Here is a 72,089-nt window from a genome sequence, read left to right as displayed (position 1 = left end):
ACAACACCAATATGATAACAAGCGCTGTGGTTACGTCGCCTGATGGACACATACTAACGATACAATTCTCTGTGTACTTTGATACATTTATTTTTCTTTTTACGGCGCATAACAAATTATGGTAAAAATTTTGTTTCTCATTTTTTTGTGTGTGTGGGCAAGTTTGAGGTGTGGTGCGGTGTCCTGCCGATAGGGGGCCACCAGGTCGTGCATTATTAAATATGACTCTGCGCCGGCTTCCACCTCACCAATCCCGAGGGGGGATACGAACCGGGTATATTACGTCCACTCTCACCCGTTCTAGTCAACATTTTTACATCGGTTCAGTTTACATTATTCTCTCTAAGCATTTTAGAGCATTTAACACGCTATTGTTTGGTATTGAAGGGCAGCGAGCACCAGTTTCCATAAACTGACACACATGTTCACATTTTTTTTACACTAGCATGTTAACTTTTATCTCCAGATCAGAAAATACATTTTTTTTATCATTTTTTTTAGAAGAGTGTCTTCTGAAGATTGACAGTTTAATCTCTCAAATCACGAATTTAATATAGAAGTGGACAGGAGCTTTGAGCTGCAATTCGGTAAAAAAAATATGTTAATGTGTACTAGAGTTGCTTGAAATCTCAGCCTGAAGTATTAGTGGAACATTCTCACCCTTCAATATCACAGTTGCTTGTAAGGTCGACCTTGAGCATGACGGAAGCATTCACTTGAAATATCAAGTTACTGTTAGGAGCTTCTTGTACACAACGTCATATGCAGCCTATCCTCCTGTTTTGTTAGTACTTATAGTAACGACGAGAACCATAGTACATATACCGACTTACAACGCAATTAGAAAGTAGAAATCGGACATAGTGAATTTGGACAAAACGGAAACGGTTTTATATTAATACGGCAAAGACAAACTAAACTAAACTAACCTAACCTAGTCTTCCTAGGTGTAATACACGCAATCTAAGGCCTAATATAGTACTATATTATACTATACTAGGCCTCGGAATGTTTAAGATTGATTTTTAGCTTTATTTTCTCCGGCCTCTTAAACAGTAGTAGAAGAGACGAAGTGGCTCACTGGCGGTCCATTAAAACATATTGATACTTTCCACCAAATAGTTACACAAGTAAATTCTGACGGGTCGGTCACGATCTATATAATTAAACATACCGTACCTGAGAAGAAGTTCTGTGCACGTATTATTTTGTTCAGAATGTTACCGGGTGACACACATGTGCTTCGCTGTCTTGGATTCTGTCCAAAATGCGCTCTGTCAAGACCGGGTGACATCTGTGGCGATAATAAACACCTGTGGCGATAATCACCTGTGAATGACGGACACGTATTACACTAAAAACCTGTGAAACACACACATACACACACACACGCACGCACACACACACACACACACACACACACACACACACACACACACACACACACACACACACGCACACACACACACACACACACACAGGCTAACAGGCTAACATAGGCTGAAACATAGGCTAACATAGTTCCAATCTACAAAAGTGGCAGCAGGGAAGACCCCCTCAATTATAGACCTGTATCATTAACAAGTGTAATAGTGAAAGTATTGGAAAAACTAATCAAAACTAAATGGGTAGAACACCTAGAGAGAAATGATATAATATCAGACAGACAGTATGGTTTTCGATCTGGAAGATCCTGTGTATCGAATTTACTCAGTTTCTATGATCGAGCCACAGAGATATTACAGGAAAGAGATGGTTGGGTTGACTGCATCTATCTGGACCTAAAAAAGGCTTTCGACAGAGTTCCACATAAGAGGTTGTTCTGGAAACTGGAAAATATTGGAGGGGTGACAGGTAAGCTTCTATCATGGATGAAAAATTTTCTGACTGATAGAAAAATGAGGGCAGTAATCAGAGGCAATGTATCAGAATGGAGAAATGTCACAAGTGGAGTACCACAGGGTTCAGTTCTTGCACCAGTGATGTTTATTGTGTACATAAATGATCTACCAGTTGGTATACAGAATTATATGAACATGTTTGCTGATGATGCTAAGATAATAGGAAGGATAAGAAATTTAGATGACTGTCATGCCCTTCAAAAAGACCTGGACAAAATAAGTATATGGAGCACCACTTGGCAAATGGAATTTAATGTTAATAAATGTCATGTTATGGAATGTGGAATAGGAGAACATAGACCCCACACAACCTATATATTATGTGAGAAATCTTTAAAGAATTCTGATAAAGAAAGAGATCTAGGAGTGGTTCTAGATAGAAAACTATCACCTGAGGACCACATAAAGAATATTGTGCAAGGAGCCTATGCTATGCTTTCTAACTTCAGAATTGCATTTAAATACATGGATGGCGATATACTAAAGAAATTGTTCATGACTTTTGTTAGGCCAAAGCTAGAATATGCAGCTGTTGTGTGGTGCCCATATCTTAAGAAGCACATCAACAAACTGGAAAAGGTGCAAAGACATGCTACTAAGTGGCTCCCAGAACTGAAGGGCAAGAGCTACGAGGAGAGGTTAGAAGCATTAAATATGCCAAAACTAGAAGACAGAAGAAAAAGAGGTGATATGATCACTACATACAAAATAGTAACAGGAATTGACAAAATCGACAGGGAAGACTTCCTGAGACCTGGAACTTCAAGAACAAGAGGTCATAGATTTAAACTAGCTAAACACAGATGCCGAAGAAATATAAGAAAATTCACCTTCGCAAATAGAGTGGTAGACGGTTGGAACAAGTTAAGTGAGAAGGTGGTGGAGGCCAAGACCGTCAGTAGTTTCAAAGCGTTATATGACAAAGAGTGCTGGGAAGACGGGACACCACGAGCGTAGCTCTCATCCTGTAACTACACCTAGGTAATTACACTTAGGTAATTACACACACACACACACACACACACACATTATAACTCACTTATAGCATCACAAAGCACCTGTGAATCACGCACACACGCTTATATCACACTTGTAGTGATATTAAAACACATCAATTCACACAAATCTCAATTCTAGGGATTCACCAAACACCTGCGAATCCCAAACACGTATTAAACACGGCCACTTGCCGTGTTCCTCTTCTCTAAGCATTTCTCACACCATGTAAAGTAGGACAAAATAAATAATGAGATTATCTTATGGAATACATTATCTCTTGGAAAGCCCATTAGCCGAGCGGATCCGAGCTCATTACAAGCGGTAGCCTCGTTAACTAGGCTATTACCACTAGAATTGTGGAGGTTCAGGCTAATTACCCTCCCCAGGTCAGGTCGTCTAAGAGAAGCTTATCTAAATTGATCAACATTTCATAGTCGAGATTATTTGCATCTTGTTGAGCTCCAAATTCAGTTAAGTTACTGAGGAGTTAAGGCAAGTGTTTCTGGTTAGGTGTTATGGTGTTGGTGATGATAAGGGAGCTGTAGTGTGTTGGTGATGATAAGGGAGCTGTAGTGTGTTGGTGATGATAAGGGAGCTGTAGTGTGTTGGTGATGATAAGGGAGCTGTACCGTGTTGGTGATGTACCTCTCTCTCTCTCCTTTTATAACTCGTAAGAGCTCAAGTAATCCATTTCCCATCTATTATGTAGCAGTGAGCGGTGACGCTGACCCCTCCGCTGCTCTGCTCCGCGCCAACTTGGGCACTAATGTCCAAAGTTTCTCTCTCTTTTTGTGTATCTGCATTTAAGCGACTTTCCACTCTTTTAGCCCTTAACATTTTCTCAAAATGTTGTTTTAAACGTTTTTATTGCAGACGTCATTGGGTTCGGTTAATTGTTATCGGGTTGATTAGTTGTTATCGGGTTGGTTAGTTGTTATCGGGTTAGTTAGTTGTTATAAGGTGATTATATATTGTTTTCAAAATTTTCAGTATTGATTTTGCGATACTGAGGAAGCGATGAGTCACAATAACGTGGCTAAAGTATGTTAACCAGCGAATCCCAAAATCGCTGGTTAAAATCGCTGGAATCTCTCACCTCTCAGAGTCCTGACCCGTATTGTAGAACTCCATGCTGAAAATTGCTATGTTCCTCAGTATGTTGACCAGACCACACACTAGAAGGTGAAGGGACGACGACGTTTCGGTCCGTCCTGGACCATTCTCAAGTCGAAACGTCGTCGTCCCTTCACCTTCTAGTGTGTGGTCTGGTCAACATACTGAGGAACATAGCAATTTTCAGCATGGAGTTCTACAATACGGGTGAGGACTCTGACAGGTGAGAGATCCCTCACTTCTGAGTGGAGGAGATGGGCTTCATGCTCCCTCTCTACCTTCTCACCGAGCAATATGAACACTACACTACTACTACCACCTGTTGTTTAATATGAACACTGTTGTTCAAGGGACGACCACGAGTGAAACTCACTACTTGAATACAGACATAAGTTCTTTAAGGTGAGGGCGACAGTGTCTTTGCTGCTAAAGTATAGCCATGGAGAACACGTATGATATCTGGGTCTCTGCGTTTGACCAATTCAGTGAAGGTAGACCAGGGGCCAGATTCAGGAAGCAGTTACGCAAGTACTTACGAACGTATACATCAATCTTTGACGGCTTTGGTTACATTTATTAAACAGTTTACCAGCATGAAAACTTCCCAATCAACCGTTGTTATTGTTATAAACAGCCTCCTGGTGCTTCGGAGTTCATTAACTGTTTAATAATTGTAAACAAAGCCGCCAAAGATTGAGAAAAGATGTTCAGGTTCTTAAGTGCTTGCGTAACTGTTTCTTAAATCTGGGTCCTGGACCCTACTATGGCCGGGGCGCCAGCCACGCAGACAGACCCTACCATCTCCCTCTTGATCTGGTGCTTCTCAGCAAACTCGTCCAAGAGTAGGAATATATCTGCTGCCTTCATTGTTGTTTGCTAGTCTTACAAAAGAGGAACTCATGTTCCGGATATAAACTTATCAGTTGATTGATGTTGGGAACCTCAGTTGGTTGATGCGGGTGGAACCGTCCTTAATCTCCAGACAAGCCTGGTCCAAGAATTCGCTACTCATATCTGAAACTTTTCTCACGATAAAATCGTTGGGCAGATTTACTTCATCTTCTTAGCTGCCTCTGTACTCAAGTTCCACCATAGAAATGGCATAAGGCTCAACTATATTCTCCGGAGGTAAATGGGAAGCTTCTCCCTGATGCACTGGTCGACCACTCACAAGAAGCTTGAAGGGGCTGTGGTTGTGGCTCGATTGTAAGTCGAGACAATGTACCTTTCTGATCATATTTAGTTCTGGTCTTCAAGCTTACGAGAATCTGTTCCTGGTCTACAGGATGCTCTGCTTGGAGCTTTCGAAGTCTAGCAGGCTTCAAATTCGAGTTGCAAGTAATGAAATATCAAGTGACACATTGCGCCCGGTCAAGACTTCCCCCTATCATCTAAGAGTGCAGTGAGGCATAAGTGATATTCATCACTCTCTTTGCGTGCTTTGCTATGTTAGGAGCATAGAGCACCACCCAAAACAAGACAATAACCATTCAAACTTAACTGATTTCGTCTTAAGACCGAGGGAACCTTCCGCAAAAAAACGACAATCCGACAATAATGATAAGAGAGAAACAAACAGACATATATACAAACACTATGAAGACAATCTCCCACCTTCGAAGGCAGTGGATGCTGGAAGCAGAGGGTTGAGCTGTTGAGCAGCCAGTGGATATGGGTATGGTTTTCAGCCATATGGACTCGGACCTTGATCCCCCCTATGACCGTACCCTATCACCCTCCCGTCACCCTGCAGAGTCTGATGAGGTTGGCTCTAAGTGTCTGACTTTGTGGCGGGGTTTTCTGATCCAAGTAAAGGTTTACTCCTTATCTTAGGCAAGTTTAGCTCCATATTTTGCATGTTTATTAAACCCCCTGGCACCTCCTCGTCTGTCATGTTGGCACTGATGCCTCGCCCTCTGTCATGTGGGCACTGATGCCTCGCCCTCTGTCATGTTGGCACTGATGCCTCGCCCTCTGTCATGTGGGCACTGATGCCTCGCCCTCTGTCATGTGGGCACTGATGCCTCGCCCTCTGTCATGTGGGCACTGATGCCTCGCCCTCTGTCATGTGGGCACTGATGCCTCGCCCTCTGTCATGTGGGCACTGATGCCTCGCCCTCTGTCATGTGGGCACTGATGCCTCGCCCTTAAATTTAGGTACGTTGCTGAGACAAAGTAAACAAACAAGCTGTTGCTGCCAGCATAGTACATCTACAGAGTCGCCTTAGACAAACAAACTATTGCTGTCAGTAGGCTATATCTATTAGAACCTGAGGAGACAAGCAAGCTGTTGCTGGCAGCATAGAGCACATAGAGCGAGCCACTCATGGCCCCACACAATTGTTGTGTGGCAGAGTAATTAACTCATTGTTTAACATCACCAGTGGAATCATTTTTCATCTCTAGCCAAAAAAATGAATGATAAATAGCCGGCCGCTTCACAAAGGTCCGGTATTTAAGTGTAATCACGAAATGAAATGAATATAATTCCGCATTCCCTGCGGCCCTCGGGCAAAAATGCGCTCCGCATTTACATTTCAAGTGGGGTCCTGTGAGCTAAAATGAATGCTGGTTGAAAAAAAATCACGGAATATTTTTCTTTATTCCTAAGAGAGTGTGTGTGTGGAAGGAGAGAGGGGGGGGGTGGAGATAGTATTAACTCACACTGCATAACAGTTATGCATAATTTTACACTTTCAATATATTTAAGAAAAACTGTGGTGTGTTATGTATATAAATAACCTGGATTTTTTTTTTCAGTCTGTGAATTGAGATGAGCCACGACACATGGGTACTAGGAGGGGGGGGGGAGTATACCTTTGTTATGTTGTGTATCAGGTACACAGGTCTCCTTATATCCCCTCTCTATCTTCCTCCCTCCACTACACATACTCCCCATCTTCCCCTACATACACTCCCTCCCCATCTCCTCACAAACACCTTCCCTTTGTCCCCCTCCTCCATACACCCTCCTACATACACTCCCTGTCTCCCCCCCCCTGCCCACAAACTCTTTTTCCCCATCTCTCTTTCCCTGCCCACACACTCTTACTCCATCTCCTCCCTCCCTGCACACACACACTCTTACTCCATCTCCTCCCTCCCTGCACACACACACTCTTACTCCATCTCCTCCCTCCCTGCACACACACACTCTTACTCCATCTCCTCCCTCCCTGCACACACACACTCTTACTCCATCTCCTCCCTCCCTGCACACACACACTCTTACTCCATCTCCTCCCTCCCTGCACACACACACTCTTACTCCATCTCCTCCCTCCCTGCCCACACACACTCTTACTCCATCTCCTCCCTCCCTGCACACACACACTCCCTGTATATGGATTAAAGGAACTAAAAACCACCGCTGCATATTTTACGTAGTGATAATCGAGGGGACAGACTAAAGCTGTCGGTGAACTTAGTAAATGTTTAAACTATCGACAGCAACGTTAAAATTGGGGTGGTTCAGGGGTCATTAATTCACCACAATAATGACGCTTCCTGGGACAAATTCGTATCGTCTCTGGTTAGCTATGTGGGTAGTGTAAGCTGTTATACATCTGATCAGTCAAAACCGTTGTATTGTTTACGGAGTGGTGATCGAGAGAACGTGTACTAGGCGGTAGAGCGATGCCTCACTTCGTACAGGGTAGGCGTTCAATCCCCGATGGTCCAAGTGGCTAGGTTTAGTTCCTTCCCTCCTTTCTCATATCCAACTCCTTGTCTCCATATCCCAGCTCCTAGTCCTCATATCCTAGTTCTTAGTCTTAATATTCCAACTCCTATAAATCCTCATATCCCAGAACCTAGTCCAATATCTGAGCTCCTTGTCCTCATTATCCTGTTCCTAGTCCTCATTATCCTGTTCCTAGTCCTCATTATCCTGTTCCTAGTCCTCATTATCCTGTTCCTAGTCCTCATATCCCAGCTCCTAGCCTCATATCCCAGCTCCTAGTCCTCATGTCTCATCACACTGCTAGTGATACTCGCTTAGCTTTTTATCCTGATAATCCCCTTTCCATCACTGGATATACTGGATTTATCGTAGATAACGAAGAATTAGAATTTGAAGATATTTCAAAAGCAGGAGTGACAGAAGAAGCATTGCGTACATGATCACGATGTACAAGATACTGAATGGGCCAAGACAAGGTGGACAAGTACAGATAGGCAAGTAGCGTTGCTGCCAATTGATGGCAAAATCGGAGGCGACTATCGAGCATGAGAGAGAGAAATAGCCAGAGGCTGAAAATCTCCATTAATCCTTTGTGATCGTTTGGCGTCAATATATATACAGCCATTCCCACAACTGTAGTGTTTTATGGAGGAACATCGTTCATGCTGGTGTATTGAAGCTGTAGTTGTATATTGTATCGCTCTCATGATTGTGGCTGTGCATTGTATTGCTCTTATGCTGTTGGTGTATATTGGGGTTTAAGGCACCGTGTACATCAGTTGCAATGTGCTCCTGGCGGTCCGGGTTCGAGTCACTTCTGGGGGGTGTGGAAGTTTTCATTCGCATATATGCTTGGGGACCATTCAAGCTTGTTGACATTGGTGTTGCTCACGTGGCCGCATAAAAATGAGGTGATAGGATGAAAAGCTATGCCCAAGATTACCCTCAAAGTGCCGTCGGGGTGGTGGTTCAAATAGCCTCGGCTATCACCACTTTTTGTACTGTCACTGATGGTCGAGTGGTTTAAGGTACCGTGTACACCAGTTGCAATGTGCTCTTGGCGGTCCGGGTTCGAGTCACTTCTGGGGTGTGGAGTTTTCATTCGCATATATGCTTGGGGCATATATGCATATCAAGCTTGTTCACATTGGTGTATATTGCATCACTGTTAGCATGATAACAGCACAACACAGGTACATGATGACAACAACACATCATAGGTATATCACGATCACAACGGTAACACAGGTGTTGGAAGCCTCAGGAGACCGAGAAAAACACCCGCAACATGAGCATAATGACTGCACCTCGTGTCTGCGTGTACCTTGGATTATCTCCCAGCCTCTGATGGAGATTCATCTCGTCTCTCCTCACCGGGTTCTATAAGCTCTCGGCGCTACTAAATTTGCCATATTTACGTGGCCAATGAATTTCACACTTATGACTCGGGCCAAGCAGAAGAATTTGCATAGTTCCTGAGTGAGAGAGGCAGACAGGAGTCCATTGATCCCCCCTTCCTTGTGGAAGAACAGTCTGGGGGAGGAGAATATCCCCCAGGTGAGGCAGCCTGGGGGAGGAGTATATCCCCCAGGTGAGGCAGCCTGGGGGAAACAGGTGAAACAGCATAGCAGTGAAAGCGCGAGATTATGTTAATATTCTAGCGAAATAGTCTTCAATAAGCAGGAGAGCGTGGGAGAGTTTGCAGTGAATGTGAGAACAGATAAAATTACCATTGGAACTGTCTGCTTTAGTGTGACGGAGACGTCAAAACGAGGAGTGAACAGAAACGACACGTAATAAGCATGATATCTGCTTCTGTCAAGTTACTCAATAACTTGGAACACGTTTTCCGTTGTTCATTTCGGGAGGCGGGAGAACTGTTCTATTGTCCTCTCGCTGTATTCTGCTTCAGTCACATCTTTTCCCTGTAGCTTCAACTACACACACCACATAGCATCAATACGGTAATACCACATGACGCAGACCCACAAGGCATCATTGGTTTATGTGGGATTACAAATCTTTGTTGGAATTATGCACTAACAGCTTGAGCAGAGCCGTCGTTCGAGCCCCGATGGTCCAAGTGGCTAGGAATCGTTCCTTCAATCCAACTTCGCATCCCAATTCCCCTTCCTTGAGCCATGAAGTCCCTCAAGGAAGTGACTACATGGCTTCAAGTGGCCCTTGGCGTTCTGTCTCCTGGTGATTACCTAACTTTACCACAATGCAATTTTCTTGACTTTGAACATCATATAATATACAATCAACTACTTGACCAGGAAGAATACATATAAAAAGACTATTAGGAGACCATTTGAAGCTTTGATCCGTCCCAAAATCCCCTGTCGCCATGGGCATAAAAATTGCAGTTTGTGAGGACGCAAGAAGCCTCGTTAGTCCGTCATTATAAGAGTTGGCGGGAAACTTTGCCTTGAGGGGTTTTTTCCCCATTGTCAGCGTCCGCCTCAAGTTTCCCACGAGGTGTGGACGCAGGCGGGGCTTGGCTTCTGTAATATTGCAGGTGTAGCCGGGGCTTGGCTTTTGTAATATTGCAGGTGTAGCCGGGGCTTGGCTTCTGCAGTATTGCAGGTGTAGCCGGGGCTTGGCTTCTGTAATATTGCAGGTGTAGCCGGGGCTTGGCTTCTGCAGTATTGCAGGTGTAGCCGGGGCTTGGCTTCTGTAATATTGCAGGTGTAGCCGGGGCTTGGCTTCTGTAGTATTGCAGGTGTAGCCGGGGCTTGGCTTCTGTAATGCAGGTGTAGCCGGGGCTTGGCTTCTGTAATATTGCAGGTGTAGCCGGGGCTTGGCTTCTGTAGTATTGCAGGTGTAGCCGAGGCTTGGCTTCTGTAATATTGCAGGTGTAGCCGGGGCTTGGCTTCTGTAATATTGCAGGTGTAGCCGGGGCTTGGCTTCTGTAATATTGCAGGTGTAGCCGTGGCTTGGCTTCTGTAATATTGCAGGTGTAGCCGGGGGCTTGGCTTCTGTAATATTGCAGGTGTAGCCGTGGCTTGGCTTCTGTAATATTGCAGGTGTAGCCGGGGGCTTGGCTTCTGCAACACTGCAGGTGTAGCCGGGGCTTGGCTTCTGCAACACTGCAGGTGTAGCCGGGGCTTGGCTTCTGCAGTATTGCAGGTGTAGCTGGGGCTTGGCTTCTCTAGTATTGCAGGTGTAGCCGGGGGCTTGGCTTCTGTAATATTGCAGGTGTAGCCGGGGCTTGGCTTCTACAACACCGCAGGATGCTACTATTGTAATATGTTCACTCACAGGATGACTGGCGCTGCACAATAAACTCGCCCATCGGGTCAAAATTTCCAATACATTTAGTTATACTTCTGGTGGAGGAAGTTATGAGGAGGTGGTTGGGGGTTGGGTGGGGGTTGGTTGGGGGTTGGGTGGGGGTTGGGTGGGGGTTGGGTGGGGGTTGGGTGGGGGTTGGGTGGGGGTTGGGTGGGGGTAGTTAGTGAGGTGAAAGTGCATGAGAGGGACGGGGGAAGGCCTCAAAAACGAGGCTCGTCCCAGAATTGTGAGGAATGGGGGAGTATGATGAGAGACTGAAGGAACTAAACCTGACGATGCTAGAAAAGAGAGAGAAGGGAAGACATAATAAAGATGTAAAAAAAAAACTTAGATGGATTGCCAATGGAAAACGAGGAAATGTTCATAATATATACCAATAGAACTCATAATAAATACTAATATGTGAGTGGAAGCTTAAGAATCAAGTGAGTCATAAGAGATGTTAGAAAGTTTTCTTTTAGCAGAAGAGTAATAGGAAAACTGAATGGACTAAAGGAGCAGGTTGTAGAAGCAAACGCCTTTCTAAATTTAAATTATATATATATATATATATATATATATATATATATATATATATATATATATATATATATATATATATATATATATATATTTATATATATTTATATATGTCGTACCTAGTAGCCAGAACTCACTTCTCAGCCTACTATTCAAGGCCCGATTTGCCTAATAAGCCAAGTTTTCCTGAATTAATATATTTACTATAATTTTTTTCTTATGAAATGATAAAGCAACCCTTTTCTCTATGTATGAGGTCAATTTTTTTTTATTGGAGTTAAAATTAACGTAGATATATGACCGAACCTAACCAACCCTACCTAACCTAACCTAACCTATATTTATAGGTAAGGTTAGGTTAGGTAGCCAAAAAAAGCTAGGTTAGGTTAGGTTAGGTAGGTTAGGTAGACGAAAAAACATTAATTCATGAAAACTTGGCTTATTAGGCAAATCGGGCCTTGAATAGTAGGCTGAGAAGTGCGTTCTGGCTATTAGGTACGACATATATATATATATATATATATATATATATATATATATATATATATATATATATATATATATATATATATATATATATATATATATAAAGATAATAATGCAACCTGTGTTAGATATTTTAAAAGAAAAAGTCATACTTTCGCAGAGGCTAAAAATTTCTTGAAAATTTTATCGGTATATCCATAAGAAAATGAAAAATGTTGGAGTGAAGACGGTCAGGGCGACGAGAGATGCTGAATTCGAATTTATTCTATTGAAGAAGAGGTGAGATTGAGGAAGTGCAGAGATTTTGAACTCTATTTTGTTTTCCGTTGCCACATGTAATATGTTCATATGACTGTGCTGTGTTCATACTATATGTATCCACACTGGTATTATGTGCCGTGTTCATCAGTATGTGATATTGTGGGTTAACTCGTCTCTTTTTCTACCGTGATGAATATGTATATGAATGGTGACAGAGACTTCACAGTAATTCACCGTAGTTCAGACACTAAGGAACTCTCATAGCAGCTCAGAGCGCTGCTCATATGGTTAAAGTGGCTGCCAATCAGCTCGTTATGATTGGAACAACCCATCAGCTCACCTCTGCTCTCACCACTAACCCAAACCATCCTTCATTACTGATAGTACTTATAACAACTATTTCCTCAGACGTACAACAATGTCCACGTTGTGAGTTATTTAATTAGTCAAATGACAAACTAAAACATTTGAGAAGAAAAATAACTTAACCTAATTTGTGCCAGGACTTCTAGGCCTAATAGATACTGAGGCAAAATATGGTACATGTTTGTATGTTATACGAGGCCTAGAAATGTTTCAGTTTTATTTTGTCCTCTGCAGAATGAATATTACATACAAAATGTAATCCTTATTGGCTGCCACAGTCCGTTTTTGTACGTTCAACCAAATAGTTTCTATACGTACTATCGTATTACGTCCTATATAACAACAGTAAATACAACGGTAAAATGAACGGTTTGGTAACAACCCTGTTACCGAACCAGTATTTACCCATGTCTTTCCTAAATCTAAACTTATCCAGTTTATATCACGCTATTAGGTAAATTGACGCTATTGACCACGTCGTCATAATTCCTGTGGTCTAGGGGTTTTAAAACGACTGTTGAGTTGACCATGCTCGAACCTTACACACAGAAATCACAATAGGGTGATGCATCAAATGAACAAATCCACAAGGGCCGTGACGAGGATTCGAACCTTCGTCCGAGAGCATCCCAGACGCTGCCTTAACTAGACGCTAGCTCAATCGATTAAGGCAGCGTCTGGGATGCTCTCGGACGCAGGTTCGAATCCTCGTCACGGCCCTTGTGGATTTGTTCATGCTCGAACTCTTCGGACTAGTCAAAAACCACTTCATATTTGTGGCTTGGTACAAGTGAGCCGAGAGAGCAGCAGCAGATGGCATCTACAATAATCAGGAGGTATGATTATTGAAGCAGTACAATGGGATCGAACCAGCGTCGCTAGACTCCCGAAGTACAAGCACTACCAGCTGACCCACAATGACTTCTCCATATACGGTCTTAATTAGGATATCAGATTCTTGTGAGTTCATTGTGATTTAGTTGGTAGTTTATATGTAGACATTAAGAGCTGGAGCCTGTTTATATGTAGACATTGAGAGCTGGAGCCTGTGATCTTGCACAACCTATAGGCCTCTTGACGGCTGGATGAGGAGGCGTAGTGTGACACTAGTCTGAACCACACTCGTGTGTAAATGAACAAATCCACAAGGACCAAACCTAGGAACCTACGAACCTACGAACCTAGGATTCGAACCTACGTCCGGGAGCATCCCAGACACTCGTGTGTGTTTAATAAACAATATGTATCATATAACTTTTAATATATTTGTAGTGAGTGTGACGAATATTATGTGTGTACATTAAATCATTGCAACGTATTATTTTAATAAACGTAAACATTATATATTATTTAATTATTAAAATTATTTAAAAAAGCCCCATTCATTACTTGTGGCATTAGTGGATAATTAATTGTCAATTAAAAAATTCAGGCCGTTGGACATTATATCCTTACTGGGCTGAGTTCCAAATTGGCCACACTAAATATATATATTTATATTATTTATTCATTTTATCAACATTAAATTGGTTTTATTTGTGTGATTTATGCTGAGGATGACAACAATATGTCCTCTGAACTAATACGTCTCATTTTGCACGCAATGGTCCTAAATATACACATTACAAAGCACTATGAAAAGTAGCAGGGTTACAAATATTCACATTTTCTGTGTGCATAGGTTAGGTTAGGTGGGTTGTCCGGGTTAATGCATTTATAGTACCCTTTATTTTTGAACGTGGTGACAAATCAAGAGGAATAAGGCAACAGGCTGGTAATTCTCTAACGACCATCTGTTATGAGACCTCGTTATTCTCCGTTTTCTTTCACGAGAAAGCCTCTGGTGATACAGCAACCTGTCCTCATACATAATAGGTCACATTTTTTACGGAATACTTTTGAAAAATGCCCCGTGTTAATACAAATGAAAACACGGTAAAATAGACGTTTTCTATGCATCAGCCCCGATAGTTCAGGTGGATTACTTGTACTCGAACACAAAAACAGTGTGTAAACACACGAATGTGTACTTATTTGCTTATATATATATATATATATATATATATATATATATATATATATATATATATATATATATATATATATTAATTCCATTGCCTCTTTCACTGCAATCTGACAGGGGGCGTAAGAATGTGAACGCCATTACCAGGCAGGTTAGGAGGCATGATGGAGAAAGGCAGAAAGGGAATAATCTTTGTGGCGTGATATAGTTACTATAGTTACTAGCCACAAGGCTGGCTGTGTGTTAGCAGCCTCGCGGTTAGTGCTGTCTATAAAGCGTATGTCTAAGTACGTCCGGGGCCCTGAGGACGGGTTGAGACTCTTGACCTTTCCCCCTGTGACACTCCCCATTAGGTCACCTCTAATCCTATCAACGTTTAAAGAGGTTGGACCCGAGTTTCTGGCCTCCAACCCCTCGGCGAGGCAGACACAGACATTCACTCTTATAGATAGCTGTGTGTGTGTGTGTGTGTGTGTGTGTGTGTGTGTGTGTGTGTGTGTGTGTGTGTGTGTGCGAATATATACATACGGATTAGTACCTTTGTGACTATTATATACATGTAGATTGGTATCAGTGTGCACATGAGTGCGTGTTTCTTTCCTAATTTTGCAGTTAGAGATTACAAGAATGATCCTTATCCTCAGTACTTGACTTTCCAACACCAAATACCAACGCCCCGCCCGTACCATATGGTATATTGTAGAGCTTCAAATCCATCTGAATCCACACACAGAGCTTCGAATCCTCCAGGGGTGCCACACGAAGCATCAAGGCCACACGGGGCCACCCCAAAGCTGGCAGTATTCAGCACAGTCTCGTCCCCACCACCACCACAAATGTGTCGATGATGGAATGGTCGCCTTTGATGCCTTTGGAGTCTTTGTACCTCTTTCCCCCAAGGGTCTATATACTTTTAGGCCGGAAAAGTGGGTTTCAGTGGAGACTGGTAATCCTGGAAGAGTATCGCAAATGGATCTTTACTATTGAGAAATAAATGAGTTTATCGTACATACGTTCAATTATTATCGTACATCCGTTCAAGTGGGATTATCGTACATCCGTTCAAAGGAGTTTATCGTACATACGTTCAAATATTATCGTACATCCGTTCAAGTAGGATTATCGTACATCCGGTCAAGTGGAATTATCGTACATCCGTTCAAGTGGGATTATCGTACATCCGTTCAAATGAGTTTATCGTACATCCGTTCAAATATTATCGTACATGCGTTCAAATGAGATTATCGTACATCCGTTCAAATGAGATTATCGTACTTCCATTCGAATGAGGTTTCTCATCACCGTTCTCATTTACATTCAATCTTATTTCAATTACTTTCACTTTTTCTCAAAGCCTTCCCATATTAATGCGGCGCTCCCCCCCCCAGAGACACCGAGATTACTCTCCTGTTCTTAGTCCCATCTCATTTCCGCCTCCAGCAGCCGAAGGCTTCTGCGCCCAATCAGTCCCACAGACAAGCCAGATAGCGACTTTGATTTTACGAATTCTTTCTTGAATAGCTTCTATGTGAAACTAGTTAGGAACTCCAAGGCCTTCAGTCAATTTCTGGCCTTGCAATTACGGAAAGTAATTACAAGGTCAAATATCAGTCAGTAAATCCATCGTGTTGTAATTCAGAAAGCTTATGAGTCAACGAGATCTCAGGAGCACAGATCATGAGTTGTGAGATCAGAGGAGGCTTGACTTGCTCCTCTTCCCCATATGCTCTTTGAAGCTTTTTATGCAGATTTTAATTGTTTATACCACAAACAGTAAACCATCAACTTGGTATAGCCGCAGTACCTCACTTGACGTAACACATGACAAATGTAGATATGATAGAGCCCAGTAGGCTCAGGAATCTGTACACCAGTTGATTGACAGTTGAGAGGCGGGACCAAAGAGCCAAAGCTCAACCCCCGCAAGCACAATTAGGTGAGTACAATTAGGTGAGTACATTCTTGAATGCTGCACCTCCAGACAGCTTTATCCTGAGTATTGACCTTCCAGGAAGTTTCATCTTGAGTGATGAGCTTCAAACAGCTTCATATATTGCGTGTTACCTCTAGACAACATATTCTTGAGTCTGGACCTCCAGATAGCTTCGAGAGTGTTGATCCTTCAGACAGCTGCAGCTAAAGTGTTGTACCTCCAGGCATTCTTGAGTGTGGCGCCTCCAGACATCCTTAAGTATTGCACCTCTTGACAGCGTCTTCACATAGTGAGGTGTTTCTTGCCCTTCTCAACAATATCTCATCACACGCCGGCTGGCTCCTGGCGCGAACCAGCTGTACTGAGTGACGGGCTTAAAGATATTGTTAGACTGCCTCTAGGCACTTGAGATCCTGACGAGTCACGGCTTAATGGTCATGAGGGAGGTGACGGCTGGAAGATGGATTGAGACGAATGAATGCAATGTCTTACACGCACGCACTCACACACACACACACACACACACACACACACACACACACACACACACACACACACACACACACACACACACACACACACTTATAGGGGTCTGGTAGCTGAGTGGAGAGTGCGCAGGACTCGTAATTCTGTGGCCCGGGTTCGATTTTGCCTAATCAGAGTAATTCATTTAGGTTCTATTACAGTGAGGATGCTGCTCATATTCACTGCCGCACAGGACAGTGAAGATGCTGCTCATATTCACTGCCACACAGGACAGTGAAGATGCTGCTCATATTCACTGCCGCACAGGACAGTGAGGATGCTGCTCATATTCACTGCCGCACAGGACAGTGAGGATGCTGCTCATATCCAGTTATATATATGTAACTAAGCTGAGTTCAGCTTAGTTTCAAAATATTTAACTACTAAAATATTTCTGCTGAGTGAAATATGTAACTCATCGCTAATTATCCCGCGTAGACCGGGGTGGGGGAGGGATGGGGGGGAGGGGGGGGGGTGGAGGGGAAGGGGGTTGACTATTGACACTAATTTTCTCCTTGGGTAGTAAGGACCAGTTTCTGAGTGCTTCTGTCTCCAAAGTACTTTCAAGACGTTTCGGCAAGACTTGAAGGGAATAACAATCATTTTGAATCTTTTTGGAGGCATAAACAATCAGTAGTAACATTTAATACCCAGGAACAAGAGCAATACATGTAAAAAAATATGTTACAAGAATGTAATTTATCTTGAAAGAAAATATTATTTATCTCCATTTACTGTCCATTTATCACTCAGCAGACCGTAACGACAATCCCTCGCTGTGCAGTATATCATGTCTTATTCCTACATATACAGTATATATATACTATATTACATATAGTATATATATGTTTACATATACTCAACAGTGTGTGAACTACGATGGTGTTTATGGCCGTAATAACCTTGGGATGTCAAGAACGGCCGCCCTTAAATGATTTAAGAATTGTAAACAAATCCGCCATAATTAAGGAAAGATGTAGAGGTTTCGCAAGTGGTTACGAAGGACGGTCCCCCCATAGCACGTGTTGAAGGGCGGACCCCTTAGCACGTGTTGAAGGGCGGTCTTCAAAACACTTGTGCAGCTCGGCATACCTTATAGCACGGTTAGTACGAAAATGCACTTAGCACGTATAACAAGACGGGCTTCCTAGCACGTGCAGCACCATGGTCTTGCTAGCACACAAGAGAGTCGAGAACCATTGCACTAAACGACCGGCGAGAGAAAGGAGGAGCCCATGAGCTGAAACTCGGCCTGACAATAGATGCGGGAATCAGTATTGTACATTGACAATAGTTTATCCTTAATGTGTGAGCCGCCTCTCCTTGTCATCACTTTCGATCATTTATTCTCCTCTACATCAATTGTGATCAATTATTACTCCTAGTCATAAATTGTAATCAACTATTAAACCTTGACATCAACTCTGATAAATTTTTAATCTTTGGCATCGATTGTTATCAAGTAATACTCCATAACATCAATTTGGATCAAGTATTTCTCCATGCCATCAATTTGGATCAATTATTACATCTTGGCATCAACTGTGAATAATTAATGTATGAGTTATTTCCACTGCGGTTCTACCTACAATGAGAAACCTGCTAAATTATCTCCAGCATCAGATTTTTGGGTTTAACTACAGATCAAATCCTACGTAAGTTTTAGAATATGTTCTATTAACAGACGCATTTCGCATATCTGATATTCTGAAATATCTCCCACGCTTGAAATTGGTATATATATCCGATGAAAAGAATGGAATATATGATGTTTGAGAAGAAAACCCAGTGAAAGATTTCTACAAATTGAAGAAAACTGCTTCGTGGTCGAGACGAGCTTTCAAGCCAACGCTGTGGCCCAGGTGGAACCAGGAACCCGGAATAATTACGTGCTCTTTCCCCTTGCTCACTGGCTCACAGGATTCCACTCAGAAGATTAGAGATTGTAGTCGAGAGCAGGAGAGGGGAAGCTTCAAGTACACGGGAATATAGCAAAGCTCTTATATTCAGTCCAATGCTTCCTGGCATATTTACCCTGCGTATAGGAGATATATGCCGAGACTTTGATTTAATGGGCTCGATATAATGTTAACAACTGGGTAACTAGCCCTCACAAGATTGCTACATGGGGTGCAGTTCCTGAACCGATTATGTGCCTTTGTGACCCTTCCCACCACTGGCTGCCGGATGGGCATGGGGTGCATAATAAAGATTTGAATACATAATCTATATAACATTCTGATAAATAAATAGATATTTTTAAAGTGATTGAGAACCTTACATTAAACAAATCTCCCAGTCCTGGCAAAGAGTTCGGAAGAGACCTAAAAGAATGCAAGGAAGAGCTCACTGGGTTACCACCCAGATTACTTAATCATACGAAACTGGTGTCCCCATTGCCTGGAGGGTCGCTAACGTGGTCCCAATTTCAATGAAGTGGGATAGAGCTTTTTGGTGGTAATTACTGACCTATTTCGATCGTGGGAAAGTTTCCGGAAACATTATAAGATTCTAAGAAACATTTATGATTCTAATAAAGATCACATATACAAATATACGTTGATAAGAGACTCCCAACACGGGTTTACAAGGGGTCATTCCCGACTCACTAATTCAGTAATTTGAATTAAAGTAGGTTAGAACAGAGGGCAACAATTATAAATATAATGCAATATATTTGGACCTCCTGAAGGCCTTCGACACAATCCACATCAAAGACTACTTCGGAAGGTTGCAGCACACAGCAACGGAGATAATATACTTAATAGGATCAGTGCAGGGTTGAAGGAGAGTTACCCGAGGGCGGAAGAGAGATGAGTAAGAGAAGTTGGAGGTCACAAGTGGTGTGCCGCAGGGCTCTGTACTGGGACCACTGTTTTTCATAATTTTCATTAATGACTTAAATTCTTGATCTCTGTAATATCAGCAAGTTGGCGGTTGCCGCAAAGATAGCTCAGGTAGTGAATATAAAAAAAAATTCGTATGAACTATACCCTGGGGAAAGATAGTGATGTAGTGTACCATGAACATAAGACAGTAGATTGGAAGATCAAATTGTGAAGGAGACTTGGAAGTTATGGTTAGCAAATAACGGAACTTGGATTTATAACAGGAACATTCAGCAACAGGAACAGGAACATCACCCTTCAGGTATCTTCAGTATATGTAACATAGAAACGCCCCACTTGGACGTTGCAGTACAGTGTAGTCACCGTGCTACAGAACGAATATAAACTCTACACAAATTACAAGACAGGGTGATTTAGCTAATACCTGTTACCAAATGACCTTTTCTGCGAAGTTAGATTGAAGAGTCTCCAGTCTGCACTCACCTGAGAGACGAAGGACAAGAGGGGGATATGAATATGGTTTTCAAGTGGGATAGAGTCACAAAAAAGGAGCATATAAATGGTTATGAAATGGTCAAAACCCACAACAAAGCATTCAAGCTCGAGAAAATTCCGTTTTATGAACGATATAATAGGTGCAGGCGATGAGTCACAATAACGTGGCTGAAGTATGTTGACCAGACCACACACTAGAAGGTGAGGGGACGACGACGTTTGGGTCCGTCCTGGACCATCCACAATCGACTTATGAATGGTCCAGGACGGACCGAAACGTCGTCGTTCCTTCACCTTCTAGTGTGTGGTATGGTCAACGAAATAATAGGTAATAGTTTGAGAATAGGGTTGTGGGTCTGTGGTTTGGTCTGGAGCTGGCCTTAAGACCAATCAACCTCTGGAGGGTTATTAAGCCCGTGGCACCAGATTACTGACCAGCCAGCAAATACAATTTAGCCCTAAACGTAGTTCAGGATTAAAACAAACTCGGTGAATAGACCAAGAAATGGGGTATAGCAAATATATTCACAATAGGGAGATTGGAATGGGCTACAAACTGTACATATGTGCTAAATAGATCTTCATCTCCAATTTCTCTGTGGAGTAGCACTTGAAAATATCGTAATCCCACGAGAGCGCTCAGAGTTCTCGCTTCTCTTTCCTTGTGGATACTTCTGTGTAACTGAGTTACAAGAACGTTTTGATTATACATGCATGTTGTATTTGTTGTTTAAGACCATTAGTGTTTAGGCACCACTTCTGTGTAACATACTTACTGGGGTTACAGGGCTCTGTGGACACCTGGTGATGGTGGTGGTGAAGCCTCTGTGAGGGGTACCCGCATATATGGTGGTGAAGCCTCTGTGAGGGTACCCGCATATATGGTGGTGGTGGTGGGGACCTCTGTGAGGGTACCCGCATATATGGTGGTGGTGGTGGGGACCTCTGTGAGGGTACCCGCATATATGGTGGTGGTGGTGGGGACCTCTGTGAGGGTACCCGCATATATGGTGGTGGTGGGGAGGACCTCTGTGAGGGTACCCGCATATATGGTGGTGAAGCCTCTGTGAGGGTACCCGCATATATGGTGGTGGTGGTGGGGACCTCTGTGAGGGTACCCGCATATATGGTGGTGGTGGTGGGGACCTCTGTGAGGGTACCCGCATATATGGTGGTGGTGGGGAGGACCTCTGTGAGGGTACCCGCATATATGGTGGTGAAGCCTCTGTGAGGGTACCCGCATATATGGTGGTGGTGGTGGGGACCTCTGTGAGGGTACCCGCATATATGGTGGTGGTGGTGGGGACCTCTGTGAGGGTACCCGCATATATGGTGGTGAAGCCTCTGTGAGGGTACCCGCATATATGGTGGTGGTGGTGATGCCTCTGTGAGGGTACCCACATATATGGTGGTGGTGGTGATGCCTCTGTGAGGGTACCCGCATATATGGTGGTGAAGCCTCTGTGAGGGTACCCGCATATATGGTGGTGGTGGGGAGGACCTCTGTGAGGGTACCCGCATATATGGTGGTGGTGGGGACCTCTGTGAGGGTACCCGCATATATGGTGGTGGTGGGGAGGACCTCTGTGAGGGTACCCGCATATATCATGGTGGCGGTGACAGGCGGCAGCCCAGAGCGAGCCAACGGCCCCTCTGGCTGCAGTCTTGGCCCCGCTCAACGACCTAACGACCTGGTCTCTTCCGCACTATCTATGGTTTATGGATACTTGTTGTCTAACCGGGGACCTCAACAATGCTAACTTATTTTCTCTGTAAACAGTGTAAAACTGTTCTATTGTCAGTGAAGTGTGGCTTACCACTGGGTCGGAACACACACACATAACATCCCAGTTATACTATTTGTTCTGAATACTATGCAAGAGCTGAGGTACGAGCAACATGGGCTTAAATATCAGCTACTGATCCTCTCGATCCAGTCCTTTTTCCCCGCTGATGCTCTTGCCATTTTCCCTGGAAATATCCCGGATGGTGCGTCTGGTTAATGTCTCTCTGCCAGGGAAAGATTTCGTGATTTTTCTGTGAGAGGGTAAATGAGTGAATGTTTTTCCCATGAATAACTTACCTTCGAAACTGCTTTGATGGAAAGACACACTGGCTCAAAATTTACCGTGAAATATACATTGTCGGTCAATTTCAGTACGTTTCAATTTTTTAGTGGGAATGTTTTTGTTATTTAAACTAATAGCTGCAATCATTTTAAATAAAATTCCCTGACGTAACACTTCCAAGTCATCAGTCTATAAGAAAAAAATGTCTGTTATGTGAAGTTGGAGGTCAGACGCTTCAGGCTAGCCTGAAAACACTTTGCATGATGACTTATCATGGTGTGGGGAGTGTCATAGGGTGGTTAAGGGTCGACACGAACCCCCCATGCCCCTCCTGAAGAAGGATCGACTCTTATTCCGAATCTCAGCGAATCTCATGACGCCTGGAATATGGGTTTGAGTGTCCAGAGAGTGTTGCAACAGAATTTTAAGCTGATATCAATGTTGAATCATCAATATCGTTGATTAAACGTTATTTGAGCTTCTTTTGTCTTATGTGGGGGAGAATGGAATTGAGAGAGAGAACGCGGGAGAAAAAGAGAGAGGGAGGAAGAATGGGAGAGAGGAAGGAAGGAAGGAAGGAAGGAAGGAAGGAAGGAAGGAAGGAAGGAAGGAAGGAAGGAAGTAGCGGAAGAAGTGAGAAAGTATGATTTTACAAAATACAAGGGATATATATACACAGAAAGATATACCGAGTATGCCACAGTATACACACTGACATTTTCCTTTAGCCTAGGCTATATTCAGGACTAAAATATACTTGCTGGTTGGTCAGTGAGTTATTGAGGAGGGCTTAACTACTACTCTCCCGCAGTTGATAGGCTTTAAGTCCAACATCAAATTGGTAGTTAGACAGCTATGGTGGTGGCTTTCATTACCCTCCTGGAGTCTTCATCGTTGAAATCTATTGAAAGAGAGTTTGATATTTGAAGTATATAAATATATGTATCCTGAATGATGAATGATTAGTTCACCGATCTCACTCGCTGGAAAGCTGCGAACGGCTGCTCAGACTACAGCAGACACTGAACGAATGATTGAAGTTTGTTAACTCTTACAATCAAAGAACCGTGTGAATCTTCACTCTCACAGAACCGTGTGAATCCTCACTCTCATAGAATCGTGTGGATCCTCACTCTCACAGAACCGTGTGAATCCTCACTCTCATAGAATCGTGTGGATCCTCACTCTCACAGAACCGTGTGGATCCTCACTCTTACAGAACCATGTGGACCTTCACCCTCAAAGAAGAAGCACAGCTGAAGCAAGACCTAAGACGACCTCATCTCCATGTGGTATCTAAGAAGACTGTCGACACAAGCATGCCTGTGTTAAAAGACCTTATATGCTCCTTTTACAAGCACAATTAGGGGAGTATACACAGAGGAAACACAAAATGCAGAGAACAGACCAAACATAAACACAATAGAAGGCAACACAACGCATAAGGACACTCAAATGTAAACACACAATCACACACACAAACAAAGACACTGACACACACACAGGATATAAAATTCTAATTCTTGTGTCTTACTGGTTATGCTGTCTAGTCATCTTGACCTCTCCCGTTGGTTTCTCTTGCTGAATCGGTGACTTTTGTTATTTTGTGGGTTAAGGTTACTCTTGATACCTAGTCTCTTGTTTATGTTATGAATGCTTCTGTAGCCTCTCACTGTGTTATCGTTGATGCTATGGAGTCTGTGGGGGATATCCTTTTACTGTTGTATGCAGGTGTGTGTTTTCTGTTGATATATGCATGTTTTTTTTTTCTAGTGATATATGCATGTGTGTGTTTTCTGGTGATATGTGCATGTGTGTTTTCTGGTGATATATGCATGTGTGTGTTTTCTGATGATATATGCATGTGTGTGTGAGATTATGTTAGCAGCAAACCTATATGCATTGAAGCAATGTAATTAGCGTGTTAATTCTCCCTCTTTCTTCATCTCTATTGTTTCTTTCCTTCTATATGTCTCTAGGTTCACTCTACTGTCAATCATCATCTATCAATCAACCAATCATCTCGTGTGGTTGAGTCAGCTCTTTGCGACACAGCTCGTTCCCCCATCCCACTTTATCTATTATGCATGTACCTTAACCTGCCGTTTGCCTTAACAGCTTTGGAGACTACGGTATTTACCACACATTTAACCCAAACATTTAACTCAAACGATTTCAGTCTGGGCGGTTGGTGATAGTCGGATGAGCCTCAGAGTAATTAGTAGAGACAATTCGTGTTTGGGACAAGAAACACTCGTCTCTCAGTAATTTAGATCAAAGTTCTCTATGGTGTTGTCAATCCTTTGAACTCGGAGGGCCAGAGTCCAGGCAGTGGAAGCTTGTTACTGTGTCAACAATCAGTTACTGTTGCCGATTGTTGTTATATTGTGTTTAATAAATGAGTATATTTGTTACTAATAAGCTTGGGTACACAGCGCTGCTATATTAATGTATTTTAACACGTGACTGGAAATATATTTAAATCACCCAAAATCGCAGGTTAATGCTTAAAAATTTTGAGTGATTTTAACACGTGTCTGGAAATATATTTAAATCACTGAAAATCGCAGGTTAATGCTTAAAAATTTTGAGTGATTTTAACACGTGTCTGGAAATATATTTAAATCACTCAAAATCGCAGGTTAATGCTTAAAAAATGTTGAGTTTTTGTAATAACAACAAAATTTCCTATACCAGTTCGACCAATCCGTTCTTAACTAGTGCTTCTCATTTTGTACCATATGGTCCCAAACGTGCAAAATAAGGGCTATTAGGAAAAGTATCGGGTCACACATATCCACGTTTTCTATGCTTAGGTAGATTAGGTTAGATGGGTGGCTTAAGCTCGTACGTTTTAGTACCCCTTATTTCGTTCGTTTGCGAAAAAGACCTGGGCGTCATGGCAAGTTGGGGGTCTTAAGCACAAAAAACAATGTACAAAAGAAGGTAAAATATAATACTGGAATTAATACCGATAGTATCAATATTAGTATTAATATTGCTATTATCTTGCTATCTTAAGCGTTAGCAAGATAACAAATGTTATTATTGTGCATTATCTTGCGCTTGTTAGGCCCGAGCTAGATATGCAGTCAAATTTTGGTCACTGTAATACAGAATAAATACAAATTTAAAAGAGAAATACAAAGTTTAATACCAGGAATTAGAAGCCTTCCCCGAGAAGGTAGAGACATTTAAATAGATTTAGAGATCTAAATTAAAATACTCAAGAAAGGTCAAGAATTAGGGGTGATGTTATTTAAGTATTCAGATGGATGAACGGGATATAACAAAGGGGGGTTATTAATATGGTATAAATTACATCAACACAAAGTAGAACTCGAAACAATGGATATAAAAATGGGTAAATTTGGATTTAGGAAAAGACCTGGGTAAATATTGGTTTTGAAAGTGGGTTGTTGATTTGAAAACAGATTACCGGGTAGCATATTGTCTTCTCCTTCTTGATATATATATATATAGTTGTGTTATGGGTCCACTACTACTTGGTATTCATGAGGGAGCTGCCAGGCTGTCCACACTGGCAGCGACAGGGGGCTTCTCCTGCTCTAATTCCATGACTTGCCCGAGACTCGACAGGGAAGAATTCTTTGGCTATCCATTTTATGGTGCCGTAAATCCGTCACATTCCCTGGCCGGCCGGCCGGCAAGTGTCTTATCTCTCGTCCTCTGGGTCCCCAACATTCACATAAACCTTCACATGTGGACACACATTCACAATAATGACTCTAGCTTCATTAGTTTTCACATTAAGTTGGATCTAAAATAACCTTTCATACACGCTACAAAAACAAACAATATCTCCTAGACATTTATCGTTTTCATTTCTTCTCTTCGATTTTTAGCAAACAAGTTTATTGATGAAGATAAGGGAAGTGGTATGAGGTCCAGACTATCGCCAGCTCCTGTCAACTTAGTCACGGACCTTGTCGATGTAGAGATTTCTGTCTTCCATAAACCTCATATATGGTCCGAAACTGTGTGCTTAGGACAACACGTCAACAAACACACACAAATTTTATCATCAGTGCTGCTAAAGTGAGTGTTTTATCTTCATACTGAGGCCCAAGTGAGTGTGTTTTATTGCATAGTTGTTAGTCAGTATTGGCAACCATTGAAAATATATACACTTATCTGGAATTAAATACTTTCTAATAACGATTACAATGCAAGAAATATCTTCATTGTAGTCTCGTGCAGTCAATATGTAATCTTTAATCATTGAGGAATTTACGTTTAATATTTTTTTTTATGTGTAAGGGAAGCTTACAGCACGTATGAGGATTCTCTTACCTGCGAGGTAAATAGTCTGCGCTCCCAGCCATGAAGGCAGCGATGGAATGGGTAGGAAATCGGAAATGGCCAATCCTAAATCTGCTTTTGTATCGAGAATGGATCCTGTCAGTATTAACTGTGTATCGAAAACTCTGCCACACTGAGACTTATTTCCAACTTTGGTACATCAATCTTATCATGCATAGGTATTCCCAGAGATTACACACACACACACACACACACACACACACACACACACACACACACACACACACACACACACACACACACACACACACAGAGAGTAGAGTCCAGTAGGCTCAGGAATCTGTACAACAGTTGATTGACGGTTGAGAGGCGGGACCAAAGAGTCAGAGCTCAACCCCCGCAAGCACAAATAGGTGAGTACACACACACACACACACACACACACACACACACACATATATATATATATATATATATATATATATATATATATATATATATATATATATATATATATATATATATATATATATATATATATCAGTTGTACTACCTAGTTGTGCTTGCGGGGGATGAGCTTTGGTTCGTTGGTCCCAGCTCTCAACTGTCTATCTACTTGTGTTCAGGTTCCAGAGCTTATTTAGCTCTATCATATCTACATATGAAACTGTCTATGGAGTCAGCCTCCACCACATCGCTGCCTAATGCATTCCATTTATTAACTACTCTGACACTGAACAAATTCTTTCTAATGTCTCATTATGTACAACATATACAGGGAATTTCATTGACCAAATTATTCAGACAGAAATTGTTCAGGCTATAATGAAATCTTCGGCTATATTATTGACGACTCATAGAGAAATTCCATGTTACAGTGACCGGTTGGTACAGACACGAGACAAGCAGTGACACGAGACAAGCAGTGACACGAGACAAGCAGTGACACGAGACAAGCAGTGACACGAGTGACAGCTAGGCGCCATGTTATTATGCAAGCATTCATGAAAGTTTAATATACTGTTGGTGATGGTCAAGGCTGAAGAGATACAAACACTGTTGGTGAAGCTTTGACGGTGCATTATATTGATGAACAATGGTTATAATAATCATATTGCTGGTTGATACAGTGGCTAGTAGCAAGAGTTAAGAGATTGTTTAAACTGATAACTTTTGCAAGAAGTCTGCGGACAGAGACACCCACGTTTCACTTACTCTGGCGTATGGAAATTAAAAAACCCAAAGACCAAGACGGTTAAACTTGACTAGAATACAGTATAAGAGTAGAACAACTCCTACAAGGAAACCGAAATGGACTTTAATGATTAGTTGATTTCCTTTACATATTAGTAGTCAGAATTGTTTGAGCCAACAGATGGGAAAATCTTAATGGGAACTTCTTAATGGGAAACTCTGGTGCAGGAATGAAGAGAAGCCCCTTACTGCTGAGAAGAATAGTAGCAGACATCCATCAGTCTCAGACTGATGAATGTCTGATGGATGTCTGGTATCATAGACCTTTTCACCACATCACCACTCTTTTAAAGAGTGGTGATTTTAAAATGCGAGAAAGATGCCATTGATTAAGTTGGGTTTAATTAATTGATTACGTTTTGAATGATGTAAAATTTGCCGTCATTGATCAAGTTGGTTATGACAGTGTTTGGTTTACAATGGGTAAATAGTCTACCTGTGGAATGTGTATATGTTTAACTGAATAACATGTCCTGGAAAGGCCTTTTTGTATACCAGAAAATTACTGAATAAAATGATGCTGATGCGAGAGGAGGTGGTGCTTTAGTAAATAAAGCATGTAAATACTTAAATGAGTTAAAGAGCACTGAGTGAGAGATTAATAAGCTGACTTAGGATGGAGCGATGGTGGTAATTCTTATATAGTGTCCAAATAAACTGGACTACCAGTGGTCCAGAGAGGAATGATCGAAATGTCCAAGGCATCATAGCCCTCTAGAACTCAAATTTATACTCATGTGGCAAGGATTAACCAATTCAGATAGTGATAATTCAATGGTTGTAACAGATACAGGGGGCCGGTCGGGCGAGCGGACAGCACGCTGGACTTGTGATCCTGTGGTCCAGGGTTCGATCCCGGGCGCCGACGAGAAACAATGGGCAGAGTTTCTTTTACCCTATGCCCCTGTTACCTAGCAGTAAAATAGGTACCTGGGTGTTAGTCAGCTGTCATGGGCTGCTTCCTGGGGGTGGAGGCCTGGTCGAGGACCGGGCCGCGGGGACACTAAAAAAAAAAAAAAGCCCCGAAATCATCTCAAGATAACCTCAAGATAGATATGACAGCGCAACATATGCTTTTAATTGGTTGCACCATGGATCTGACAGCTAAACACACATTAGGATTTGTTCATTGTGCTGACAGCTGAAGACACATTACTAGGTGCTCCATACATCTGACAGCTTCATATATCACTAGTCTCACCATGAATCTCACAACTCAATACATATGGTTAGTTGCAATATAAATACGGGGCAAACTCACACATCCGAATTTGAAATAAAACTTTTATCCAGTCACATTTTACAGGCAGAATGTCCTCCATTCTCGCTGAATCGACGCGCTCAATAATTTTCTAATGTTTTGCTTACACGGTTTAGTATCTCACTTGCATCCCCAGTTTATCACAACTTACTCTCAACACCATCCAATAAAACACCAAATGTAAGTCTCTGTATTATCCTTCAGCGCCATGACTCTGGTTTTCTCCCATTCTCACCGTCATCACGTCCTACAAAACTGGTTGAAAGAGCTTCATTGAAATTTAATTCACTGAATACAGCAGGAGAGGTTTCACTTGTAGGCGGGTAAGGCACAATAATAAGAGATTTATGGGGTTAATGGCGTCTGAGGAACTGGATTTTCTGGCATTTGTGTGTTTTCCTAGGCTCGTTACCAGGCATAAATAGCATTACACAGGATTTAAAGACTGCTCATTATTGTTTTAAAATGCAGTAAGAGAGCGATAAACGTACGAGCTCTGTGTGGTGATGGGCGGCGGAAGGGGGGGGGGGGGGTTAACCCCTCGCTAACAGGGGTCTTTGGCCACGTATCATTTTGGCTCATAATTACTAATATGTTTAGGGGGTTTTCAACTCTTATGATCGTGTCTTTCTCGTCTCTGCTAGCGTGTCTAACGTCTCCGGCTAGAGTCTTACACGACCCCGGCTTTCATCTTACTTCCGCCACTACAATCTCTCACATACCCTGCCACAGTCCCCTCATGTCTCCTGCTACATGTCCTCACGTATCTTGCTGTAGTGTCTTCCGTTCCCTTCTTCTGTCTCTCACGTCCTCTCCATCTATCTCTCACGTTCCCTCGGTCTCTCTTTCCCACCCCTAAGGTCTTTCTCCACCTCCCCTCGATCTCTGGGTTTCTTCTCTCTCTCTCTCTCTCTCTCTCTCTCTCTCTCTCTCTCTCTCTCTCTCTCTCTCTCTCTCTCTCTCTCTCTCTCTCTCTCTCTCTCTCTCTCTCTCTTTCTCTTCAGTCCTCCACGGTCCGTTACTTCGGCTTTTATGTCTTATCTCTAAGGTAATTTCCAGACTCAAAGGCAGAATTACATTAGAGTTCCCAGAGTAGAAGATGGTTTGGCGGCGTTACGCTGGTCAAGTGACCCAGCTGCAGCAGAAGCAGCTGTGGACACGGTCTTACGAGCAGCAGCAGTAGGTAGGGGACACTTCCTTAGCAGTAGCAGGAGCAGCAGACGACACTTCCTTAGCACCAGTAGCAGTAGGGAGGGGACACTTCCTTAGCAGTAGCAGGAGCAGCAGTGGACACGTCCTTAGCAATAGTAGTAGGGAGGGGACACTTCCTCAGCTGTAGCAGTAGGTAGGGAACACTTCATCATTATCAGCAGCAGGAGCACCAAGGAACATATCCTCAGCTACAGTAGTAGAGATAACATAAACCACTATTCTGAAACGTAAAGATACACATAACTTACCTTAAACTTAAAGAAACCGTGGTTGCTGAGGTGGCTTCAGATCTTACTTATCGGAAGTACCAAGAGGTACTACAAAGGTTTAAAAAAAAGAGTAGCGATTTCAAAATGATTTCAGACTCAAGCGCTGGAAGCTGGAACAATGATTTCGACTCCTTGTGAAGCAAGAAGTGTTCCACCCTCCATCCACATTCCCATCAATCGTGGCTGGGACAGAGTGACGTATGGCAGTTGTCTACTGTGGTTGAGTGGTGCTTGCAATTCCTCTTGCCTACAGGGAAGGTTTCCGATCCTTCCACCCAAGTATGCCGCTCATGTTGGGATTATTAAACCTTTCATGATAATTGATTAATTATATTATATGTATTTTTAGTGGAGAATGTAACACGAACTAGGAGGAGAGATGGAGTCTCCATTCCCCTATCTCTTCTCTCTTCCCACTTCTTCTGTACATCGTTCTGAAGAGACGAGAGACCACTTTCCCTACAACTCACTACCTTCCTTACCTTTCACCATCTTCCCTACTCTTCACCACCTCCCCAACATTGACTATACTCCCTATTCTTTCCTACTTTCCCTATTCTTTCCTACTTTCCCTTCATCCTTGTAACTATGTTCACTAAAGGCCCTCCTCACTAAGATTCACGTAGCATAGTTAGTTTCTCTGAAGAATTACAGTCTTTGCGTACAAGTCTCTCTCCCGCTTCCCTCCCTACTTCTCCATCTCTCCCTCCCTCTTCTCCCTCCTCTCCCATCTCTTTCCCCCGTTTCTTTCCATCTTACTAATACCACACTCACCACGTTCCATCTAACTAACATTTAATGTGCTAGGTGAATCTTAGTAAGGGAGAAATTATTTTTTGAGTGAGATTGCAAATTAGTGAAACTTGCCATTTAATGCTAAGAGGGAGGTGGGGGGGGGGGGCATGGGGCTCTACCCCGACCACCCTATTGTATTACCCGTCACCAGACCATTCACCCTGAAAAGTTTCGTGAGGCTAGCCCAAGCTTCCTGGCTATTAATTGGTCATATAAGTAGAATTAATGTTTTACTTTGTCATATATGAAGAATGAAATATCTTTAGGATGGTTGAGTAATGTGAGTGTTACTTTGTCATATAAGATGAAGTTTCATCTTATATAAAACCAAAGATGATGAAATCATCTTAACCCAAAGTTTCAGCGAGCTAAAGCCATTAAACTACTAGTAGAAAATACTTGAAACTTTCCGATGAAAAGGATAAGAATTTAAGATTAGAACTGAGGTCTGTGGAATTAATGAGTACGGAGCATCCTATCTCAGAATATAATCAAGAGTTTTGGAAGTGGAGAAGGTTGAGCAGTAACAGATCAATCTGCTCAAGCACTAGATAACGTGAGCAGTAAGAGATAAACCTGCTCAAAACCCTAGACAACTTGAGCAGTAAGAGATAAACCTGCTCAAAACCCTAGACAACTTGAGCAGTAAGAGAGAAACCTGTTCAAAACCCTAGACAACTTGAGCAGTAAGAGATAAACCTACTCAAAACCCTAGACAACTTGAGCAGTAAGAGATAAACCTGCTCAAAACCCTAGACAACTTGAGCAGTAAGAGATAAACCTAATCAAAACCCTAGACAACTTGAGCAGTAAGAGATAAACCTACTCAAAACCCTAGACAACTTGAGCAGTAAGAGATAAACCTACTCAAAACCCTAGACAACTTGAGCAGTAAGAAATAAACCTGCTCAAAACCCTAGACAACTTGAGCAGTAAGAGAGAAACCTGTTCAAAACCCTAGACAGCTTGAGCAGTAAGAGAGAAACCTGTTCAAAACCCTAGACAACTTGAGCAGTAAGAGATAAACCTGCTCAAAACCCTAGACAACTTGAGCAGTAAGAGATAAACCTGCTCAAAACCCTAGACAACTTGAGCAGTAAGAGATAAACCTGCTCAAAACCCTAGACAACTTGAGCAGTAAGAGATAAACCTGCTCAAAACCCTAGACAGCTTGAGCAGTAAGAGATAAACCTGCTCAAAACCCTAGACAACTTGAGCAGTAAGAGATAAACCTACTCAAAACCCTAGACAACTTGAGCAGTAAGAGATAAACCTACTCAAAACCCTAGACAACTTGAGCAGTAAGAGATAAACCTGCTCAAAGCACTAGAAAGCTTGAACAATATCTTATAAAGCTATTCAAACACTATAAGCGTGAGCAGTAACAGCTAAAGTTGCTCAAGCACTAGTCATCTTGAGCAATAAGATGAATAATAAATCCAGCCAAAGCTGCTGGCTGGATTTAAGGCTGCAATCCAGCCTTAAATCCAGTAAAGTTAAGGCTGGATTATAAAACATTTGAAAAGGCACTTGAGCCCACCACTTTCTGAAGCCCATATGTAACCTTGTATGACAAGAGATTGTAAACAAAGCATTCAACTATGATCCAAGAGAACTGAAGACCAGTAAAGTACAAATATAAGCATATATATTGGAGGAATTATACCAAAAATAACAAATATTTGCATTAATTCCTAAAGGAACTGTTAGCAATCAGTATTGTACTATCTAAAATCTAAGCAAGTACGAATTCTCAACTATTGACGGTCATTGAAAATCGTGATAGTCGTGATAGTCGTCCCTATAGGCATTATCTAAACAAGAGGATGGTGTTGTATATAAATATTTCATATTTATTTGAATATAAGTGTTATAATGTTATGAATTAAATGACACTCTACAGCTACCTGCAACTCCATTATATGATTTCTGAATTGCAAACACACGTATTCCCAGTCTGAAATGTAAACTCCCTTGACCTGATGCGCCACCAAGGCATGGATATATACAGAGAGATGGGCTACGTTCCTCGCTGTATATACATTCTCAGTTTACCCAAGTGCCTGCGTGGAAGACTATAGTATATTTGCTAGCAGGTATATCTGTATATTTAGCAGGTGTATCGGCATTAATAACACTTGAGAGATAAGCCTCAAGGCTCATCTTATATCTAGGTTTATAAATTAGTTATGAGTAAGGTCAATTACGTTTTCCATTACGCTTCTACGGCGTAATTGAGAATCGGGATGATAAGGTAATTATCAGAAAATATGCCTATAGCCAGTATGATATAACAGAAGGAACATAAAGACAAGGACAAGGTGCTGAGATAGTACGGAGGGGATAGGACAGCGGTAAAGCTCTTGTGACCGTCGGGGATCGAACACCGACCTGCAAGAAGCGAGGCCACGAGGCCATCGCCATATCAACTTGTCCAAGTAGTATCATTACTCTTTATTCGCCCTGTCCCCCCTTTCCATTTGCTTCATGATTGAGTATGATATTGTAGACCTAATATATATATATATATATATATATATATATATATATATATATATATATATATATATATATATATATATATGTATGTATGTATGTATGTATATATATAATATATATATATATATATATATATATATATATATATATATATATATATATATATATGTAAATCATATTTACATTTAATGTTTCATGGAATATGACTGCATATTCCACGTTGATTATTTTCTTGTTCAGGGCTTCTATCCCTCTGACTAGTGGTTTTGCATTTTGGTTTACCTGGAAGAGGATTTCTCCAATTGTCATATATTTTCAAAGTTGACTAACAGAATAAAAATTATGAAGATTGATGAAGATTAAGCCACCCAGAGGTGGCACGGGCATGAGTAGCACGGAAAACATAAAATTCTTAGTTAAGAAAAAAAGAGAATTTATCTCCGCTGCGATTTTGTCAAAACTTTAACCAGTGTTCAGACGCCGGGAAGCAAAATAATGAATATTTCATGCGAAAATTCACCTCAAGGAACGTAGAGAAAGAAAGACCAAACTTTTCTTACAAATAAACAGTTTTTTAGCGGCTGTCCAGACCGCCATTCTAATGTAAACACTGCCGGCTATTTCATTTGTGAGAAAAGGTTAAAATTGAACCTTTTTTAACCTTTTAAAAGTAACAACTAACTAAAACATTTTAAATGTTTTAGTTAGATGTTACTTTTTTAAAATGAATTAGAAGTGTAAGAAAGAAAAGTTGTCTCGCATATGTGGTGTTTATAGTTCCTAAGTAGGCATGTAAAGACCTGTTAGAAAAGAAGAATTTCGTCTATGCATTTCAACGCTTACTTGAGGAATATCAGCTTCAGTGATCACAATATATAGGCAAGACGACAACACTAACTGTGTGTTTGTCTTCCGGTTGGGTTTTCGATTGTCAGTGCAGAAATTAAAATTTTCATGAAAATTCGGGGTGATATTTGTTGTTGAATATGACCGAAAGGGTAAGATTAATGATTCTAACACGAATCTTATCAATATTCCTTATCTTTGTCTTCACTGTCGGAGGGAAGTTGAAAAGTTAACTCTTTAACTTTTCTCGACAGTGAAGAAAAACATCAGGAATATTGAGAAGATTCGTGTTAGTATCATTAATCTTCCGCTCTCGGGAAAGAAAGGGGAATCTTCCCCTTTAATTACACATTATATATATATATATATATATATATATATATATATATATATATATATATATATATATATATATATATATATATATATATATGTGTGTGTGTGTGTAAATCACGAAAATTAACACGTGATGAAAAATGTGACAGTGTCAGACCACGGAGGAAGAATTGAAACAGGAATTTCCTTAAGTACTTTCGTATATTAATACATCTTCTTCAGAAGGAATGAATCATCATACATCTTCAGAAGGAATGAATCATTCATACATCTTCTTCAGAAGGAATGAATCATTCATACATCTTCAGAAGGAATGAATCATTCATACATCTTCTTCAGAAGGAATGAATCATTCATACATCTTCTTCAGAAGGAATGAATCATTCATACATCTTCTTCAGAAGGAATGAATCATTCATTCCTTCTGAGGATATATTAATATACGAAAGTACTTAAGGAAATTCCTGTTTCAATTCTTCCTCCGTGGTCTAACATTGTCATACACACACACACACACTATATATATATATATATATATATATATATATATATATATATATATATATATATATATATATATATATATATATATATAATTAATTACACGCTTTCGAAAAACTGTTATCAACCAATTAACTTCAACACTGAAATAAACTCCTCCATGACTAATTTATGTTAATTAACAAACAATTATTTTATAGCAAGCGGATATTTACAGTAACTTAAACTGAATTTAATTCGAACACATTTGATTTCAAATCCTCGTAATCTACGTTTAATCATAATATATTTTTTATGACTCAGAATTTTTCATAATATATCATCCTTTATTAATTAATATTGCAAATGGGTACGCAGGTTAACTACTAGTTAGCAAAACGGGTTTATTGGACTCATGAAACTGTAGTGTGAACTCAAGGGTTTAAAAAAAACACTCCATGCATCTTTGGTGGTACAAATTTGTACCATAAACATTGAATAAAGCTTGTTTTTTACGTCGTTCTGATATGTTGATCAGACCACTCACTAGAAGGTGAAGGGACGACGACGTTTGGGTCCGTTCTGGACCCTACTCAAGTCGATCGACTTGAGAATGGTCCAGGATGGACCGAAATGTCGTCGTCCCTTCACTTTCTAGTGTGTGGTCTGGTCAACATATTTCAGCCACGTTATTGTGACTCATCGCCTGCGTCGTTCTGATATATTTGGAGTTGCAGGCTTCATATATAAGTATAATTGATATTTCATATATATCCCAGTGAACAGGGAATTATACCAGTTGTATCAGGCTATTTTCTATATTTTATATAGCTCATAAATATCCTTTGGATCCGGATAGTAGAGTTGAGCTCGTACCCAACCACTTGGAATGGACGGTAAAACGACGGTCTTGTTTCATGCAGGACGGCGTTCAATCCCCAACCGTCCACCAAGTGATTGGGCACCATTCTTACCCTCCCTCGTCCCATCCCAAAATCCTTATCCTGACCACCCTTCCCAGTGCTATATAGTCGTAATGGCTTGGCGCTTTCTCCTGATAGTTCCCTTCCCTTCGTTCTTGACACCAAGACGGCTGCAATGTTGCACAAGCAACGATCCTGGGGTATGCTGTTGATGCTCGCGTCAACGTAGACGATAGACGTGCTTGCAATCAATCTGGAAACTCCTTTTCCTTGGATCAAACTCCTAAATGCACCTAAGGAAAAAAAACCTTTTCCTTAGGTGCATTAACAGGTAGTGTTAATGCACCTATTTAATCACTGTAACATCAAGTATACAACACCCCCCATGTCACATCTTGGTGACAGTCACACACACTGCACAAACGCTTCCGTCAAATCACGGTGAAAAATACTTATATATTACTACTAGCAACCCTCCACGTAGTAAGCTGGACACCGGGTCACTGCTACTGTGGCAGTGTAATAGTATGAGTGGACACAATTCTACCTTCAATATCACAGTGAAAAAGTTCGAATTAAAATTTATATATCCCAAAATATATTATTTATTTTAATGCGGTATTTATAACTTTATATATTTATTGGTAATCATAACTTTTACATAGAATCTGGATATTTTGATATATAATATATATATATGAGTATAAAATATAAACATATAAATATACCAAAATAGGTTAGATGAGTTACAGAGGTTCGTATATTCCTGATCATATTTTACATTTCTAACAGTGAAAAATTGAGAAAACGGAGGCGGAAGACATTTACAGTGATCACAGTCACTCAAGTCACCAGCTAGACTATCCTCACGTCACCCGTCCAGGTACTGGCCACACCCATCGTTGTAGAATCGGCTGACTGAACAAAGTACAGAGTATCCACTCCGCCACCCATCCTATATGACCTGCTATACTGATACCTTATACTGACGACTTTTCAGGCTGGCACAGTGTTGAGTTCTATCCTTAATTAATATAGACCAACCTGATATTTGCAGTAACTAGGGATGATCTAAGACTCTTCTGTAAATACTTATCAATATAGCTCAGTAAATACTTATGCCGTAGTTGATATCTGGTGTGTGGTGCAGTTGGCTCTGCTATCGAGTTCCAAGTTGACTCAGCGCAAGAGAATATTGATTCTCATTACGTTATCTGCAGGTGTGTGTGTTTGGCGTGCGTGCCGCCAGGTTACTATAACGTATCAAGGGAAGTGAAGACCAGCCTCCCACTCTCACCTGCCCACCTCATCTCTCTGCCACCACTAGCAGCATCCTTTACCTCAGCTAATCTTGTACCCACGTAGCTCATTTTCATCTCAAGCACCATCAGTACTCTTTCCAGCATCCCTGGAAAGACCTTATTAGCTGGTCTCAGCTAATCTCGCCCTCACAAGACTCAATTCATCTCTGCCAAACCAAAATCCCTTCTATCTCCGTTTACCGAAGCTATCACTCAACAGGTAAATTTTCTTTGTTTATGCACCAGTAACCCTGTAGGCAAGGGATTACAGGATTACAGAGGAGATGAGGGTTCAGGTGGAATTGATTAAATCTTAAAATACTGATTGTTTATGCTGCCAGGTCAACTCGGCACTTGGGTCGACCCAAGATCATTCCATCAAAAACACGTACATTAAAAATAATGAAAACTCTAATAAAAAGCAAGATATACGGCATCCCAATGTATGTCAAGATATCCATTCTCAGTCACTCTGTATCTCACTGTTTGAGTGCATTTCACACAACTTGAAATGCACGCAAACAATCAATGACATTGTAATGCACGCAGTATTAATTATAACAATGAATAACAAGTCACTGAGACAATATTAATTCACTGAAACTCATGTCTCTGAGACTTCCATATTCATTGCAATTACAGCGTCACTGAGACACATAATACCACTGAACTAACACAGGTCACTGAGACCTTAATTGTGTATGCGGGATGAGTCTCATCCACTTACACTTGAACAAATGGAGGAATATGGTGTTGTCCTCCACTTGAACACCACCAAGTGGAGGACTATAGCAATATAGCATACAACAAAGTGGAGGAAGATACCACACTCTCACCCTACACTTACACCCCCACGGTGGAGAACGATAGGTCTCACACCCACACAGTGGCGGAAGAAAACATAGCCTCACACCCCCACAATGAAGATATCACACAACCGCACACAGAAGGAAGATAACAGCCTCACACCCCTCTCAGTGCATGTCGATAACTGGGCCAAACAACCTCTCAGTTTAGGGAGACACACCAACTTCACCCGGATGTAGAGAGATAACATAACCTCATACCTCAACATTGACTTGTGATATCTCATTCTCAAACCCTCATAGTGAACGGGGATAACACCCCCCCCCCACACACCCCCACAGTGAAGGGACATAACACTGCCTCACAATCCCAAATTGAAGGAAGATAACACATCCTCACACTCCCACAGTGGAGGAAGATAGCACATCCTCACACTCCCACAGTGGAGGAAGATAGCACATCCTCACACTCCCACAGAGACAGCAGATAACACACCCTCACAAACACAAGGAAAAACAATCGACTATTTTCCCTAGAGTAATCAATCATCCTTCCAGCTGTGATTTATCTCTTGGTAAGGGCGGCAAGTAAGGGGATGACAAGAAGGGGGAAGAATTATGAATGATTGTGAGGGGGAGTGAGGGGAATTGGAGAGAAAAGATGAGGGGAAGATAGGAAGAGAAAGGAGAGGCAAGACAGGGAAGACTGTAATCGCCATGACATCTATAATTAATGATGTTGTTTAAGCCATCAGCTGACAATATAATGTTTATTATTTAATAATTGTAATAGAAATACTTATATATAAAAATACTTTTTTTAATCCGGGTCCAGAAAATTATAAACACGAATAATCCTCAAGGAAAAAATCGGGAAATTAAAGATATTTTCACGAACTTTTATACAATTTTAATATAATTAAGCCATATGCAATCATGGATCTCCTGATATCACCTGTATCCCATGATATCAACTGATGTGACCTGTATCTCCTGATATCGTCTTGCATGGCCTGTATTGCCTCATACCATCAGGTGTGACCATGATATCCTGATACCATCTTGTGTGTGTGTGTGAGAGAGAGAGAGAGAGACATATAACTTATATGACATGAAGATATCACGATATCTCTTGGAGGGAGAAAGATACCGACTCTAACGGCTGGGGAAAACAATAAGACACGTAACAGGTCAAAGGTTTTTAGGATAACAATCGGAGGTCACAGGTTTTTAGGATAACAATCGGAGGTCACAGGTTTTTAGGATAACAATCGGAGGTCACAGGTTTTTAGGATAACAATCAGAGGTCACAGGTTTTTAGGATAACAATCGGAGGTCACAGGTTATTGGGTCTCACAAGAGGTCAAAGGTCACAGGGCATAGGACACAGTTCTCGTGCAGTTTCTCACAGTCTACGGCTTTTAAGACTTTTATCTCAAATTTTACGACTTAAAGTTTTGGCAGCAATTCTGATCCGGGTTTTGTTCCGTCGGGCACAAGCGACAGCCAATTGTGTCGCCTTCAAGGCTCAACATTATTGTAATAAATGTCTAAATGCGTTACTATCCTTTGATAATGTGTGTGTGTGTGTGTGTGTGTGTGTGTGTGTGTGTGTGTACTCCCCTTGTAGTGTTCACCTAAAAATGTGTCTGAATTCACCAAGTTGTATTTACCTAGTTGCGCTTGTGGGGGTTGAGCTCTGGCTCTTTCGGTGTGTGTGTGTGTGTGTGCGCGCGCGCGAGTGTGTGTGTGTGTGTGTGTACTCACCTAGTTGTACTCACCTAGTTGTACTCACCTAGTTGTGCTTGCGGGGGTTGAGCTCTGGCTCTTTGGTCCCGCCTCTCAATTGTCAATCAACAGGTGTACAGGTTCCTGAGCCTATTGGGCTCTATCATATCTACACTTGAAACTGTGTATGGAGTCAGCCTCCACCACATTGCTTCCTAATGCATTCCATTTGTCAACCACTCTGACACTAAAAAAGTTCTTTCTAATATCTCTGTGGCTCATTTGGGCACTCAGTTTCCACCTGTGTCCCCTAGTGCGTGTGCCCCTTGTGTTAAACAGCCTGTCTTTATCAACCCTGTCAATTCCCTTGAGGATCTTGAATGTGGTGATCATGTCCCCCATAACTCTTCTGTCTTCCAACGAAGTGAGGTTTAATTCCCGTAGTCTCTCCTCGTAGCTCATACCTCTAAGCTCGGGTACTAGTCTGGTGGCAAACCTTTGAACCTTTTCCATTTTAGTCTTATGCTTGACTAGATATGGACTCCATGCTGGTATGCATGTGTGTGTGTGTGTGTGTGTGTGTGTGTGTGTGTGTGTGTGTGTGTGTGTGTGTGTGTGTGTGTGTGTGTGTGTGTGTGTGTGTAGATTAGTGAGTTTAAAAACAGCGTGAAACTGACGCTCCTGGGACTAATGAGAATCATACTCGATAGGTTAGGCGGGTTGTAAGGGTTTGTCCACTTCTCGTTAGCCATAACTGCTGCAAATTTCACGTGTTTGGGACAATGGGTCACACACAGCCCCACTCTGTGTTAGGGAAAGGTTTCACATATATCACTCGGAAAGGTCGAGTTTAAATAAAAAGATTTACATATACATATGTGCATGTATATATATATAAATGCTTCCTGTGTGGAAAGTGCAGCGTCAATATGAAGAGAAATACGGTGAAACTATCCACATGTTTGCTGGCAAACGTTTCGAAACTTTTTTGCTTGTCAGTGGCAAAGTTGATTTTTTTGTACATATACGATAACAATTTTTTTAAGCAGGGTCAAAAGAATTATAGTAATTACACTTAATGAAAGTGTAACGAAAGGCAGACATCATAAGAGAGCGAGCAAATATAGTCTAAATACCTTGATCGCTTAAACTGTTAAATTGTTATTTATAACATGCTTATGTAGACATAACAGAAGCTGTTCACATCAAACACACTAACAAATTGTCAACTCTCGGTTTACACCTCTTGATATTTCTCTTCAATACCCGAGGCATTTTGCTTTGATTCTAGCCACCTTCATGAGTCTATCTTTGATAAAGCACTACGGGCTCACCGTAGATAGGTAGATAGGTAGCGTAGAACTAGGTAGATAGGTAGCGTAGATCTAGGTAGAGATGTAGCGTTGACCTAGGTAGATAAGTAGCGTCTATAAATCAGTCAAAGCTCCTCTAAATGACCCCCAGAATTTAATGTATAAATTACTTAGTAAACAATAACAACTAAATAAAAAAATTGTATATACTTTTGTTATCATAAATGATAACAAAAGTATATACAATTGGTTTCTCTTGGAAGCCATTTGCAATCTGTTTTGGTCGACCGGTTCCAGTCATCTTTAGCCCATATTACGCCTCTGCTCAAATGTTTTCTCCTATTTTAAAAACTTTTGTTTCAAGTGTAATAAAATTTGAGTCCCAAAGCTGAATTTTTTTTAAACCTTTTGTTATTGTGAAGTTGAATTTGTTATGAGTGAGAACACGGATAGTCGCCAGGGGCCAGATTCACGAAGCAGTTACGCGAGTACTTACGAACGTGTACATCTTTCCTCAATCTTTCACGGTTTTGGTTACATTTATTAAACACTTTAGAAGCATGACAACTTACCAATCAACTGTTGTTATTGGTATGAACAGCCTCCTGGTGCGTCGGAGCTCATTAACTGTCTAATTGTAAACAAAGCCGTCAAAGATTGAGGAAAGATGTTCACCTTCGTAAGTACTTGCGTAACTTCTTCGTGAATCTGGCCCCAGAACACAGCACAAACACACACGTTTCACCTCTGACCATCTGATTAATGTTATAAGAAGATAATACAATATTAAAATAGCATAACATATAATTGGAGGGGAGGGGGGGGGGATACAGTAAGTAAAACAACATTTGTAAATACAATTCATTTCATAATAATAATTTAGTTTAGATGTTGGGTGTAGCATAAACCCTATTTATTTTTAATGTGTAAACTCAATATAGGGGAAGTGTTCGATGTCGGGAAATACAGACAAATGAAGGTACCATTATTGTTGTTTGTCTAATGTACTGACTCTTGGCTTATTGTTCCTGTCATATATATTCTCTCTCTCTGTCTCTGTCTCTCTCTCTCTCTCTCTCTCTCTCTCTCTCTCTCTCTCTCTCTCTCTCTCTCTCTCTCTCTCTCTCTCTCTCTCTCCCCCCTCTCTCTCTCTCTCTCTCTCTCTCTCTCTCTCTCTCTCTCTCTCTCTCTCTCTCTCTCTCTCTCTCTCTCTCTCTCTCTCTCTCTCTCTCTCCCCCCCCCCTCTCTCTCTCTCTCTCTCTCTCTCTCTCTCTCTCTCTCTCTCTCTCTCTCTCTCTCTCTCTCTCTCTCCCCTCTCTCTCTCTCTCTCTCTCTCTCTCTCTCTCTCTCTCTCTCTCTCTCTCTCTCTCTCTCTCTCTCTCTCTCTCTCTCTCTCCCCCCCTCTCTCTCTCTCTCTCTCTCTCTCTCTCTCTCTCTCTCTCTCTCTCTCTCTCTCTCTCTCTCTCTCTCTCCCTCTCTCTCTCTCTCTCTCTCTCTCTCTCTCTCTCTCTCTCTCTCTCTCTCTCTCTCTCTCTCTCTCTCTCTCTCTCTCCCTCTCTCTCTCTCCCCCCCCCCCCTCTCTCTCTCTCTCTCTCTCTCTCTCTCTCTCTCTCTCTCTCTCTCTCTCTCTCTCTCTCTCTCTCTCTCTCTCTCTCTCTCTCTCTCTCTCTCCCCCTCTCTCTCTCTCTCTCTCTCTCTCTCTCTCTCTCTCTCTCTCTCTCTCTCTCTCTCTCTCTCTCTCTCTCTCTCTCTCTCTCTCTCTCCCCCCTCTCTCTCTCTCTCTCTCTCTCTCTCTCTCTCTCTCTCTCTCTCTCTCTCTCTCTCTCTCTCTCTCTCTCTCTCTCTCTCTCTCTCTCTCTCCCCCCCCCCCTCTCTCTCTCTCTCTCTCTCTCTCTCTCTCTCTCTCTCTCTCTCTCTCCCCCCCCCTCTCTCTCTCTCTCTCTCTCTCTCTCTCTCTCTCTCTCTCTCTCTCTCTCTCTCTCTCTCTCTCTCTCTCTCTCTCTCTCTCTCTCTCTCCCTCTCTCTCTCCCCCCCCTCTCTCTCTCTCTCTCTCTCTCTCTCTCTCTCTCTCTCTCTCTCTCTCTCTCTCTCTCTCTCTCTCTCTCTCTCTCTCTCTCTCTCTCTCCGTCTTTCTCTCCTCTCTCTCTCTCTCCCCCCCCCCCCCCCCCCCACCCCCCCCCCCCTCTCTCTCTCTCTCTCTCTCTCTCTCTCTCTCTCTCTCTCTCTCTCTCTCTCTCTCTCTCCGTCTCTCTCTCTCTCTCTCTCTCTCTCTCTCTCTCTCTCTCTCTCTCTCTCTCTCTCTCTCTCTCTCTCTCTCTCTCCCTCTCTCTCTCTCTGTCTCTCTCTCTCTCTCTCTCTCTCACATACAAACACACACTTACACTGAGGAGGCCTCGCGGCTGAGTGGACAGCGTTCGGGGTTCGTAGTTCTAAGGACCCGGGTTTGATTCCTGGCCGAGGCAGAAACACACGGGCAGAGTTTCTTTCACTTCTATGCATCTGTTCGCCTAGCAGTAAATAGGTATCTAGAGTTAGACAGCTGTTACGAGCTGCTTCCTGGGGATGTGTACTCACCTATATGTGCTTGCAGGATCGAGCATTGACTCTTGGATCCCGCCTTTCGAGCATCGGTTGTTTACAGCAATGACTCCTGTCCCATTTTCCTATCATACCTGGTTTTAAAATTATGAATAGTATTTGCTTCCACAACCTGTTCCTGAAGTGCATTCCATTTCCCCACTACTCTCACGCTAAAAGAAAACTTCCTAACATCTCTGTGACTCATCTGAGTTTCAAGCTTCCATCCATGTCCTCTCGTTCTGTTACTATTCCGTGTGAACATTTCGTCTATGTCCACTCTGTCAATTCCTCTGAGTATCTTATACGTTCCTATCATGTCCCCCCTCTCCCTTCTTCTTTCTAGTGTCGTAAGGCACAGTTCCCTCAGGCGCTCTTCATACCCCATCCCTCGTAGCTCTGGGACGAGTCTCGTTGCAAACCTCTGAACCTTTTCCAGTTTCATTATATGCTTCTTCAGATGGGGACTCCATGATGAGGCGGCATACTCTAAGACTGGCCTTACGTAGGCAGTGTAAAGCGCCCTAAATGCCTCCTTACTTAGGTTTCTGAATGATGTTCTAACTTTTGCCAGTGTAGAGTACGCTGCTGTCGTTATCCTATTAATATGTGCCTCAGGAGATAGATTAGGTGTTACGTCCACCCCCAGGTCTCTTTCACGCGTCGTTACAGGTAGGCTGTTCCCCTTCATTGTGTACTGTCCCTTTGGTCTCCTATCTCCTAGTCCCATTTCCATAACTTTACATTTGCTCGTGTTGAATTCTAGTAGCCATTTCTCTGACCATCTCTGCAATCTGTTCAGGTCCTCTTGGAGGATCCTGCAATCCTCATCTGTCACAACTCTTCTCATCAACTTTGCATCATCCGCAAACATCGACATGTAGGACTCTACGCCTGTAAACATGTCGTTAACATATACAAGAAATAGAATTGGTCCCAGCACCGATCCTTGTGGTACTCCACTTGTTACTGTTCGCCAGTCCGACTTCTCGCCCCTTACCGTAACTCTTTGGCTCCTTCCTGTTAGGTAGTTCCTTATCCATTCTAGGACCTTTCCCCCCACCCCCGCCTGCCTCTCGAGCTTGAACAGCAGTCTCATGTGCGGTACTGTATCAAAGGCTTTTTGGCAGTCCAGAAATATGCAGTCTGCCCAACCATCTCTGTCCTGTCTTATCCTCGTTATTTTATCATAGAATTCCAGAAGGTTTGTTAGGCACGATTTCCCTGTCCAGAACCCATGTTGATGTTTGTTCACAAACCTAATGTTCTCCAGGTGTGCAACCAGTCGTAGCCTAATTATTCTTTCCAGTATTTTACAGGGGATGCTTGTCAGTGATACAGGTCTGTAGTTAAGTGCCTCCTCCCTATCTCCTTTCTTGAAGATCGGCACGACATTTGCCTTCTTCCAGCAACTGGGCAATTCTCCTGACATAAGTGACTCATTAAAGATCATTGCCAGAGGCACGCTGAGGGCCTGTGCTGCTTCTTTTAGTATCCACGGTGATACTTTGTCTGGTCCAACTGCTTTAGTTGCATCTAGAGTTGTCAACTATTTCATTACCTCCTCTGCTGTCACCTCTATATCTGATAGTCTTTCATCTAGGGTAACCCCTTCCAACAATGGGAGCTGCTCAGGCTCGGTAGTGAACACTCCATGGAAACTGGCATTCAGTGCCTCGCAGATTTCCTTGTCACTCTCAGTATATGCCCCCTCTGTCTTCCTTAGTCTTGTCACTTGGTCGTTCACCGACATTTTTCTTCTTATATGACTGTGTAGTAACTTAGGTTGTTTTTTCGCTTTGATTGCAATATCGTTCTCATAGTCCCTTTCCGATGTTCGTCTTATGTTAATGTAATCGTTCCTAGCTCTGTTGTATCTGCTTCTGTTGTCCTCTGTTCTTTGTCTTCTGTACTTCCTCCACTCCCGCCTGCTGGCCATTTTTGCTTCCTGACACTGTCTATTAAACCATGGGTTATTATATTCCCTCTTATTTTTTCCCTTTACCGTTGGTATAAATCTCTCTTCGGCCTCCTGGCATTTCTGTATGACTAGGTCCATCATATCTTGGACTGTTGTGTGTGTGTGTGTGTGTGTGTGTGTGTGTGTGTGTGTGTGTGTGTGTGTGTGTGTGTGTGTGTACTCACCTAGTTGTGCTTGCGGGGGTTGAGCTCTGGCTCTTTGGTCCCGCCTCTCAACTGTCAATCAACAGGTGTACAGGTTCCTGAGCCTATTGGGCTCTATCATATCTACACTTGAAACTGTGTATGGAGTCAGCCTCCACCACATCACTTCCTAATGCATTCCATTTGTCAACCACTCTGACACTAAAAAAGTTCTTTCTAATATCTCTGTGGCTCATTTGGGCACTCAGTTTCCACCTGTGTCCCCTAGTGCGTGTGCCCCTTGTGTTAAACAGCCTGTCTTTATCAACCCTGTCAATTCCCTTGAGGATCTTGAATGTGGTGATCATGTCCCCACTAACTCTTCTGTCTTCCAACGAAGTGAGGTTTAATTCCCGTAGTCTCTCCTCGTAGCTCATACCTCTCAGCTCGGGTACTAGTCTGGTGGCAAACCTTTGAACCTTTTCCATTTTAGTCTTATGCTTGACTAGATATGGACTCCATGCTGGTGCCGCATACTCCAGGATTGGTCTGACATATGTGGTATATAATGTTCTGAAAGATTCCTTACAGAAGTTTCTAAAGGCCGTTCTTATGTTAGCCAACCTGGCATATGCTGCTTCTGTTATCCTCTTGATGTGAGCATCAGGGGACAGGTCTGGCGTGATATCAACCCCCAGGTCTTTCTCTCTCTCGGACTCTTGAAGTATTTCATCTCCCAAGTGATACCTTGTATCTGGTCTCCTGCTTCCTACCCCTATCTTCATTACATTACATTTGCTTGGATTAAACTCTAACAGCCATTTGTTCGACCATTCCTGCAGCTTGTCCAGGTCTTCTTGAAGCCTCAAGCTGTCCTCATAAAACTCAGTATGTGTGTGTGTGTGTGTGTGTGTGTGTGTGTGTGTGTGTGTGTGTGTGTGTGTGTGTGTGTGTGTGTGTGTGTGTGTGTGTTACATTTTTAGTACTGTATAAGCATTCAGGTATACAACATGTTCACAAATAAATACATTTTGTGACGTGTATCATTTAAGCCCTTCAAAAATTAACTATTTAGAACGATACACGCGAGTAGATGGCATAAAAATCAAGCTAAGTGAAAGCTGGTAAAAAGGCTGAAAGAGGAAGTGGAGCGAGAAGAATTTGCTCAACAGGAAGTGAAGTTTTTCACGAAGGCTTTACGCTAAAGATGAAGTTTGGCGTTCAGAAAGGCAGGATTTGTAGAGGGGGCTGAGAGAGAGCCCTTTCCCTATATTTTTTCATTTCAAGAGTATATGTGTTGGAATATATATATATATATATATATATATATATATATATATATATATATATATATATATATATATATATATATATATATATATATATATATATATATATATATATATAATCTAAGGAGTTTTATGACTCCCAATTCTTTTTAACAGTCGTTGTGGCCTAGTGGTGAAAGTACTGGTCAGGCTAAGGTGCATGGAGCCCCCTGGCTGTCTGGGTTCGAATCCTTCTGGGGTGTGGAGTTTTCTGTTGCATATTGGCTTGGGGACCATTCAAGCTTCTTCGCATATATATTATCGATGACACGTGTGTGTGTGTGTGTGTGTATGTATGTGTGTGTGTGTGTGTGTGTGTGTGTGTGTGTGTGTGTGTGTGTGTGTGTGTGTGTGTGTGTGTGTGTGTGTGTGTGTGTGTGTGTGATATGTTTCATGTGTGTGTGTCATGTGTGTGTGATGGTGATCGACGTCGTTAATTAGAGTTGTGTCATCACTCGATGGTGTTTAAAGCTGTGTGAATCGTTATCATCCAGTGATTGATAACATTAGTGCAACAGGATATCATTTTTGCCCATGTTGGGAGGCCTGTGGTGTGATGACCCATATTGGGAGGACTGGGGTATGCTGACCATGTTGGGAAGCCTGAAGTATGCTGACCATGTTGGGAGGCCTGAAGTATGCTGACCATGTTGGGAAGCCTGAAGTATGCTGACCATGTTGGGAGGCCTGAAGTATGCTGACCATGTTGGGAAGCCTGAAGTATGCTGACCATGTTGGGAGGCCTGAAGTATGCTGACCATGTTGGGAAGCCTGAAGTATGCTGACCATGTTGGGAAGCCTGAAGTATGCTGACCATGTTGGGAAGCCTGAAGTATGCTGACCATGTTGGGAAGCCTGAAGTATGCTGACCATGTTGGGAGGCCTGAAGTATGCTGATCATGTTGGGAGGCCTGAAGTATGCTGACCATGTTGGGAAGCCTGAAGTATGCTGACCATGTTGGGAAGCCTGAAGTATGCTGACCATGCTGGGAGGCCTGAAGTATGCTGACCATGTTGGGAAGCCTGAAGTATGCTGACCATGCTGGGAGGCCTGAAGTATGCTGACCATGTTGGGAGGCCTGAAGTATGCTGACCATGTTGGGAGGCCTGAAGTATGCTGACCATGTTGGGAAGCCTGAAGTATGCTGACCATGTTGGGAAGCCTGAAGTATGCTGACCATGCTGGGAGGCCTGAAGTATGCTGACCATGTTGGGAAGCCTGAAGTATGCTGACCATGCTGGGAGGCCTGAAGTATGCTGACCATGCTGGGAAGCCTGAAGTATGCTGACCATGTTGGGAAGCCTGAAGTATGCTGACCATGCTGGGAAGCCTGAAGTATGCTGACCATGTTGGGAAGCCTGAAGTATGCTGACCATGCTGGGAAGCATGGAGTGTTTTGTCTGATATTTCATTTCAGAAAATATGTCTCAGATTGCTTTATTTAACTGTTCAAAAAATATATTTTTGTGTTTTTTTTTTTGTATTCCCGATATTGAGATAAATTTGCATATGTAAAGGAATTTTGCAACACAATGTTACCCAAACCCTAATATATATATATATATATATATATATATATATATATATATATATATATATACAGCCCAGACCGTAAGTATTTGGAATGACACAATGTTGTTCAGACTGAAATTCCAACACATTGGATATGAAATGAAACAATGTCTTACAATTTTAATTTGTGGGAATTTAATCCATATCGTGTTAACGGTATACAAAATACAGCTCTGTTTATTCGCCGGCTCCACTCCATTGAGTAGGCCCAAAAGTAACTGGCTACTTGTCTCCCCAGCTGGTACAGTCTAAGTCAACGACGGGATCACTATATCCCGTGCTACTTGGCTGTGAGAGGTAGCATTAAGGCTTGGCCAGGTATCTGTGAGAGACAGCATTAAGGCTTGGCCAGGTATCTGTGAGAGGCAGCATTAAGGCTTGGCCAGGTATCTGTGGAGAGGCAGCATTAAGGCTTGGCCAGGTATCTGTGGAGAGGCAGCATTAAGGCTTGGCCAGGTATCTGTGATAGGCAGCATTAAGGCTTGGCCAGGTATCTGTGAGAGGCAGCATTAAGGCTTGGCCAGGTATCTGTGAGAGGCAGCATTAAGGCTTGGCCAGGTATCTGTGATAGGCAGCATTAAGGCTTGGCCAGGTATCTGTGAGAGGCAACATTAAGGCTTGGCCAGGTATCTGTGAGAGGCAGCATTAAGGCTTGGCCAGGTATCTGTGATAGGCAGCATTAAGGCTTGGCCAGGTATCTGTGAGAGGCAGCATTAAGGCTTGGCCAGGTATCTGTGAGAGGCAGCATTAAGGCTTGGCCAGGTATCTGTGATAGGCAGCATTAAGGCTTGGCCAGGTATCTGTGAGAGGCAGCATTAAGGCTTGGCCAGGTATCTGTGAGAGGCAGCATTAAGGCTTGGCCAGGTATCTGTGAGAGGCAACATTAAGGCTTGGCCAGGTATCTGTGAGAGGCAGCATTAAGGCTTGGCCAGGTATCTGTGAGAGGCAGCATTAAGGCTTGGCCAGGTATCTGTGAGAGGCAGCATTAAGGCTTGGCCAGGTATCTGTGAGAGGCAGCATTAAGGCTTGGCCAGGTATCTGTGGAGAGGCAGCATTAAGGCTTGGCCAGGTATCTGTGGAGAGGCAGCATTAAGGCTTGGCCAGGTATCTGTGAGAGGCAGCATTAAGGCTTGGCCAGGTATCTGTGAGAGGCAACATTAAGGCTTGGCCAGGTATCTGTGAGAGGCAGCATTAAGGCTTGGCCAGGTATCTGTGATAGGCAGCATTAAGGCTTGTCCAGGTATCTGTGAGAGGCAGCATTAAGGCTTGGCCAGGTATCTGTGAGAGGCAGCATTAAGGCTTGGCCAAGTATGGTTACTCCTGGAGGTGTCTCACGCGTTACTGATGACGGGACTTCTGGTGGCAGCATCTGGATAACTTTCTGAAGTGTCCAGAAACATCATATCTGCTCTGATTCAGTCAGATGCCTCAAAACTAACCGGAGAGACCTTCACCATGCAGCTGGACAATGACTCTCAAACATACTGCTAAAGCAAACCCCGAGGAGTTTTCCAGGGCCAAAAACTGTAAAGTTTTTACAAAGTTAATTAAATCATCGAATCTGAATTCAATTGAGCATGCTTTTCGCTTCGTTGCAGACGTGGATGAAGACAAATGGGCCCTTTAAACCAAACACAAAGTGAAGGTATATACAGTACAGACTTCCCGGCAGCGTCTGGTGATGTCTGTCGAGCTCAGACGTCACGCTGTCATCCCATGAATTTCAACCAAGTTCTAAAACTGACTTTATTTACGAGTTTACAAATGAGTTAAATTACACACAGAAATCACAATAGCGTGATGCGTCAAAATGAACAAATCATTTTGAACAAATCAAAATGAACAAAGGCAGCGTCTGGGATCCTTTCAGACGTAGGTTCGAACCCTCATCACGATCCTTCTGGATTTGTTCATTGAGTTTAATTACTTTTTAGTCTTCTATAATGGGAGGAACTATGTATATGGATGTAAAAACCATCAAATTAAAGCTATGTTGAAGAATACATGCTTTCCTTGTGGGTACACTGACATACTGTTTTCACACCCCCAAAACCGTGAGAAAATGACGTGTTAAAACACACTTTGATAATGGGCCGACGATGGATCGAAACGTCGTCGTCACACATCATCTTCTGATGTGTGGTTTGATCATCATATCAGCCACGTCATTGTAATTCATCGTCTGCATTGAACTCTATTATTTGTAGAATTAATAGGTTGTAAGACACGGGAGAGTTTACCTAATGGGGGGGATACTCATCAATATGGTATCAATATGTCGTTGTTTTCAATTCATTGGCTATCTTATGTGTAGTATTTAGATGTGATTCGTATATATGAGAAGGATGTTGATTATTTTAGTGTAGAGTTATATAGTCTCGGATAATTCGTAAAGAAGCTGCTTTTGTTCTTTCAAATACGAAGGAAATCATGATATAAGGAGATTTTTTTATGAAAATGTTGAAATATTACCATATTGCATATCTTTGATATGTCATGATCATATTAATCATTCCTCATGGAGATTGTTCAGTTTGGAGCAGTTAATTTTATTCAACAATAATTATCTATTAATCTAAGAAGACCAATTGACTCATGAATCAAATAATTAATATAGTTTCGTGTAACTTGTGTTCATAATTTACATTATTTATGTAAAAATGATTTATTAACATTGTGTGAATTTCATTAATTAATCATCTTCCATTGGGTTCTTCTATTTCAATTGTATTTTCTTATACTGTGCTTCGCGTCTCGGTTTACACACAATTTCTTTAAGCAAAGAGGTAATAAACTGTTTACTAATCTTAATATAGTTTGGTAAAAACGAAATTGACTTATATAAACCTCAGTTGGTATAATTAGGTTTTAGGAGGAATAATAATAATAAATGCTTCCTCGTATGGGCTCAATAACCCATTTGCAAAATATCCATTATTCAGAAACAAATCCACAAGGGCCGTGACGAGGATTCGAACCTACGTCTGAGAGCATCCCAGACGCTGCCTTAATCGACTGAGCTACGACATGGTCAAAAGAATTGAAACCAGAAGTTTTATTGAACTTGTGGATTTGTTCATCGATGCATCACGCTATTGTGATTTCTGTGTGTAATCCATTATTCCTGTTTTTAGGGTCTTCATTAATATATTAAAATGTAATAATTACCACATTATTTGTATATAAATTCACCTAAATTTATCGCAACATGCCCAATATATTTCTTACGACAAAATTCCAGCATTCGCTAAGAAAAAATTAGAGCATTGTTAACATATGAACAAATCCACAAGGGCCGTGACGAGGATTCGAACCTGCGTCCGGGAGCATCCCAGACACTGCCTTAATCGACTGAGCTACGACAGGGTAAAAGGACAGGTGTAATGATGTAAGGGCGAAGAGGGAGAACGGCCTATTGACATAGCTCGGGTGCAGGGGGGGGGGGTTGTGTAAAAGCCTGGTTTGTGCCTCGGAGAGGCTACGGGATCCAGTAAGTTCAGTAGAACTTTGGTTTCAACCCTTTTACCCTGTCGTAGCTCAGTCGATTAAGGCAGGGTCTGGGATGCTCCCGGACGCAGGTTCGAATCCTCGTCACGGCCCTTGTGGATTTGTTCATTTGATGCGTCACGTTAGTGTGATCTCTGTGTGTATTGTTAACATATGTTTCATTGCATTTAATATTCCAAGAGTATTTTTTATCTCTGCACTCCTCCAATGGACTGGATTTGACAGTCTAATTTGTAGACAGTCGGAATGATACTGTAAATATTTTCATGTTTTCTAAATAAACGTGTCGCCAAATTATACGTTAAAAATAAAGCTATATGAATTCGGACTAATATTGGTAATAGGTCTTTGTCATATAGCATATATACAGCCAGAGAATTGATAGATTATATTTGCATATAGATATTATTGGCGGTGTTATTCACTGATAGATATGTCTATCAGTGTTCCAGCTGGAGTTACATCAAGCAGGGACACACGGCGTTGTTGTGGAGACCCAAGGTCATGTCTATATCATACACTACATGTGTATAGCTATACATTATACACTGTCTTTATTACTGTAACCATCTTTACTCTCCGGGCTCTGCCGGGTGCCTCAACTCTTTCACACACACACGAACACACACACATACACAGACACACACAAACACACATACACACACACACACACTTGGGGGGAGGGGACGCTTGGAGAGAGAGAGAGAGAGAGAGAGAGAGAGAGAGAGAGTATTTTAGAGAGTGTAGTGTACCTTACAGTGTGTAGGTGGGGGACGTAGAAGTAGATAACGTTAGATTGTGTGGATAGATAGTACATTACTGTTCCTCTACTCTGTCCCCCCCACCCCTCCCCCCCCTTCCCCTGCCTCATACAACCCATCAACATATTACAGCTAATTACCAGCAAGGTATGCTGTTTAGATTTGTTTAGAAATTTGTGGGAAATGAGTTCATAATGTTTAACGACAACAATAAAATCCGAATGGTGTATTTGTCGCAAGAAATACAACATACAAGCTTTTGTTGTCCAAGCCTCATTAAAATAATGTTGTGGAGCATGTAATGTCTTTTGTACATAAAACGTTTTCTCCCAATTCAGCAAAATTTTAATAATAAACTTCTGGAGTTTATGTATTCCAGAGACATTCTTCTAGTTTATATCCGCGTTATGTTAGGTTAGGTAATGGTAGGTAGAAAGTGCTCTAAGCCAAAATGGTCATGTACCACATGGAAGGGATAGGGGGGGGGATAAGGATCTGGGATAGGTTGGAGGGATGGAATGGTACCCCAACCACTTGAAGCCTCGGGGATCGAGCCCCGACCTGCAAGAAGCGAGGACTTCGCTGTACCAACCAGTCCAAGTGGTTGGTTCTATGTTAGATAATAATTGAATTCACTATTTTGGCAAAGGCATCAATGTGAGAGTTTGTTTAATATTTCTGTATGTAACGTATGTTCTGTATTTAATATTTCTGTATGTCTGTATCTCTTAAATGTCTAGAATGGGTAAACATTTTGGAAGTTGGGTCCATTGTTTGTATGTTATATTTTTGTTGCTTAATTCCCTTTTTGTTTCTTACCTTTGTCCCCTTGGACTGGTTGGTAGAGCGACGCCCTCGCTTCTTGCAGGTCCGCGTTCGATCCCTGATGGTCTAAGTGGCTGGTCACAGTTCCTTCCCTCCGTCCTCATATTTCTTCCAAGGGCTATATAATCGTACTAGCTTAATTTAGCACTTTTTCCTCATAATTACCTTACCTTCTTACCTGTGAACCCAAGGACTAGTTTTATGTCACTGTTCGCCTGTAGTTTACCTGTAGTCTATTTGAGAGTCCTACTCACCAAGGTGGGACAGAACAGCTTCTTTGAACAGGACTTAAGTGGGAGTTGGAAATGGAAATGAGTCGAAGAAATCTAAGGAAATATTCGTAGCTTGTATTGGGAGGGGGTTAGCAGCTAAGGAAGTGAAATGTACTGAAAGAAGAACCTGTGGAAGCCAGGGAGCCGGTTGGCCGAGCGGACAGCACGCTGAACTTGTGATCCTGTCGTCCTGGGTTCGATCCCAGGCGCAGGCGAGAAACGATGGGCAGAGTTTCTTTCACCCTATGTCCCTGTTACCTAGCAGTAAAATAGGTACCTGGGTGCTAGTCAGCTGTCACGGGCTGTTTCCTGGGGGTGGAGGCCTGGTCGAGGACCGGACCGCGGGGACACTAAAGCCCCGAAATCATCTCAAGATAACCTCAAGATTGTATTGGAAACGGGTTAGCAACTAAGCAAGTGAAATGTACTGAAAGAAGAACCTGTGGAAGCCACCTCCATCCATATTATTATGACCAGATTCAATAAAGAATTCAACCGAGAGGACAAATCAAAATATAACACTCAACAAGTATAACCAGCTAGATAGGCTGAGGAAACAAGAGCTAGACCTCACTTCCTCTCAGCACCATCAAGTAAACTTTATCAGGTAAACACAGATCTACACGAAAATCCAAAAAAAAAAGAGAATACTGGAGGTACAGAGTTATTAGTGATGCTAAAATTGCCCCAAAGACCCAACTAGAGTAACAGCAAACTTCCCACACATGTATTTTGAGCGCCAATCAACGAGGATGATCCCTTGAGTCTTAGGTTCTAAACACATGTTCCCACAAAACCTCACAAAGAGTCCATAAGGGGCGGCGAAGAGAATACGAGAGAAAAGGATGGCTGTTAATCCAAGCGTGGAGGTCAGACGCTAGTGTCTAGTCTCACTCAACCTTGCAGGGTGACTAGTGGCTGGTGGTAGGCTATCATAGGACTGTGATGAACACTGTGCATTGAATATGGCTACAGTAATGAAACTGTGTACTGAAGATGCTTACAGTGATGAACACTATGCAGTGAATATAGTTTCTATGATGAAGAAAGCTTATTATGAAGATGGAAATGCTCGTTTTCACCATAGACGATTTCAGTGATGAAGATAGTGTGTATATAGTAGAGATGGTTATATTGAGAATGGTTGTGCGTAAATATAAGGTTAAAGCAGTGCAGCGTGTAGTGAAGATGGTTTAATCGATGAAGGTCGTGTGTAGCTTTGATAATGCTAGTGATGACGGTAATGTGGATGCTGTCATCTCTCTCTCTCTCTCTCTCTCTCTCTCTCTCTCTCTCTCTCTCTCTCTCTCTCTCTCTCTCTCTCTCTCTCTCTCTCTCTCTCTCTCTCTCTCTCTTTCTCCATCCCTTTTTCTCTCTCGCTCCCTTCTTAATATCGCTTCCAAATATTAAGATATTACGTATGGACAGATATTAAGCTATTAAGTAAAGACAGACATTAAGATATCAAGTAGGGAAGCTATTAAGATATCAAGTAGGGAAGCTATTAAGATATCAAGTAGGGAAGCTATTAAGATATCAAGTAGGGAAGCTATTAAGATATCAAGTAGGGAAGCTATTAAGATATTAAGTATGGACAGCTATTAAGATGTTAAGTAAGGACAGCTATTAAGATGTTAAGTAAGGACAGCTATTAAGATATTAAGTAAGGACAGCTATTAAGATGTTAAGTAAGGAAAGCTATTAAGATGTTAAGTAAGGACAGCTATTAAGATGTTAAGTAAGGACAGCTATTAAGATATTAAGTAAGGACAGCTATTAAGATATTAAGTAAGGACAGCTATTAAGATGTTAAGTAGGGATAACTACTATTAAGATATTAAGTGGGGATATTATGGCCCAGAAAAATTATTTTGGGAGGTATTATAACCCTGGGAAGTGGCTACATAAGGCAGCACAGGAGAAAGAGAGACACATATACAGGCAGCACAGGAGGAGGAGGAGCTGATGAGACACATGCAACAAAGAATCAAGTGAGACACAGACTCCAGAGGAGCAAGTGAGACACAAAGAGGCAGTAGAGGAGAAACCTTCAATTGATCTCCTGACGGTGAAACGCTACGATACTAAAAAACCTTCTCTGATGCAGGCGACAGTATTCTCTCTCTCTCCAAGCTTCTTGTAGCCTCCCCCGGAACACGGAAGGGGAGGGAGCTGGCAGTTATGACAAGCGAACCTCTCACGCTTGACAGCCTCCCTGGCTGAAGACCAGGAGGAGGGCAGCTGGTGAGGTTTCACCTCCAAAAGAAGAGACGAGTTTATTGGGCATCCAGAGTGGAGCGACAGCTGGTGGAAAAAAAAGGTCTTCTCCAGTTCCCAAAATGGGAAGCAAGTAGAGACTCTCATCCTTGAGTGGACGACGCGAAGCGGATATTGTAACTGGAGTGAGAAGGGTTGAAAGGCCGGAGGAGAACACCGTTCTTAAGAGAGCCAAATGGTGAAGAGTGAACTTGTGTTAACGTAATGATCCTGAGTAAAGATGTAACGCGATTATGGGTCTTGAGAAATGAGGTCCGGTGATGTGGCGGCCCTGAAACACGGTGTTTAGAGGCATTATATCCCTGGGAAGTGGTCTTAGGAAGGTTTGATGGCTCTTGAAGAGTGATATGTGGAGACCTAACGTCCCATGGAAGCAGGGACGGGAGATATCATGGCCCCTGAAGAATGGTTTTTGGAGAGTATTATGTCTCCAAGAAGTGTCTCCACGAGGTTTTATGGTCCTGAAGAATGGTGCAGGGAGGTATCATATCACAGGTAAATGTAAGTAAATGTATGAACGATAAAAGTGAGTGTTCTGACATATATAAGGAGTCATCAGTGCATATATGTATGGCGGACAGTGCCTACCTGCTCTTTGGGCTAGCTCTTGTACTATAAAAAATCCGCCAAATATGTATATGTATATATAAATATGTGTAAATATGATACATATGTAAATTAAATACATATTTCCAGGCCTATTTGAGGGACAAAATGCGAATCGGCATTTAATTAACACAAATCGGAAGTCTTGTAGTGAAAACACTGGAATGTGTTCTACTGTTCACTATAACACGCCTCGCACAGCTTCCCTTGCTATGGAACACAGCACTTGTGCCTCATCTGATGAGCAATAATGTAGTATATCAAAATAAATAATATTTTAGAGACCATGAATAAATCATAGTCTAGAGACTATGAGCTCAGCAACATATACTACATTGGACACTACTATTACTACTACTAGGTCTCTCTCTCTCTCTCTCTCTCTCTCTCTCTCTCTCTCTCTCTCTCTCTCTCTCTCTCTCTCTCTCTCTCTCTCTCTCTCTCTTTTAAAGCGAGGGGTTCGCTTAGGAATGTCCTCGTAAAACAACAAGCAATCACCTGGAGATTCCTCTATAAAAACAAATATTTCTTAATGCATTAAATTTAGGCCGACTGCGACCAGCCTATGTCCGTCCCATACCCGAGACAATTCACCCTGCAAAATTGGGTAAGTCAAGCTTCAAACGTCTGGCTTTCTACTTTGGACAGACAGACAGACAAAAGTATACCACATTTTAATCTTGGGCTATGTTCGGAGCGCAAGTCAACTTGCTAGTTGATCAGACAGGTATTGTGGTAGCCTTAGTAATCCTCCAGAGGTTGATAGGCCTTATTAAGCGCAACACCAAACTGAAGATCAGCAGAAAACGAGAGCAATTAAGAATAGGAGCTGTGAAGACAACCCCTTCTGACGCCCGGGTGTGGAGAGGCAGGCCAGGAGAAGATATAGAGGGCAGCAAGTTAGTGGTTAAGTCATTGCTTAAAGGTGATGTATCGTTTGTAAGGACCCGTTCCTCCAGCTCCTGGCTGACGGCCTCCTGGCGACCTTGGCGCTCTGGGTGACCCTGACGACCCCTGGCGACCTTGGCGCTCTGGGTGACCCTGACGCCCCCTGGCGACCTTGGCGCTCTGGGTGACCCTGACGCCCCCTGGCGACCTTGGCGCTCTGGGTGACCCTGACGCCCCCTGGCGACCTTGGCGCTCTGGGTGACCCTGACGCCCCCTGGTGACCTTGGCGCTCTGGGTGACCCTGACGCCCCCTGGCGACCTTGGCGCTCTGGGTGACCCTGACGCCCCCTGGCGACCTTGCATGGGTTGCCCCCTGGGCTCTATAGGGCCCCCAGGGCCCCCTCTATGCTTGCTGACACTCAGGTACGCTCTCTGCTGGCTCTATTAGTTCAAGCTGACGCTTGAACAGGCTGTCTGCTGTTGACTCTCTCAGTGCCAGCTGACCACTGATTATGTTTACTGCTCTTACGAGATCATAGTCTATTGTAACATTACTCTCCACTCTTAGACAGTCACTCACCCACAACTAACTTGAGAGTCACTCACCCACAACTAACTTGAGAGTCAATCACCCACAACTAACTTGAGAGTCACTCACCCACAACTAACTTGAGAGTCACTCACCCACAACTAACTTGAGAGTCACTCACCCACAACTAACTTGAGAGTCACTCACCCACAACTAACTTGAGAGTCACTAACCCACAACTAACTTGAGAGTCACTCACCCACAACTAACTTGAGTTGTACCTCTTAACTTTAACTAACTTGAGTTCTAGCTCTCTACCCCATGTGTTGTAGAACATGAACACATCATTCTTAGCAAGCTGGATGTTGCTTCTATGTTCATATAGTTCATATAGTTCATCTTGTCCAGTTGTGACAGCACCCACACACACACACACTCACACACACACCACCCCCCACATATAGGATTACCAGTTACTCCTATGTCGAGGTTCAGTTGATGCGACTTGCAATTGCAAAATTATGACAATAAAGAACATAAACGGGTTAGTTTAACTAGTTGCGAGGCATCTGAAGATCATTTGGAGGAGAAGTTGTGTCTTACAAGTGATTGCTGGTCAGGGGCCATGTATTGGTCCTTATGTCCCTGGGGTCCCTGGTCCCTGGTCAGGGGACCAACGTAATGGTCCCTATGATTCCCTTGTGATAACTTGATAACTTGTGATAAAGTTGTAATTACATCTTGTTATAACGTTTTCATGACGTATTAGACCGTTGTTACAACTGGCTATATTGATTGTTACAACTTGTAAGGTGGTTAAAACTTGTTTCAACGTTGTAGCAACGTCGTAGTTACGTCGTGTGTTTGGGTGGATGTGACTCCCAATACCAGGTAACGTAGGTGTGTTGTGTGCTGGCTCTAATGGTCTCGTTTACCTTCTTATACATAAGATCATAAAAATAACGGAAACTACACAGTATTGGCCCATTACGAGGCCAATTCTATTTATATCCAACTAAACTTATTCATAGATCTGTCTAACCTACGCTTGAAACACTCCAGCGATCCCACGTGTATTATGTTGCCTATAGTAATTTGTTCCATAAATGAACAACCCGGTTTCCAAACCTGTATTTACCCCAGGTGTTTCCTGTATCTAAACGTCTCCAATTTATACTCATTGCTTTGTGTTTTATTTTGAACCTCCCGTGCAGGCGATGAGTCACAATAACGTGGCTGAAGAATGTTGACCAGACAACACACTAGAAGGTGAAGGGACGACGACGACGTTTCGGTCCGTCCTGGACCATTCTCAAGTCGATTGGTCCTCAATTGACTTGAGAATGATCCAGGACGGACAGAAACGTCGCCGTCGTCGTCGTCCCTTCACCTTCTAGTGTGTGGTCTGGTCAACACTGAACCCCCCGTGTTTTACCCGCCTGTTGCGGGCTAAATGAGCTATCCCAAAAAATTTCCCCGGGCAGTCAGTCAACGTTAACCGGCCGGCACAAACAACGCTTCTTGGGGGAACTATTCATCAAGGTTACAGCAGGTTAGACCGCTGGAGGAGATGAGGACTCAGCGGTCCGCCAACAGTAGTAATTGGCCCGAGACCTCCCCCAGGCCCGAAGGTGCCCGACGTGAGGTCATTAAGTGAAGACCAAGGATATATCTTGGGGCCAGCGTTGGGGAGGGGCGGGGTCGGGTAGGGGGCTCCCTCCTTCCTTAATTAAGAAACTTATTGGTTGGCCGAGCCGGTGGTGATGGAAGCCGTCGCCGGAGAGTTGGATCACTAAGATGATGAGGGGGAGCATACAGGGATGATGAACACACACACACACACACACACACACACACACACACACACACACACACACCCACACCACAGCTGTACAGAAGGGAAATCATTCCTAATAAACCTCCTGGAGTTTTATGATTAGGTAACGAAAATAAGGCAAGACCGAGAAGGCTGGGTAGATTGCATATTTCTGGACTACCAAGAAGTCTTTGGTACAGTACTACACAGGAGTTTACTATACAAACTACAGAGGCAGGCGGGAGTAGACGGAAATGCACTAACATGGGTAAGGAATTACTAAACAGACAGGTGTCAGAGAATGACAGCGAGGGGGCGAGGAGTCGGGCTGGCGTAGACTAACAAGCGAAGTGCCTCAAGGAACGGTGCTGGGACCTATACTATTCATCATGAAAACGATACTTTCATTCCCACCTACTAAGACAACTGCCCTGACTCCTACCTCCGTAGACGCCCATCTCTCACATCTACCTCCTACTTCCGTAGACGCCATCTCTCACATCTACCTCCTACTTCCGTAGACGCCATCTCTCACATCTACCTCCTTCAGCATCCTATACCTAGAATTCCAAATTCCATTTCTCAATCAGTTTCCCATTTCCAACCTCTTTCCTCCACAAAGGTCCCAGACTCATTAGATACGACTAAGAGGAGTAGACTCGTAATTCTGTATTCACAAAGGTCTACGAACTCTTGCTAATGAGACAAAGAAAAACCAGAAGGAACAGAACTAGTTACAGAATAGCAAGAACAAAACAGAATAGAACAGAATAACAAAGGTAGAGACAAAACACCTAAATGATAACCAATGAATATTTCTCTAGGGAGAACAAGATATCAAGAAAAGAAAGGACACAGAGACTACGAGGAGTAGCACTGCTGGTAACAAAAAATATTTTTACCGCCCAACCACTTGGGCTGGATGGTAGAGCGACATTCTCGCATCATGCAGGTCGGCGTTCAATCCCCGTCCGTCCAAGGGGTTGGGCACCATTCCTTTCCCCTCTGTCTCATCCCAGATCATTATCCTGACCCCTTCCAAGTGTTATATAGTCATAATGGCTTGGTTCTTTCCCCTTATAAGTCCCTCCGGTACATCCACAGTTCAGCAAAAAGAGAAATCAAATATATAGAGAAAATACTGAAGACGCAAATGGACACGCTCACGACATCTTGGGGATTATAACAGAAAGAATGAAGGCGATGAGTCACAATAACGTGGCTAAAGTAAGTTGACCAGACCACACACTAGAAGGTGAAGGGACGACGACGTTTCGGTCCGTCCTGGACTCTTCTCAAGTCGATTGTGGACCATTCTCAAGTCCTGGACCATTCACAATCGACTTGAGAATGGACGAGGACGGACCGAAACGTCGTCGTCCTTTCACCTTCTAGTGTGTGATCTGGTCAAGAAAGAATGGACAAAATATCTGTGGTTATCTACAATCATTGTAGAATGAAAGGAGTCTTAGAACGTTCATAGACAGGATCCAAGGAGTAACTAGGCTGTATCATAGACAGGATCCAAGGAGTAACTAGGCTGTATCATAGACAGGATCCAAGGAGTAACTAGGCTGTATCATAGACAGGATCTAAGGAGTAACTAGGCTGTATCATAGACAGGATCCAAGGAGTAACTAGGCTGTATCATAGACAGGATCCAAGGAGTAACTAGGCTGTATCATAGACAGGATCCAAGAAGTAACTAGGCTGTATCATAGACAGGATCCAAGGAGTAACTAGGCTGTATCATAGACAGGATCCAAGGAGTAACTAGGCTGTATCATAGACAGGATCCAAGGAGTAACTAGGCTGTATCATAGACAGGATCCAAGGAGTAACTAGGCTGTATCATAGACAGGATCCAAGGAGTAACTAGGCTGTATCATAGACAGGATCCAAGGAGTAACTAGGCTGTATCATAGACAGGATCCAAGGAGTAACTAGGCTGTATCATAGACAGGATCCAAGGAGTAACTAGGCTGTATCATAGACAGGATCCAAGGAGTAACTAGGCTGTATCATAGACAGGATCCAAGGAGTAACTAGGCTGTATCATAGACAGGATCCAAGGAGTAACTAGGCTGTATCATAGACAGGATCCAAGGAGTAACTAGGCTGTATCATAGACAGGATCCAAGGAGTAACTAGGCTGTATCATAGACAGGATCCAAGGAGTAACTAGGCTGTATCATAGACAGGATCCAAGGAGTAACTAGGCTGTATCATAGACAGGATCCAAGGAGTAACTAGGCTGTATCATAGACAGGATCCAAGGAGTAACTAGGCTGTATCATAGACAGGATCCAAGGAGTAACTAGGCTGTATCATAGACAGAAAGCGAAAGTAGTAATAATAATGGTTATCTTAAAACACAGAAAAATATAATGAGATACATTAAGGGATTCATGATGATTGAATAAACCATGGATAGACAAGCTAAAAGTCAGGTAGTAATAGACAAAACTAGTAATAGACAAAACTAGTAATAGACAAAACTAGTAATAGACAAAACTACTAATAGACAAAACTAGTAATAGACAAAACTAGTAATAGACAAAACTAGTAATAGACAAAACTAGTAATAGACAAAACTAGCAATAGACAAAACTAGTAATAGACAAAACTAGTAATAGACAAAACTAGTAATAGACAAAACTAGTAATAGACAAAACTAGTAATAGACAAAACTAGTAATAGACAAAACTAGTAATAGACAAAAGCTTCCTAAACAAAATCATGTTAGGAAAGGATAGAATGAGAGGAAGCTATATCGACTCGACTTGAACTGTCGATCAGGAAAACACACATACAAGATGAAGACGCTATAACACGAGAGTCCAATAGAAGCAGTCACTGTGTCCTTGTCTTTGACCGAGATAATGAAGACCATTACAGGATAACGCAGAAGAGAGTAGAACTAGCCAAGAGGAGAGAGGATTACACACACACACAAGTTTAAAGGTTTCCTGGGTCAAATTAACTGCAAAAAGATTATTGGCTTTCGAGATTGAGTCGGAAATACCAGAAAGTGGGTGAATGTGCAACCTTCCAACATTAAGGCTGATGCCATGGATGGGGTGTCGTGGACCCATTAATTCCTATCAGGGTAAGTAATTATCCAAAGTAGGCGCCAAGCCTACTGTAGGTTATCTTGAGGTTATCTTGAGATGATTTCGGGGCTTTTTAGTGTCCCCGCGGCCCGGTCCTCGACCAGGCCTCCACCCCCAGGAAGCAGCCCGTGACAGCTGACTAACTCCCAGGTACCTATTTTACTGCTAGGTAACAGGGGCATAGGGTGAAAGAAACTCTGCCCATTGTTTCTCGCCGGCGCCCGGGATCGAACCCGGGACCACTGGGTCACAAGTCCAGTGTGCTGTCCGCTCGGCCGACCGGCTCCCTATAGCAGAGAAATAGCGACACAGCACAGACACAAACACTTCCCTCACAATGTAAATAAATATTTTGAGCAGAATAATAAGAAATCACGGACAGAAACGCCAACATCGCGAAGTAACGAGTAAAAACTCCTCTGACGTTATCAGTTCGAGGAGCTCCGTGGGCGGTGGTGACACAGGCGGTGGAGATGAGTGTGTGGAGCCTCCACGTGTGTGTGGAGCCTCCACGTGTGTGTGGAGCCTCCACATGTGTGTGTGGAGCCTCCACGTGTGTGTGGAGCCTCCACGTGTGTGTGGAGCCTCCACATGTGTGTGGAGCCTCCACGTGTGTGTGGAGCCTCCACGTGTGTGTGGAGCCTCCACGTGTGTGTGGAGCCTCCACGTGTGTGTGGAGCCTCCACGTGTGTGTGGAGCCCTAATGCCTACCCCATCTCCTCCTGTCACTCCTCGTTAGGGTAGTCCCTAGACACGCCGTGGATGTGGGCCATACATTACTGCAGCTGATGTAGGAGTCACGCTTTCAGTAGGTACAAGAGGAACCTGGTGTATACCTGTTATACAACAGTGTATACAACAGTATTTACGAACCGTAACGTTAATAAATCCCGTTATATATATTAATTGGTTCTACGACCATTTACGTCATACGTCGCGTTTTTCGTAATTAAATCCACCCGTTAAAAATGCGACGTTTTAATAAAATATTGACGTTTTCTGTGTATCGATAGGTTAGGTGGGTTGCTTGGGTGCGTACGGTGGTGGGTTAAGGGTAAACTGCTGCATTTTTTTACGGAGTGGTAAGTCTAGACGACGGTCTGATCACCTAGCCTGTTTCATCCTACTCTGTCCTCATACTCTATCCCTCATCCCTATCCTCATATCCTGCCCTCATCCCTATCCTCATATCCTGCCCTCATCCCTATCCTCATATCCTGCCCTCATCCTGCCCTGGCTCAAGTCCTTACTCACTTCCCCGCTCCCCAATCCTCCCCAAAAATCCTATTAGAGCCTCGCCTGTCTGATCAACTTTGCATATAATGAACAAAACTGGTGAGATAATACAGCTCTTTTTGTCATTAAGCAACGCACACTGTATGACATCACGAGTGGCCGGTGATTGATGGCAGTTATAACGCTCTTGATATCCGCTCTTGTTATCTCGGTGGCTTGCTCTTGCCTCATATGAGTCTGCAACTCGGAGGACATAGTTTACATCATGCTGGAGTGAACAGTCTGGTGGATCCACTGTGTTGCCTCTCAATACGGGTACTTTTCTCCTTATGATATATATATTTTTTGTATTTCTGATTAATTGATTTTGAAATAGGTACTAATGAACAAGTTCTAAAAGCTCTGAGAGAACCATATAACACCGGTTATATGGTTCTGGGACTGTTTATGTAACATTTAGGATAAATTGTTCACTATAATTAAATATAATGTATATTAATAACTATTTTGGTTCCTTTAGGGCAATATTTCGGCTCGTCTTCCAATCTAAAAAAAATTAATGAAATTATATTAATTACCATAATAAATATAAATCCTAAGAGGAAATATTAAATACAATTTACTCTTGAGAAGTATAGAATTAAAAACACCATTGCCCTCAATTATAAGGAATAACTGAATATAATTAAATTAGTCCGTCTACCTTGATGCAAACAGCCCACACGAGCAATAAACACAGAAATATATACAAAACTGATCACAATTTTATAATTAAATATATCCAGTTTAGCCAAGTTAAAGTCTCCGAAAATCTATATATTTTAAATTCTGTCCAGCATAACCCCCCCCCCCCCCCCCCAAGGCTGTCAAATGAAATAATTTGTTTTGACGCTACAGAATAAATTATACTGAAGTCAGTACTGAAATATATAATAATTATAAAATGCGAATGACTTATTTTTTTTTCCAGAATCTAATAGCTAACTAACCAACCGTTCTCTTAATAGAGCGTCGCATTTTGACGTATACTCTAAGGCTAAAAATCGTCGTACTAGAAAATGGAAGCTAGAAAACTCGTGTCGTACTACTAATCGTCGTACTAGAAAACCCGCGAAATTGATATACTGTCCTGTTTTCTGTTTTGGGTCCTCTGGTAGGTTAGGCTAGGGCACTTTAGTACAACCTTGACGGTGGGAAACCTTAGGAGGATAGACTGAATTGACGATTAAACACTGTAAGTTAAAGCTCTATATTGCCTCTTATGCTCTTTAGCATAGCAATAAGGTTCGTTGCATTTGCCGCAGAGCGAACATGACGAGGCTATCATGCTATCATAACAGGCTATCATTCCCCAGGAACCCCCCAGTGGTTCCTGGGGAGTGTTCTGTGTGCCAGCTTTAGATGGCGTCGTAAAATACTAGTCTGGGGTGTTGTGATGTTGTCAGTCGTGCCTAGCAGGGCCCCCAGCGTTGTCAGTCATGCCTAGGAGGGCCCCCAGCGTTGTCAGTCATTCCTAGGGGGGCCCCCAGCGTTGTCAGTCATGCCTAGTGTAACGGGGGGTGGGGGAAATAGCTCTATCTTGTCCATTATTCCACCCCCCAGTTAACTAACGAGGCCGGGGGAAACAGCTCTCTCTAGTCCGTTATCCCGTCCCCAGTTAGCTAACTATTCTAGAGCACCTCCAGAGTTCCTAAGGCAACCTCTCTCGTTCAACACCTTGTAACCTAGGTATTTGACTACCTAAGTGCTAAGACTACAAGGCGCTGTCACTTGATCAGTTACCCGAAACTCTAGAGAGAACTCTAGAATACAGAATCATTACCACAAACGTATAAGAGAAAACGAGAGGAAAGAAATGAATAGTGAAGTAATTAGTGAGGGTTTGGGGTGAGAGGTAGGGAGGTGGGAGGAGCGAGGAGGGTCATTAGTTGAAAGTGAGAGGTTAGAGAAGGGTGGAGGGAGAGGTGTAGATAGGTAGAAGTAGAAGAGTAGATAGTAGAAGTAGAAGAGTAGATAGTAGAAGACGAAATGCTGCCACCATCCATTCATGATCATTACATACAAGACAAGGAATGGAACTTGCCTGTATCACAAAATTCTCAAAAGATGTTATCATGAGTTCATTATTAGTATGTTCCCTCTGTACCATGTACTCCTTAAAATCAGGGAACCAATAATCCCCGAGGCTTTCTCACCTCAACTCTAAGCTCTAGGGAACAAAGTTAAACACAATTTAAATAATAAATTCATAATTATATTTCCCATGAAGTATCATAATTTAGCAATTCAATTAAAATGTTCCAGTTAATATGCAAAGTGAGTCATCATCCAAGAATTCGAGAACCCTACAACTTGACTGCCCCTGATCATCACACAACATATGTAAACACGACCAAGTCACCTTAATGTTCACTCACCAAGTGTCTCTGCCTATAGCTGGATAGAGGGGGGGGGGGTCTGTAGTTGACAGAGACTCCCGCCCTGCCGGCCGACAGCCTCCCGTCTGCTCTCCTCTCCTGACTGCCGTTCTGTCTGTTAATGCTTTCTGCTGGATAGCTCTCCGAGTTTATATTGGGGAACCTAGTAGCTAACTCCGCCCACAAGTAGATAGCCTCCGGCACTACCAAGCCACTCCTTAAACGTCGGCTTGTTTGAAGGCTACCAGCCTACAATTAAGAGCTTAGCGGAAGCAAGGTGAAATTCTCATGATCTGACCTCAGGTCACTTGAGGTCATTAACGCTTTGAGGTGTGAGATCTCAGGCAGACAACTGGCGCCTTTCCAAATCCCTGTCTGTGACTCATATTCTATATATATTTTAAATAAACTAACTCAAACACTTTTACAGTGTTACATCTCCCCTTCTCCCCGAAAATAAAGTTTTTGCAACACTGCTAAAGCAAGCTAGCTGTGTGCGACAACTTTATTAACGAAAAGAATACATCCTAGCTAAACAAATATACATCATCCTACTCTAAAAAAATGAAATATATAGACAGACGTCCATTGTCTCTGGCTGGGCGACGTCACTGCTTGGTCTTGTAGATAATCCTGTACCACATTTCTTCAACACAACTGCCTCCGTCGCTTCTCCGTCGTTAACGCACAACAACACTTGGTCAACCCGAAAGCCGTTACTACTTGAACTGAGCACAGGACCGTGGAATTCGGTTGTCCCAGCTGATCTGTAATTGGCCCTACGTCAGTCACCATGAGAGACGTATATTGGGGTTCTTCACAGCTATAGGGACTACAAGTTTCGAGACCTTCATATAGTTGCCAACAGTAGAAATCCCATCCTACTCTTCTTCCTCCCTGTTGCTCCAGCACGCCTCCTTCAGAGAGCTACTTCTGACAGCCACATCAAGTCCGCATGACACAGGAAGAATCACTCAACAGAGCAACATGCTTGTAGGAGGGGCGGCCAGTTAAGGCAAACGATCCTGTCTTGCAATTACGCTCCATGCAATGATGCTGATACCAGCAAGGGACACGAGGCATCGTGTCTCACTCAGCTTGTCTTATCTTCTTTCTTCTCTCTTCTTTCTTGTCTCTTCCTTCTTCTCTCTTCTTTCTTCTTTCTTCTCTCTTCTTTCTTCTCTTTTCCTCCTCCCATGGGTCTTTGACAAGCGACCTGGGGTCCATTGGGGTCTGTCCGTCCTGGGGTCCATCCTGGGTAGACCGATGTTGGTGGGACAGACTGGAGTCGTTGTTGCTCCTCTTCCATCTTTACTGGGTCGTCTGGGGTCGTCTGCAGAACGACCTGGGGTCCACTGGGGGTCCGTCCGTCTTGGGGTCCACTGGGTAGACCAATGTTGACTGACCGAGAGGGCTGCATCTTGGGGTCCCCTGGGGTGGTGGTGGTGGTGGAGCCATGACCTCCAGGTAGGGGGGCTGGTCGTCGAGGTGGTGATAAACGCCCGTGAGTGTGGTACACAGCAGCCGTCTCCCTCTTTTGTATGTGCGTCTCTCCTCTCTTCTGGCTCCCACCTGTGAAATGAACAGAAAGGCGACAATACGTGTTCCCAAGATGTTTGTGTGACCCTGTAGTTTGTATAGGGTTACACAGTCCTATCATACCGCTCTCCTCCTGGCAACAACTACACTTCAATTTTAATAATCCAATTAACACTGAATGATACTGACTTGGTGGAACATAAGACAGTAACAGAGGAAAGTTAGAGAAGAGAGAATAAGGTCATCACTACTTTTAACTAGTCACAAAAAAAAATCAACACTAATAGACAAACACTAGCCTAAACTTAACTGTACCGTTCCTAATCTTAAGTACATAATTAACCGTTACTCCCACCCTTAACCTACAGCCACCTACGTGACCCAGAGTGTTTTCCTAGCTTCTCCGCCGGTCAACAACTCCAAACTGTTGCCACCCCTGTGACCAGACTATCTAACGTCGAGCGTCCCCAACGTGAAGTCTACTGACATACTAAGCCTCCCCCTAGCATGCTGTACAATACCAGTACACCTCGGGTTATTGCGTTCAAATGGAGTAAAACAGTCGATCGCAATAATCTGAGCAGAACCACTACTTAAAAACTACACCTGCCACTCCCCACTGACCTGGAGACCAGCGGTGGCTGGGTGTCCCCGTGGGACATGCGAGGTCACCTGTCACACTCAGCTGACCTGCACTACCAACACCGCTAAGTTCCCAAATCGCCAAATCTTATCACTAACATAAAAACTACACACGCAAGTTCTGGTGAACATTCCCTGAACTACACAAAACTCACAAAATCACTAAACACAACACCAGAGAATCACTATCTCCTAACCTGAAAAAAGCTCGCTAAATCGCGAATAATAAACACCTGTCAAGATCTCCCTGATAGCGCCTGAGCGGCAAAAAGACACGTGGGACTGAACAATGTTCAAAAGAACACCAATACCTTAAACATTGTTCAACACCGCTGCCAACATTGTAACGGGGGGTGGGGGAAATAGCTCTATCTTGTCCATTATTCCACCCCCCAGTTAACTAACGAGGCCGGGGGAAACAGCTCTCTCTAGTCCGTTATCCCGTCCCCAGTTAGCTAACTATTCTAGAGCACCCTCCAGAGTTCCTAAGGCAACCTCTCTCGTTCAACACCTTGTAACCTAGGTATTTGACTACCTAGGTGCTAAGACTACAAGGCGCCGTCACTTGATCAGTTACCCGAAACTCTAGAGAGAACTCTAGAATACAGAATCATTACCACAAACGTATAAGAGAAAACGAGAGGAAAGAAATGAATAGTGAAGTAATTAGTGAGGGTTTGGGGTGAGAGGTAGGGAGGTGGGAGGAGCGAGGAGGGTCATTAGTTGAAAGTGAGAGGTTAGAGAAGGGTGGAGGGAGAGGTGTAGATAGGTAGAAGTAGAAGAGTAGATAGTAGAAGTAGAAGAGTAGATAGTAGAAGACGAAATGCTGCCACCATCCATTCATGATCATTACATACAAGACAAGGAATGGAACTTGCCTGTATCACAAAATTCTCAAAAGATGTTATCATGAGTTCATTATTAGTATGTTCCCTCTGTACCATGTACTCCTTAAAATCAGGGAACCAATAATCCCCGAGGCTTTCTCACCTCAACTCTAAGCTCTAGGGAACAAAGTTAAACACAATTTAAATAATAAATTCATAATTATATTTCCCATGAAGTATCATAATTTAGCAATTCAATTAAAATGTTCCAGTTAATATGCAAAGTGAGTCATCATCCAAGAATTCGAGAACCCTACAACTTGACTGCCCCTGATCATCACACAACATATGTAAACACGACCAAGTCACCTTAATGTTCACTCACCAAGTGTCTCTGCCTATAGCTGGATAGAGGGGGGGGGGGGGGTCTGTAGTTGACAGAGACTCCCGCCCTGCCGGCCGACAGCCTCCCGTCTGCTCTCCTCTCCTGACTGCCGTTCTGTCTGTTAATGCTTTCTGCTGGATAGCTCTCCGAGTTTATATTGGGGAACCTAGTAGCTAACTCCGCCCACAAGTAGATAGCCTCCGGCACTACCAAGCCACTCCTTAAACGTCGGCTTGTTTGAAGGCTACCAGCCTACAATTAAGAGCTTAGCGGAAGCAAGGTGAAATTCTCATGATCTGACCTCAGGTCACTTGAGGTCATTAACGCTTTGAGGTGTGAGATCTCAGGCAGACAACTGGCGCCTTTCCAAATCCCTGTCTGTGACTCATATTCTATATATATTTTAAATAAACTAACTCAAACACTTTTACAGTGTTACACTAGGAGGGCCCCCAGCGTTGTTAGTCATGCCTAGGAGGGCCCCCAGCGTTGTCAGTCATGCCTAGGAGGGCCTCCAGCGTTGTCAGTCATGCCTAGGGGGGCCCCCAGCGTTGTCAGTCATGCCTAGGAGGGCCCCAGCGTTGTCAGGCATGCCTAGGAGGGCCCCAGCGTTGTCAGTCATGCCTAGGAGGGCCCCAGCGTTGTCAGTCATGCCTAGGAGGGCCCCAGCGTTGTCAGTCATGCCTAGGAGGGCCCCCAGCGTTGTTAGTCATGCCTAGGAGGGCCCCAGCGTTGTCAGTCATGCCTAGGAGGGCCCCCAGCGTTGTTAGTCATGCCTAGGAGGACCCCCAGCGTTGTCAGTCATGCCTAGGGGGGACCCCAGCGTTGTCAGTCATTCCTAGGGGGGCCCCCAGCGTTGTCAGTCATGCCTAGGAGGGCCCCCAGCGTTGTCAGTCATGCCTAGGAGGGCCCCAGCGTTGTCAGTCATGCCTAGGAGGGCCCCAGCGTTGTCAGTCATGCCTAGGAGGGCCCCCAGCGTTGTTAGTCATGCCTAGGAGGACCCCCAGCGTTGTCAGTCATGCCTAGGGGGGCCCCCAGCGTTG

This window comes from Procambarus clarkii, chromosome 20 (assembly GCF_040958095.1).
Source record: "Procambarus clarkii isolate CNS0578487 chromosome 20, FALCON_Pclarkii_2.0, whole genome shotgun sequence".
In the NCBI taxonomy this organism is placed as follows: Eukaryota; Metazoa; Arthropoda; class Malacostraca; order Decapoda; family Cambaridae; genus Procambarus; species Procambarus clarkii.
The sequence above is the reverse complement of the archived record's forward strand: the minus strand, read 5'-3'. Positions refer to the sequence as shown.